The following is a 72,089-nucleotide window of genomic DNA, read 5'->3' as shown; positions in this document are numbered from 1 at the left end:
GACACAAAAAAACCTTTCAAAAAATCAATGAATCCAGGAGCTGGTGTTTTGAAAAGATCAACAAAACTGATAGACTGCTAGCAAGACTACTAAAGAAGAAAAGAGAGAAGAATCAAATAGATGAAATAAAAAATGATAAAGGGATATCACCACCGATCCCACAGAAATAGAAACTACCGTCAGAGAATTCTATAAACGCCTATATGCAAATAAACTAGAAAATCTAGAAGAAATGGATAAATTCCTGGACACATACACCCACCCAAGATTAAACCAGGAAGAAGCTGAATCCCTGAATAGACCAATAACAGGCTCTGAAACTGAGGTAATAATTAATAGCCTACCAACCAAAAAAAGTCCAGGACCAGATGGATTCACAGCCGAATTCTACCAGAGGCACAAGGAGGAGCTGGTACCCTTCCTTCTGAAGCTACTCCAATCAATAGAAAAAGAGGGAATCCTCCCTAACTCATTTTATAAGGCCAGCATCATCCTGATACCAAAGCCTGGCAGAGACACAACAAAAAAAGAGAATTTTAGACCAATATCCCTGATGAACATTGATGCAAAAATCCTCAATAAAATACTGGCAAACCAAATCTAGTAGAACATCAAAAAAATTATCCACCACAATCATGTGGGCTTCATCCCGGGGATGCAAGGCTGGTTCAACATATGCATATCAATAATTATAATCCATCATATAAACAGAACCTAAGACAAAAACAACATGATTATCTCAAGAGCTGCAGAAACGGCCTTCAACAAAATTCAACAGCACTTCATGCTAAAAACTCTCAATAAATTTGGTATTGATGGAACATACCTCAAAATAATAAGAGCTATCTATGACAAACCCACAGCCAATATCATACTGAATGGGCAAAAACTGGAAGCATTCCCTTTGAAAACCTGCACAAGACAGGCATGCCCTCTCTCACCATTCCTATTCAACACAGTGTTGGAAGTTCTGGCCAGGGCAATCAGGCATGAGAAAGAAATAAAAGGTATTCAATTAGGAAAAGAAGAAGTCAAATTGTCCCTGTTTGCAGATGACATGATTGTATATTTAGAAAACCCCATCTTCTCAGCCCAAAACCTCCTTAAGCTGATAATCAACTTCAGCAAAGTCTCAGCATACAAAATCAATCTGAAAAAATCACAAGCATTCTCATCCACCAGTAATAGACAAACAGAGAGCCAAATCATGAGTGAACTCCCATTCAAAATTGCTTCAAAGAGAATAAAATACCTAGCAATGCAACTTACAAGGAATGTGAAGGACCTCTTCAAGGAGAACTACAAACCACTGCCCAATGAAATAAAAGAGGACACAAACAAATGCAAGAACATTCCATGCTCATGGAAAGGAAGAATCAATATCGTGAAAATGGCCATACTGCCCAAGGTTATTTATAGATTCAATGCCATCCCGATTAAGCAACCAATGACTTTCTTCACTGAATTGGAAAAAACTGCTTTAAAGTTCATATGGAACCAAAAACGAGCCCGCATTACCAAGACAATCCTAAGTCAAAAGAACAAAGCTGGAGGCATCACGCTACCTGACTTCAAACTATACTACAAGGTTACAGGAACCAAAACAGCATGGTACTGGTACCAAAACACAGACATAGACCAATGGAACAAAACAGAGCCCTCAGAAATAATACCATACATCTATAACCATCTGATCTTTGACAAATCTGACGAAAACAAGAAATGGGGAAAGGATTCCCTATTTAATAAATGGTGCTAGGAAAACTGGCTAGCCATATGTAGAAATCTAAAACTGGATCCCTTCCTTACACCTTATACAAAAATTAATTCAAGATGGATTAAAGACTTAAATGTTTGACCTAAAACCATAAAAATCCTAGAAGAAAACCTAGGCAATACCATTCAGGACATAGGCATGGGAAAGGACTTCATGACTAAAACACAAAAAGTAATGGTGACAAAAGCCAAAATAGACAAATGGGATCTAATTAAACTAAACAGCTTCTGCACAGCAAAAGAAACTACCATCAGAGTGAACAGCAACCTACAGAATGGGAGAAAACTTTTACAATCTACTCATCTGACAAAGGGCTAATATCCAGAATCTACAAAGAACTCAAACAAATTTACAATAAAAAAATCAAACGACCCCATCAAAAAGTGGGCAAAGGATATGAACTTCTCAAAAGAAGACATTTATGCAGCCAACAGACACATAAAAAAATGCTCATCATCACTGGCCAGCAAAGAAATGCAAATCAAAGCCACAATGAGATACCATCTCACACCAGTTAGAATGGTGATCATTAATAAGTCAGAAAACAACAGGTGCTGGAGAGGATGTGGAGAAATAGGAACACTTTTACACTGTTGGTGGGGCTGTAAACTACTTCAACCATTGTGGAAGACAGTGTGGCGATTCCTCAAGAATCTAGAACTAGAAATATCATTTTACCCAGCTATCCCATTACTGGGTATATACCCAAAGGATTATAAATTATGCTACTATAAAGACACATGCACAAGTATGTTTATTGCAGCACTATTCACAATAGCAAAGACTTGGAAACAACTCAAGTGTCCATCAATGATAGACTTGATTAAGAAAATGTGGCACATATATACCATGGAATACTATGCAGCCATAAAAAAGGATGAGTTCATGTCCTTTGTAGGGACATGGATGAAGCTGGAAACCATCATTCTCAGCAATGTATTGCAAGGACAGAAAACCAAACACTGCATGTTCTCACTCATAGGTGGGAATTGAACAATGAGAGCACTTGGGCACAGTGTAGGGAACATCACACACCAGGACCTGTCGTGGCATGGGGAGAGGGTGGAGGGATAGCATTAGGAGATATACCTAAAGTAAATGATGAGTTAATGGGTGCAGCACAGCAACATGGCACATATATACATATGTAACAAACTTGTACGCTGTGTACATGTACCCTAGAACTTAAAATATAATTAAATAAATAAATAAATAAGAATTTCAAGAGAGTGATAACACAGCATTAAACCAAAGGTAAGGCCCTTCTGAGTTTGGGGACCTGTGTGACTGTACAGGTTGAATGCCCATGAAGTCAGACCTGCTCTTAAGTCCATGATGATGTCTTCACATCAGAGTGCCCAGTTTAGCTCATTAAATAAAATTTTTTGTTCTCTTCAGTGAAGGGAAGGTAGTTGAGATCAATGATAGGGTAACTTTGGTGAGGGCAGGAACAACACATCACCTTACACTTTATCTATTTGTTGAACAGACAAAAAAAAGTGACTACAGTTGGACAGAAAGAAAATGACGGAAAGAAAAGAGCAGAGAAAAGAAAGGGAAAAAGAGAAGAGAAGAGAGAACAGAAAAGAAAAGAAAAATAAAAAGAAAAGAAAAGAGCTACCATAACTTTTTTGGTGTGAAGTGATTAAGAGCACCGATTCTAGAGCCAGGCTGCCTGGGTTCCCATCTTGGTTCTATCAAATACTGGTTGTGTCACCTTGGGTAAGTTATATAACTTCACTTGTCCTCAGTTTAGTTGTTTGTGAAACGGGGATGGTGAGAATAGTACGTGCCTCGTATGGCTAAGTATGCAATGAGTCAATGCATATCAAGTGTTTAGAAGACTGCCTGGCACATATTAAGCATTGTGGAAGCAAGTGACAAGTTACATTCTTTCCAGAAGTTTCTTATTTACTTCTCACAACAAGGCTAAGAGCCATGCATTTGAATATCCATTTAACATATGAGGAAAATAAGGCTCAGATAAATGATATAATGATGTAATTTACTAAGTTTACAGAGCTAGTAAAATACGAGGATTTTAACTTGGGCTATATCCTGAACTTACATGTCAACACCATCTCCTAATATAACCTTACAGTATTCCTCTTGTTTCCTAAAATAAACTCATTTTTCATATATTATCCAGTGTCTATAGCATGCCTCAATTTATATACTTGTAGGTTTCTGAAAAAAGTGACAAATAAGTTTGTACTTCTCTGGCCATTTAAAATATAAAGTAAACTATTTTTGTGGAATCAGATGGTTAATGCTTTTGTAGGTTAAATGATAACCTCACTAAATTTTTGAGCTGTAATTTTTTATTAGCATTTGTTAAAAATGGATATCACTCCTATTAGTATGTTGTTGGAGATAGCTGAAGTTTTGCTGTTAATGTCTCAGAATTTCTTTAATTCTTAAAAAAAACCCCGTGAGATAAACCAAGGACTCCTGTAAATCATCAAGAGACAACCTACTGAAACAGTACCATTTTATTGCAAAAGAATATAAGTTTAGGGATAATAGGACGTGGTATTTGGAATCACGATTGCCTTAGATATCTGGCTACCCACCTCCTCCGATTGATGAAAATGTGATATCTTGCCAGAATCATAATTTCCCAAAGACGGGATCAGTTGTATGTTATCATTAATAAGCTAATTATTTTATGGAGGCAAACATGAAAATATTTTTAAGGTGTTTCATAAATTCAATCGCAATCTTGATGTATGAATTCTATTTTCCCAAAAATGCTCTTTATCTGGGTACTTCCCTTCCATAGAGGTGTTGGTCTCAAGGTCTAATCTGATCATTGAAGAGCAACTTACTGACATTATAGATCATTAAGTGAAAAAAAGCAAGAAGGCAAACAACATATCCAGTGTGATCTAATTTTGGTAAAATAGTAGCTATAGATATAGATAGAAGCTATTCTAGAAGAATATGTACTAAAAGGCTAATAGTGATGTAATCTAAGTTGTAGAAATAAAATGCCTTTGTTTTCTTATTTCTTGTGCTCTCAAATTTTCTAAAATGCATATGTACTGCTTTTGTAATGAGCAGTCCTAGCTCAAAACTTACAAGGAAGTGTTTTGTGTACACACACACACACACACACACACACACGTCATTCATTTATCTGTGACAGAATAGGCAAATGCATACAGACAGAAAGTAGATTAGTGGTTGCCAGGGGCTGGAGGAGTAGCAAATGGGGAATGAGTGCTAATGGGTACAAGAGTTACGTTTGGGGGTGATGAAAATGTTTTAAAATGAGCTTGTGGCACTGATTGCACAACTCCAAATATGCTAAAAAGCACTTAATTATCTGCATTAAATGGGTGAATCATATGGTATATGACATATATCTCAATAAAGCTGTAAAAGTATCTACGGCATTTTTTTCTTGATGACAGATCAGCTCTCTCTCAAATCAACATGCTTCTTGTTCAATTCGAAGCTGCCAGGAGCTTGAAGAATACATACTGGGGTTGGCCTAATGGTCTTTATGATCTCTTCTGTTTCCAAAATTCCCAATATTAGTCTAAAATAAAAATTGCTTCTCAGAAAATCAAAGGATATTTTCCAAAATAAATAGATATTTGTAGATTGTCTAGTGTCGCCTTGTAGAAAGAGTAAAGACAATTCAGGAGTTCTGAGTTCCTCTACTGTCTACTACTCCCAATCTAGGTGACCTTTGGCAAGTCATTTCACCTCCTGGGCTTTGTTTTTCTATATGTAAAATGGACAGATTGGACCACATGACTGCCCAGGTATATTTCAATTTTAGTTTTGTGATTTTATATGGTCAAGTGTTTGACCATTTTTGGAAATTAGATTAACTTTCTAAAACATCACTACTGAGTTCTTTCTAAATAAAATATTTTTGAAAAGTTTAATCCTTATTTTCCAGTGTTAAATGACCTCACATACACCCCAGTAAGTAAGCAAAACGCATAAAACATAATTCAGTGCAAATATTGAGGGTGGGAATAGTTAAAAAAAAAAAAAAAAAAAAAAAGCGTGTGTGTATGCGTGTGTGTTTTTCTTGGTTTCAAGCATGAATGCTCTGGCATCTCCCCAGAAAACATCCATCTGCTTTTTACCTAATGGCAAGAACTTTCAAACCAAGCTGCATTTTTTACGCCTTCCCTCCAAAAAAAAACAGGAAGCAGCAGCCAGCTCAGCGGTGCTAACCTCCAATGGCCAGTACTGTAGTTTGTGATCACGGGCAGCTGAAAGCCAAGGCTGCAGAAGCTGCAGGAGATGTCATTCTGACACGCAGGTCCCCGTTGTGCCCAGAGCCTGCACTGGCTGACGCAAGCCTTGCAGGTGCAGTTGGTTATGAAGGCAGAACCTGGACTCTCAGAAGCAGTCCACGTTTTCAAGCCTCCTCCAGGGACCCCGAGGTGGAGGGGCTGGGACAAGGCTAGAGATGGAAACTTTGTAGAAAACCAGGGGTAAACAAGAAGACTTTTCTGACATTTTTGCTTAAGGGCTCAATATTTTGAATAGCTTCAACATTTCCGAAGTAAGATTTCTAGGTTCTCATGCCAGGGCTTTTAAATGATTCAAGCAAAAGTGAATTGATTATGAGATTGAGTTCATGATGATTAGAGGGTTAAGGGAGCACTGTCAAATAATGGAAAGCTAACACTAAAACAAGCCAAACTATAATTGTGGGATATTTGATTCTTTTCTTTGTGATCTATCTCTCCATCTCCCATTGTTGCTACTTCTAATTAAAGCTATTTCCAATAAAAATAAAACAGGTCATGCTTGCTCATGTTGCTCCCTCTTCAGTACTCTACTTGGTTTGTGACTTTAACATAGTCTAGTAAATTCTAATTATTGTCCCTTATCCCTCCCCTAACAAGCTCTCCTTTTTGGAAAATAATTCCTGATGGCAGCAGCTCTGGTAGGGTGTTGGCTAGGCTGCTGAATTCAATTTCTAGGCCTGCTAGAGCAAGGCACAAAGGACTCAGGGATATAGAGCTGTAGACAAGAAAATGTAAAATTTCGAAGTTTTTAAAAATAGAATAGAGATAGTTACTACATTAAAGTTCAAAGGCCGACCTCTGTCATGGTCCCAATTTGTTGAAATTATTTTGCTTCTTTCTTTAATTGTATAAATTTAAGGTATACAACATGATGTACTGAAGTACATACCATAGTAAAGTGATTTCTACAGTCAAGGAAATTAATATATTCATCATCTTACATAGTTACCTTTCTTTTTCTTTTTGTGGTAAAAGTAGCTAAAATCTGCTATCTTAGCAAATTTTCTGTATACAATATTATTAACTATGGACTTTTACACTTATTCATCCTACATAACTATAACTTTGTACCCCCTGACCTACATTTCTCCATTCTTTCCATCCCACCGCCACCCTCATCCCTGCACCTGGTAACCATTGTCCTACTCTCTGTTTCTACGTATTTGATTTTTTTTTTTTTTTTTTCAGAATCATGAGATCGTGCAGTATTTTTACTTTTATGTCTGGCTTATTTCATGTAGCATAATGTCCCCTAGGTTCATCCATGCTATCAAAAATGGTAGGACCTCCATTTTTAAGCTAAATAGTATTCTATGCCAGAATTCCTTTATCCATTCATCCATGGATGGACACTTAAGTTGCTTCCATATCTTGGCTATCGTGAATAATGTTGCAATAAACATAGGAATGTATATTTTTATGGGATGGTGATTTCCTTTCCTTTGGATACAAACACAGGAGAGGGAATACTGGGTTATGTGGTAGTCCTATTTTCAATTTCTTTGGGAACCTTCAGTACCGTTTTCCACAATGGCTGTACCAATCTACATTCCCATCAACAGTGGACAAGGGTTGCCTTTTCTCCATACCTTCAACAACACTGTTTAATAGCTATTCTAACAGGTGTGAGGTGGTAGATCTCTCACTGTGGTTTTCACTTGCATTTCCCTTACAATTAGTTGTATCAAGAATCTTTTTACGCACCTGTTAACCATTTCTGTCTTTGGATAAAGGTATATTCATGTCATTTACCCATTTTTAAGTCAGATTACTTAAAGGCTTTTTGCTATCAAGTAATGTGAGTTTCTTACATATTTTGGATATTAACCTCATCAGATATAAAATTTGCAAGTATATTTTCCCATTTTGTAGGTTGCCTTTTCATTTTGTTGATTGATTTCTGTGCTATGAAGAAGCTTTTTGTTTGATGTAGTCTTATTCATCTATTTTTTTCATTTTGTTGCCTGTGCAAGAAACCATTAGAAGAGTAATGTAAAAAGGTATTTTCCTATGTTTTCTTCTAGGAGTTTTATGGTTTTAGGCTTTTTGTTTAAATCTTTAATTCACATTGAGTTGATTTTTGTGTATGGTATAAAATAAGAGTTCAATTTCATTCTTTTGCATGTGAATATCCAGTTTTCCCAACACTAATTATTAAAAAGACTATCCTTACCCCATTGTGTACTTTTAGCAATTCAGAGTCTTTTGTGGTTCCATATGAATTTTAGGATTGTTTTTCCCTTTCTGTAAAAAATGCCATTGGGATTATTATTACTATTATTTCAGGGATGGGGTCTCACTCTGTTTCCTAGACTGGAGTGCAGTGGTGCTATCATAGCTCACTGCAGCCTTGAACTCCTGTGCTTGAGCAATCCTCTCACCTCACCATCCTGAAGAGTTGGGTTTACAGGCATGCATTACCACACCTAGCTAATTAAAAAAACTTAGAGAGATGGGGTCTCACTATGTTGCCCAGGCTAGTCTTAAACTCCTGGCCTTAATTAATCCTCCCACTTTGGCCTCCCAAAGCTGTGAGGTTATAGGTGTGAGTCACTATGCCCTGCTACTATTGGGATATTGATAGGGATGGCACTGAATATATAGATCATTCACTTTGGGCAGTATGAACATTCAAACAACACTAATTTTTCCAAGCCATTAACATGGGGTCCTATAATTTACTTAGATGTCCTTTAATTTCTTTCACCGATATTTTGTAGTTTTCAGTGTTTAAGCCTTTTACCACCTTGGTTTAGTTGATTTCCAGATATTTTATTTTATTTTTTGATGCTATTGTAAATTGGAGTACTTCCTTAATTTTCTTTTAGAGTAGTTCATTATTAGCATACAGAAACACAACTGATTTTTGTACACTGATTTTGTATCATGCAACTTTACTAAATTTGTTTGTTCTAATAGGGTTTTTTTGGTGGAGTCTTTAGGGAGATCTATATATAAGGTAATGTTATCTTCAAGCAGAGATAATTTCACTTCTTTCTTTTAGATTTAAATGGCCTTTATTTCTTTTTCTGCACTCTCATATTCGTTGCAGCATTATTTACAATAACCAAGATATGGAAGCACTAAAATATCCATTACTAGATGAATGGATAAAGAAAATGTAGTATACACATACGCAATGGAATATTATTCAGCCTTTAAAACAAAAGAAATCCTGCTACTTGCAACAGCATGGATGAACTGGTAGGACATTATGCTATGTGAAATATGCCATAGACAAACAGAAAAATACCTCATTATCCTGCTTAAATGAGGCATAGTGAACAGACAAACTCAGAGCAACAGAGTAGAAAGGTGGTTGCCAGAGATAGGGGAAGGGAGAAATTAGGAAATATTGATCAAAGATTACAAAGTCTCAGTTACATAAGATGAATAAATTTGGGAGATCTACTCTATAGCATAGTGCCTGTAGTAAGTGATACTGTAGTGTATACTTAGAATTTTGCTAAAAGAAGAGATCTTCATTATTCTTACCATCTATACATACATACATACATGCATGCATGCATACACACATAAATGAAAGAATTAATGGATAATAAATAAATAAATGGAGCACAGGAAGCTTTTAGAGGTGATGGATATATTTATGACCTCGATTGTGGTAATGGTTTCAGGGGTGTATACTTATCTCCAAACTCATCAAGTTGTATACATTTAAAATGTACAACTGTTTGTATCTCTGTCAGACCTTAATAAAGTGTTTTACTAAATGATGAGAACACATGGACACATAGAAGGGAACAACACACACTGAGGCCCATTGAAGGATGGAGGGTGGAAGGAAGGAGAGGATGAGGAAAAATAACTAATGGGCTTCATACTTGGGTGATAAAATAATCTGTACAACAAGTCGCCATGACACACATGTACCTATGTAACAAACCCACATATGTACCCCCTGAACTTCAAATAAAAGTTAACAAAATAGAGTGGTTTAAAAAACACTCTACATAGGGGAAATAAGTTCCAGTGTTTGATACCACTGTAGGATGACTATAGTTAACAGTAACATAGAGTTTAAAATAGCTAGAAGAAGGATAGTAAATATTCCCAATACAAAGAAATAATAAATGTTTGAGATGATGGATACGCTAATTACCTTGATCTGATAACCATACATTATATGTATGGAAACATCACTATGTACCCCATAAATGTGTATAATTAGTATGAATAAATTAAAAATTTTAAAGAAAACATTCTTACTAAAATTGATACACTTTACTGTACATAAATTATATTTCAATAATTAAATCCTAATTTTTAAAAGGATTGTTAGAGATGCATACTTCTGATATGTTAGACTTGCTTCACAATATTCAAGTACAAGGGAAAATAGCATCTATCAATGAGATGGGATTGGTAAATTGTTGATAAATGTTAAAGCTGGATGACTGATACATGAAAATTGATATGTTTGTTATGCTTTTGTGTGCTTGAAAATTGTCATGATAAAAAATAGTGGAAAAATAAACAAAAGAAGGCACATCCTATTAGTAGAATGCCGGCCCAGAGCATCTGAGCCTAATGCTTTTTACAGTAACTTTAAGAACTTGACCTAACACAGGCGCTATGACTCATGCCTGTAATCCCAGCATTTTGAGAGGCCAAGGTGGGTGGATCACCTGAGGTCAGGAGTTCGAGATCAGCCTGACCAACATGGTGAACCCTGGTCTCTACTAAAAATACAAAAATTAGCTAGGCGTGGTGGCGGAAGCCTGTAATCCCAGCTAATCAGGTGCCTGAGGCAGGAGAATTACTTGAACCTGGGAGGCAGAGGTTGCAGTGAGCCAAGACTGCACCATTGCACTCCAGACTGGGCAATAGAGCGAAACTCCATCTTAAAAAAAAACAAAAACAAAAACAAACCACAAAACTTGACCTAGGTCAGGCATCGTGGCTAATTCCTATAATCCCAGCACTTTGGGAGGCCAAGGTGGGTGGATCACATGAGGTAAAGAGTTCGAGACCAGCCTTACCGACATGGTGAAACCCCGTCTCTACTAAAAATACAAAAAAATAGCCGGGCGTGGTGGTGCACGACTATAATCCCAGCTACGTGGGAGGCTGAGGCAGGAGAATCACATGAACCTGGGAGGCAGAAGTTGCACTGAGCTGAGATTGTGCCATTGCACTCCAGCCTGGGCAACAAGAGTGAAACTCCTTCTCACGAAAAATTAAATAAATAAATAAATAAATAAGTAAAATCAAGAACTTGACCTAATGGCAGACACGTGTATTAAATATATAATACAACATCCCAGTTCCTAGGACAAAGAACTTGGGAAGACAAGACTCATTCTCAAACAACTCTAATGCAAGGCACCATTCCAGGAACCCAGAGATTTAGATCCATTCTAAGTATAGGTTCTCTGGTTACCTGTACATGCCTAGGAACTCTGGGACTCCAGTCCATGAAGGAAGGACATTTTCCCTCTTGCTACAGTGACAGACAGTTTGAGTGACTATAAAAATAGGCCCATGCTTTCAAATCTGAAAACAATCTACCCAATACATACCCGAAGTCTACATTAGAGCCACTGCAGTTCCCACATCCATGGTGCTGCAAATTTGAGAGGCAAAGCATTTCCTTTGCCTTTCTGTGCTGACAGCTGAACTGCTTCTGTTAGTCCCTTCTGCTATAGAGACAAACAGGAGTCTTATTTTTATGATATAAGGGATTCGTTGTTTTGTCAGTAATCTGAGGGGCTAGGGCTGAGTGTGAATAGAGGTGACTTGCATGTATGTCTTGAAACTGTTGTTTTGGGTTGGATTTTTGGTGAAGCTGGTGGTGACAAGGTGGGGTGTGTGTGTGTGTGTGTGTGTGTGTGTGTGTGTGTTCTACTATTCCACACACAAAATATTAAGTAAATGATGTGTTTCTACCATCTCTAGGAGGAATAGGAGCAGTAGTGGTGCTAATGGTGAGAGTACCAGCAGTGGCATTGGAAAGGGGAAGGCAGAGAACTTTGAGGTGCTTCAGAATTAGCTGGCCATAGGCCGTGGGGACAACAGAAGGCCGGGCTACTTTGATTAGATGTAGTAGAGACTTGTCCTCGAGGAACAAAACCAAATAGTTGATCTGCTAAGACAGTAGTAGAGATATAAAAATAAATTACCAAATTGAGAAAAAAAAGCTTAATTGAACTCTGACTAAGGATTGGAGACAGATGGGGATAAAGACAGTCAAAATGTATCACTCTTAGTAGTGGTATATGGAAACTGGTGGAAGGAAAGCAGAAAGAGGTTGGAAGAGCTCAATCCCCTGTCCATAAAGGACTTCTGGATCGGGGTATGGGAGCTAAGCTATAAGAAGCAGTTATCCCCCTTGGAACAGGAGCCTGTTGTTTAGGTATTAAATTGAAAAAAGAAGAATAGTCTTTCAATTGTCATATCTCCAAGATTTTATTTTGTTGCAATGATATATTTTATGTATTTTAAGTGTTAGACTGGCTTATAAACTTATAGGCTTGAGTATCTGAGAAGTTTAAGGCAACAAGAAATCATTTAGGGAAGAACAGAAAAGATTCATAGTTCACAAATAATTAGAATTGAATATTGAAGTATAACATAGTGGTATGATAACTGAACCAAGAGAATAGATACAGTCTGTGAAACAGTATAGAAAGAGAACTCTGTAAAGGTAGAAGGCTGGATTTTGAGGATTGTCTATCATAAGACGGTGAGCAGGGAAAGGAGAGTGAGAAACAAAGAATGGAATAGGTAGGCATCATATAGTATCATGGAAGGTACAAATTAGAATGATGCATTAATGGTTGATAAATGATGCCTAATATCATCAAAAGGCCAAGAGCAGTGGAGGATGGAGAACACCTCAGCTGGATGGCTAGCCAGACTTTGACCTTGGAGGTGCATACACACGTTTCTGCTATTTGATCTGTTTTTGTTCTATTGTTTTGGAACCTCAGGCAATGTATAATTGTCACTGGGAGATCTATGGTAACCAAACCTAGAGTACTTGCAAATGGAAAGGATTGGATGATTAGCTGGGCTACCTTCTCAGGCCCAGGGATGAAACCCTGAGCCTAAAGAAGTGTGAGGCACCTTCAGAGAGCACTGGGGACCATTGGAGAAAAGGGGCTCCTGGCACAAGAATTAAACAACTCCTGACAACATATATGCATTTTCTTTGCATCTCTGCAGAATTCATGGAGGCACTTTAGCCTTAATCCACCAAAATATGCCTTTCAAAACGATTAGGTAATTTTGTGTCATAATGTACTCCTAGGTAAAATTCTCTGGTTAAAGGAAATGTCCTCCCTCTGAAGTTATCCTTCTTTTTCCTAGCCTGCCTGCAATGCAAAGACTACACAGAGCCAAGCTGTATACAAAGCTTTAAAGAAATACATTGCTAACAACAGAATGCTTCTGTGTGACAGAGTGAGGGAGGGGTACAAACTAAAAGGGTAGCTAGAGAAAGAGCCAGATCTCTGGAGTTTTTCCATGATGCAATCATCCCCAGGCTGTAATCACCCTGGCTGACACCCTCACCCCACTGTTTCTCCTCCCTCACACCACTTTTCATCAGCACCTTCCTATTTAGCAGAGCTCCCCATTTCTGATACTTTGTGGGGGCTAATTACCTTCCATTTATCTGTGCAGCCCTGCATTTGCCATCTATTAGTCCAGAAACATAAATGATGTAAATCCTTTTATATCTGGCTGCACCACCTAATTATTCGTCATTTGTTTTTATTCTCTCTCAATTTAGCATCATCTGCAAAGTTGGAAATCATGTTTTCATCTCATAATTAAGGCTCTAAGAATTGCAGAGAAACTGGCAAATACACATGCCTTTGCTTTTCATTTTAATTGTGAATTTAAAAGTGAGAAAATAAATTAGGGCTGAATGATATAATAGAGTAAAATGAAAGTTTCTGGAATATAGATGAGGAAACGTGACAGAGCAACATGAGCTGAGAAAGTTCCAGCATTAGAGTGCAAAAGCCAGCCCCCAAAGTGAAGCCATCAACTAGATCAGCCTTCTTGCCTGTTTTCTTTGCTGATGAGCATCATATTTAGATATTTCATCCTGTACTTTGGATTATGCCTAAAGATGCACAATTTTGCTAATTGAATGAACACCTCTCCTGAAGTATGCAAAACTTTTACTTTTTTCTAAGACACCAATCTGGTTAAAATTGAATAACAGTATGTAAATTGAGAAGACATGGCCACTACTGAGTGGAACAGAAAGAATCCTTAGATCTGAAGGGCTGGGGGAGGGAGGGATGGGAACGACCTGGTAAGTAAGTTCCTGAAATTCTTACTGTTGTTATTTCTATGTTCTCCCACAAAATAACACCTCCTTGGAGCAGCCTCTCCCATGATTCACGTAGGTTTTCTTCTCCAGAAGTTTCTTCAAAGTTCATTTACAGAACTTTCTGAAGTAACTTCACCTGAGTCTAGGTCATCTAGAAGTTTTTCTTCCCTGGTACATGTTTCCTTCTTATCCTTCCTCTTTCAATAATTCCATCCATATTTCTGTACTAGGTGAGATTTGAATTTGTATGTGTCATTTATGTAAGCACAGATACGTGTATTTGTCCTACCGACTACAGTAGTTAAAAATGTCAAGGGCAAGGTGAATGTATTGATCATAAAAAACTAGGTTATGGTCTTGTAACACACAACTCCCAAATAGCAGCAGCTTAATAAAACAATGTTTATTTCTCACTCACATTTCATGTCTATTGCAGTTCAGCATGGGGGCTCTGCTCATGTTTTCTCACTGATCCAGGCTGATAATTCCAGATACTTGATTCCATAATCCCAGAAGGAGGAATAAAAGAAACTGGGAATTATGTCCTGACTCTTAAAGTTCTGTCGCTAAGTGATACATGTCACTTTTGCTAATATTTTACTGGTCAAAGGAACTTATCTGGTCATGCCCGAGTTCAACAGATAGTTGATAGTATAGGTAGGGTCACTCAATAGCTGTGAATCATAATACAGTGTATTCCAAATGGTATTTTCCATCTTTATCTCTTTTTATAGAACTAGTAAGAGTAGTTCTCTAAACACAGTGACCACCAGAGTGTCAAAATATACAGCTAATCAGCCAAAGAAATAATTTTGGTATTTTTCTATAAGATATTACTACCTCTTTAACCAGAAATCTGCCTGCCAATTCTTTGAGCCCACAAACATTACTCTGTGATATTGTTCTGAACCATGTTTCAGTTCTATAGAACTAGCAGTAGACACACAGAAGCAAAGTGAAAAGTTTATATCTACGTTTGACCAGAAGAAAGAATGATTCAGTAAAGTTTGAACTTATTCTTTCCCTTAATAAAAGAAGTAAATGTATGACACGTAAAGTACAGGCAACAAAAGCAAAAATAAACAAATGGGACTACATCTAACTACTAAGTTTCCGCACAGGAAAGGAAACAATCAAGAAAAAAAACAAACAAAACAGTCTACAGACTGGAAGAAAAATATTTGGGAACCATGTATCTGACAAGAGGTTAATATTCAAAATATATAAGAAACTCATAAAATTCAACAACAACAACAACAAAACAAAACAAAACCAGATAATCCAATTTAAAAATGGGCAAAAGACCTGAATATTTATGCAATAAAAAAAAAACAACAAAAAACAAAGAAGACATAACAATGGCCAGCAGGTATATGAAAAGCTGCTTAACATGGCTAATGAGGTACTCAACATTTGCTAATTGCAAATCAAAACCACAATGAAATATCACCTCACGTCCATTAGGATGGCAATTATCCAAAGGACAAAAGATCCAAAGGTGAGGGAGTGGTGAAAAGAAAACCCCTGTACAGTTAGTGGGAATGTAGATTGGTATAACCATTAAGGAAAATAGTACGGAGGTTCTTAAAAAATTAAAAATAGTACTACCACATGACCCACCAATCCCTCTTATGGATATATACCCAAAGGAAATAAAATCACCACCTCATCTAAATATCTGCATTCCCACGTTTATTACAGCATTATTCACAATAGCCAAGATATGGAAGCAACCTAATTGCCCGGAGGATGGATGAATGGATAAGGAAAATAGATTATATACACAAAATGGAATATTATTCACCCTTACATATTCAGCCTTACAAAAAGAATGTTTTTAGTACAACCACAATACCATCACAACTCAAGTAAAATTAACAATAATTTCTAAATATCTTCTAATATATGTTCCATATTCAAATTCTCATAATTGTCTCCAAACTGCCTTTTCACAGTTGAATTGTTTAAATCAAGATGTCAGCATGGTTCAGACACTGCATTTGGTTTTTAAGTCTCACAAGTCTCTTTTACTTTATAACCGTTCCTCCATTCCTTTTTTTTTTTTTCTCCTATGAAATGAATTTGCTAAAGAAAGCAGACCATGCTTCTCTGTAGACTTAACTAAGTTATGGATTTGGCCAATTGTATCATCCTGGTATAATTTAACAGGTTCCTCCATTCTTTGTATTTCCTGAAATTAGATGTTAGCTGTAAAGGCATCATTAAATTTAGCTCCCCTCCTCTTTTTGCAAGTATATTTCAAGAGCAGCATATAACTGCCTATTGCATCCCATCGGAAGGTACATGAAGACTGGCTCCTCTACATTTAGTAATGCTAAGATTGATCAGTGGGTTAAAGTGTCTTATGCCTGATCTATCTATCTCAAATTAGCCCACATAATTTTCACTTAAAAATTGTGGCAACCTTAGATACCTTTTGCCTGGACCTAATCTAGCATTTTATGAGGGTTTACGCAATTATAATTTTCTGATCCTGAGTTTATTAGTTTGAGTTCTAAAAATAATGTTTTCTTGCAAGCTATTCAATTACTCTGAAATACAGTTCAAACACAACTGGCAGGTTAAATGTTACATTATTATACTTTATTTATCAATTTTTAGAATAATGATTTCCTTGGTAAACTCCAAAGTAGACTATTTTTTAGCATTATGAATTATCTTATGTCTATATACTTCATGTGTCCATTGCACTCACTAGTGCTAAAATGTTCAAATTGTTCTAACTCTGATAGCAGGATTTCCCTAAGGTTGGCTTCTGTGTTGCTTTAACAGGACCCCAGCAGATATTGCTCTGGCACTAGATGCCCCAAGCTCATCTCGTACATACCCTGTCTCAGACCTGAAATATCACATCTCTCCTAGGAATTCAGGTTCATGTAATAGGGATTGGTATTTAAGATGACAATTTAGCAGCTAGGGGTAAGCATTATTTCAATGCTTTTATTCAGAAAGTTGAAGTGAGAAAATTGTAATTTTTAAAATAAGAAAACTAAATCCTGAGTACATAGCGATATTTCAATTTTACATGCAAGATTACATGTTGAATACAAAATTGTATTATATAGTGTGATCTCTTTTGTCTCATTATCAAAATTTAAGTTCCTAATGATATTTATATCATTTTTTTTGCTTTCCCTCTCTCTTCTCTCTCCATATAGATATTGATTCAAAATAATAATACTGTAATATTCTAACAACGAGATTTTTGGTTGTAGTTTAAGATTTATTTCTGTTTTCTTTTTTTCCTTTGAATATATGCTACTAAGAAAGCAGTGTAAAAATACTGTGTTTTAAAGTCACTTAAAACAATTCTTTCTTGTGTGTTTATGCTACCCACTTGATATGTAAAACATTTTTAAGCATGTTTTACATTTTTAAGAATTTACCTTTAAAATCTTTTGTTTTAGAATCATTTAAATCATTTACATAGTTACAGAGTCAAAACTATAGAAAAAGTTAGTTTCAGAGAAATATAGATTTTATTCTCTTCCAAGCTATACTTCCCTTCTTTCCTATAAGTAACCATTTTTATTAGTTTGTCTTTTCTTTCTTTTTAAAGTTAAAAATAGCACACATGTACAAATGAAATATATCACATAGATTGCTCTGCATCCTGCATTTGACACTATGTCCTGGAGATACCACTCCACAGGATATAGATCTTCCTGTTTCCTTTTAACAGCTACATAACATTCCTATGGGTGAATTTCCTATAGTTTACTCTGCCAGTTCCCTCTTGATAAACATTTATATTATTTCTAGTATCTTTTTAATTAAACTATTGTAATTAATAGCTGTTTACTTGGATCATTTATTTTTGTGACGCCTGCCTTGAGACTGATTTCTAGAAGTGAGGTTGCTGGTCAATATTTGTTTTTGCTAGATATTGTAAAATTAATATTTTCATTCTTAGACAACTCATATATATATACACCTGATTCTTCATTTGCAAAACAGCAGTAATAATCCTCCTCCCAGAAATATGATGATGCTAAAATGGCTAATGGAAATCAAAACACTTTGAAAAAATGTAAAGCAATAAACAGATGTAGTGACCAGTATTAATAAATAACAACCCATTGTTAGAGGGGATTCATGTAGCCACACAAATGTCTGCCCATCATCTCACTGAGTCTAAGACTGAAGTGGAAAATCAACTTCAGACATAGGAAGAGAGACAGAAAAGAAATAGAAGTATGTAAGATGTTATTGGGACCATAATAGAAAAAACAAAAAAACACATTGGCCTTGGTCTGTAGAGAATGAGGAAGCCAAAATTGGAACTGAGTTTTGAAGGAGACAGGAATGTACAAGATGGGGATAATAGGGCAATACCAGGTCAGAAGTGGAGAGGCTGCCCCAGCAAGAAAGGAGAGAAATTTTACTGGGAGAGTAAAAATTCAGGTATAGGAGAGCTTAGAAAACACTCAAGAGGATGGCACGAGATGTTAGAGAAATGGGTTGGGGATAGGGTGTAAAGGGTTATGGATACCATGCAATGGGATTTTTCACTTTACACAATATATAGTCTTGTGTGTGCATGTGTTTGTGTGTTGACGTGGTTGACGTGGAATTACATAAATACATAAATACATAAAACAGGCACTGTTTAAGCGGGTTGACGTGGAATTTTTCTCAAATCTCATATTTCTATATTCCTCACAAAAGTAAAGGCCAGCACCAAATAGCAACTGATTAGCACTAAATACACGTACATTATATATTATATACTATGAAATGATATTCAAACTATTCATAAAGATTTCCTCTAGAAATAATTGTTTCAATGACCAACTGCATAAAAAATAATTCTTATTATACCAACTCACATTTTGCCTTTGGTGGCACTTTCTAAAAACAGAGGGATAAAACAAAAGCAATCACCACCCTCACATCCCCACGTCTTCCTCCTGCTATCTGGGACAGTCGACAAATCCAGGGGAGTTGCATATCAATTCTATTACCATGGACTTGGCTAAGCCATTTCACAGGTGCACGAGATTTCTGGAATATTAACTGAGAGGAGAGGAGGGACGCGAGAGTGCAGCCAGGAAAGACAGGATCTGTTTTCTCCTAAGCCCCACCACATTCTTCCTTCTGAGGCTCTGCAGCCTGGAGGGGCCTAAAGACTGACTGTGTGACTAGTCAGAGAAATTAGAGAAATATGTGCTAGGAGTCGGGCTCTTAGGGATATGTTTATTTTTATAGCTTTATATAGTTTAGTTTTTGGATGGAAGTACCTCTTGAGTTCCAAAGTCAACAATAGATGTGCTGTAGCAGGAATAGTTGTTTCTCTTTTAAAATCTGGTTTTATGAATCTCATGACCCATGTAATCAATTATTCTCCTGTTTCCGGAGTTGCTAAGAAGCTTATGTCCAAATTTATGTTCTACTCCTAGCAACTGTATAGGACTTCCTGTAATTTGAGATTCGAATCTCATCCCTGGCTCTATTTTATATTGCAACCCTTCAGTTTCCTGTTGCTTTGTTTTCTGCCACTGTTTCTTGGAATTGTGCTTTTTCATTTTCTCTTGGTAATGTTAATATAAAATGATATATGCAAAGCAACATATATGCAAATCATAAAGCATAACAGTATAGTTAACATCCAAATAGATCATTGCCCATACCTTGCATCTACCTATGTGCTTTTCCACAGATACATCTCCTTATAAGTACTATCCTGAATTTTATCATTCCCTTGTTTTATTGAAATCGTTTTATCACATATTTATGTAAGTCTAAACAACACATTTCTCAGTTTTTCTTTTTTAAAGTTATTTTCAATCATACCATATATGTCTGTTGAGACTTGGTATTTTTGTTTACCCAACATTATGTTTCTAAGATTAATCCATGTTTCTGTGTGTACTTATGCTCACTTCTTTTTCACTCCTGGATAATAATCCATTATGTAAAAAAATATATATATTTGAAGGCACAAGTATGTTATGTTTTATATGTATATTCCTCTGTTCTCTAATCGCTAAACATTTGGATTGGATTGTTTCTAGTTTGAGACTGTTACAAATAGCCTATGAAATATACAAATGGCCTATGAAAATTCCTATTTAGATCTTCTGATAAAAACATACAAGAATTTCTCTGACATTCCTGGACAAGAAATTGTTTGGTCATAGAGTATGTGCATGTTCTGCTTTGAGAGACAATGACAATTGCTTTTCCCCAGTTTTAATTTATGCTCCCTCCAGTGCAGTATAACTGCTCCCACTGATACACTTCCTCTGTATACCTTCTTAATTTTTTGCCATTCTGGTGGGTGCGTGGTGCTATATAACTTTATTCTTATTTTATATTTGCATTAGTAAAAGATTTGTGAATCTTTTCATTGTTTATCATCTATAGATATTTCATTGTCTGTGAAGTGCCTGTTTTATGTATTTACCCCAATTTCCTACTGGGTTGTTCATCTTTTTCTTATTCAGTTATATTTCTTACCTGTTCTGGTCACTAATCCTTTGTTATTTGCTTTGAAAATAGCTTCTCCCAGTTGGTGGCTTCATTTTCCCTCTTTTTCTAGTTTGTTTTTGATGAATAGTGATACTTAACTACAGAGCAGTCCAAGATCTTATACTCAGAATTTTTTTCTGTCTTAAAAAACTGTCCCTGCCACATTTAAAGCAGTGTGTAGAGGGAAATTTATAGCACTAAATGCCCACAAGAGAAAGCAGGAAAGATCTAAAATTGACACTCAAACATCGCAATTAAAAGAATTAGAGAAGTAAGAGCAAACACATTCGAAAGCTAGCAGAAGGCAAGAAATAACTAAGATCAGAGCAGAACTGAAGGAGATAGAGACACAAAAAACCCTCCAAAAAATCAATGAATCCAGGAGTTGGTTTTTTGAAAAGATCAACAAAATTGACAGACCGCTAGCAAGACTAATAAAGAAGAAAAGAGAGAAGAATCAAATCGACGCAATTAAAAATGATAAAGGGGATATCACCACCGACCCCACAGAAATACAAACTACCATCAGAGAATACTATAAACACCTCTACGCAAATAAACTGGAAAATCTAGAAGAAATGGATAATTTCCTGGACACTTACACTCTTCCAAGACTCAACCAGGAAGAAGTTGAATCCCTGAATAGACCAATAGCAGGCTCTGAAATTGAGGCAATAATTAATAGCCTACCAACCAAAAAAAGTCCAGGACCAGATGGATTCACAGCTGAATTCTACCAGAGGTACAAGGAGGAGTTGGTACCATTCCTTCTGAAACTATTCCAATCAATAGAAAAAGAGGGAATCCTCCCTAACTCATTTTATGAGGCCAACATCATCCTGATACCAAAGCCTGGCAGAGACACAACAAAAAAAGAGAATTTTAGACCAATATCCCTGATGAACATCGATGCAAAAATCCTCAATAAAATACTGGCAAACCGGATTCAGCAACACATCAAAAAGCTTATCCACCATGATCAAGTGGGCTTCATCCCTGGGATGCAAGGCTGATTCAACATTCGCAAATCACTAAACATAATCCAGCATATAAACAGAACCAAAGACAAGAACCACATGATTATCTCAATAGATGCAGAAAAGGCTTTTGACAAAATTCAACAGCCCTTCATGCTAAAAACGCTCAATAAATTCGGTATTGATGGAACGTACCTCAAAATAATAAGAGCTATTTATGACAAACCCACAGCCAATATCATACTGAATGGGCAAAAACTGGAAAAATTCCCTTTGAAAACTGGCACAAGACAGGGATGCCCTCTCTCACCACTCCTATTCAACATAGTGTTCGAAGTTCTGGCTAGGGCAATCAGGCAAGAGAAAGAAATCAAGGGGATTCAGTTAGGGAATGAAGAAGTCAAATTGTCCCTGTTTGCAGATGACATGATTGTATATTTAGAAAACCCCACTGTCTCAGCCCAAAATCTCCTTAAGCTGATCAGCAACTTCAGCAAAGTCTGAGGATACAAAATTAATGTGCAAAAATCACAAGCATTCTTATACACCAGTAACAGACAAACAGAGAGCCAAATCAGGAATGAACTTCCATTCACAATTGCTTCAAAGAGAATAAAATACCTAGGAATCCAACTTACAAGGGATGTAAACGACCTCTTCAAGGAGAACTACAAACCACTGCTCAGTGAAATAAAAGAGGACACAAACAAATGGAAGAACATACCATACTCATGGATAGGAAGAATCAATATCGTGAAAATGGCCATACTGCCCAAGGTAATTTATAGATTCAATGCCATCCCCATCAAGCTACCAATGAGCTTCTTCACAGAATTGGAAAAAACTGCTTTAAAGTTCATATGGAACCAAAAAAGAGCCCGCATCTCCAAGACAATCCTAAGTCAAAAGAACAAAGCTGGAGGCATCACGCTACCTGACTTCAAACTATACTACAAGGCTACAGTAACCAAAACAGCATGGTACTGGTACCAAAACAGAGATATAGACCAATGGAACAGAACAGAGTCCTCAGAAATAATACCACACATCTACAGCCATCTGATCTTTGACAAACCTCAGAAAAACAAGAAATGGGGAAAGGATTCCCTACTTAATAAATGGTGCTGGGAAAATTGGCTAGCCATAAGTAGAAAGCTGAAACTGGATCCTTTCCTTACTCCTTATACGAAAATTAATTCAAGATGGATTAGAGACTTAAATGTTAGACCTAATACCATAAACACCCTACAAGAAAACCTAGGTAGTACCATTCAGGACATAGGCATGGGCAAAGACTTCATGTCTAAAACACCAAAAGCAACGGCAGCAAAAGCCAAAATTGACAAATGGGATCTCATTAAACTAAAGAGCTTTTGCACAGCAAAAGAAACTACCATCAGAGTGAACAGGCAACCTACAGAATGGGAGAAAATTTTTGCAATCTACTCATCTGACAAAGGGCTAATATCTAGAACCTACAAAGAACTCAAACAAATTTACAAGAAAAAAACAAACAACCCCATCAAAAAGTGGGCAAAGGATATGAACAGACATTTCTCAAAAGAAGACATTCATACAGCCAACAGACACATGAAAAAATGCTCATCATCACTGGCCATCAGAGAAATGCAAATCAAAACCACAATGAGATACCATCTCACACCAGTTAGAATGGCGATCATTCAAAAGTCAGGAAACAACAGGTGCTGGAGAGGATGTGGAGAAATAGGAACACTTTTACACTGTTGGTGGGATTGTAAACTAGTTCAACCATTATGGAAAACAGTATGGTGATTCCTCAAGGATCTAGAACTAGATGTACCATATGACCCAGCCATCCCATTACTGGGTATATACCCAAAGGATTATAAATTATGCTGCTATAAAGACACATGCACACGTATGTTTATTGCGGCACTATTCACAATAGCAAAGACTTGGAATCAACCCAAATGTCCATCAGTGACAGATTGGATTAAGAAAATGTGGCACATATACACCATGGAATACTATGCAGCCATAAAAAAGGATGAGTTCGTGTCCTTTGTAGGGACATGGATGCAGCTGGAAACCATCATTCTTAGCAAACTATCACAAGAACAGAAAACCAAACACCTCATGTTCTCACTCATAGGTGGGAACTGAACAATGAGATCACTTGGACTCGGGAAGGGGAACATCACACACCGGGGCCTATCATGGGGGGGGGGGGGAGGGGGGAGGGATTGCATTGGGAGTTATACCTGATGTAAATGATGAGTTGATGGGTGCAGCACACCAACATGGCACAAGTATACATATGTAACAAACCTGCACATTATGCACATGTACCCTACAACTTAAAGTATAATAATAATAAATAAATTTAAAAAAAAAAAAAACTGTCCCTGCACAAAGGTCATAAAAGTTATCCTATATTTTCTTAAATGTTTAAAGTTTTGCATTTCACATAAGAGTCTTCAATGCTTCTGCAATTGGTGTTTATGAATGTTGCGATTTAAGTAAGTATCTAATTGCTTTACATTTTCCACATGGACAACCATTTTCTCCCAGTACCATTTGCTAACGAGTCCTTCTATTGCCCAGTTATAAGCAAGGCCACCTCTGTCATATATCAAAGTTCTATATATGCATTCACATATCTTGGGTCTTTATTCTAATTCATTGGCCAATTTGGTTTTTAAAAGTTTTATGTTTAATTGACAAATAATCATTGTATATATTTATGTGGTACAATCTAATGTTTCAATACATGTATGGTCAATTTGTTTTAGCACATTTTACTACCAGATTGTCTTAGTTAAAACAGCTTTATAGTAAGTCTTGATTTTTGGAAGGGAAAGCTCTCCTGTCCCCATTGTAGACTGACAAAGATCTGATTGTTAAGTTTAAAAACTGACTTCTTATACCATAGTCTTTGCACTTTATATAATGAAATCATACAGTATAGACTCTTTTGTGCTTGTTTTGCTCATCGTTATGTCTGTGAGATTTACATATACTGTTGATATGGCTATAGCTCATTTATTTCCAGAGCTGTCATTGCTGTATGGTATTCTGTTTTATAAAGATATCTTTTTTTTTCTCTACTTTACTGTAAAATGGATATTTGGGTTGTTTCCAGTTTTCTTGTTTTTGTTTCTTTATATTGATTTTTCTTTACTCTTGACCTATTAAGAAAAGGTGTGATAAAATTTTCCACTAAGTATACAATGGTGAATGTATCAATTTCCCCATATAATTGTGTCAACCTTTTGCCTTATCAATTTTGACATATTTGTTGTGCTCATGCAAGTTTAGAATTATGTTATCTTCCTGATGAGTTTAATTTTTTCAACTTTATGTAGTGACCCTCTTCATTTTAATAGGCTTTTTTGTTGTCTTAAAGTGTGTTGGGTCAGATATTTATATAACAATATTCTTTTCTTTTTAGTCAGTATTTACCTAGCATACTTTTGCCTCATACTTTAGTTTTTTTACTTCTTTGCTCATGCTTTAGGTGCATCTTTCAAAACGACCTAGCGATGGTTGTAATTTTTCCATGTTTATCCAATATAGTAACTTCTGTTTTTAATTGGTAAGTTTAGTCCATTTATAATCACTTACTATGTATCAGGATTTGTTTCCATTACTGTATCTCACTTTTTTATTTCTATTTATTGTGCTTAAAAACTGTTTTCCTTCTCTTTCAACATCCCCTAGAGGTTTCTTTGAGTGTAAGTTACACAGCTTATGATGATATTCAAATACCTTTATTTTTTGGATATTACTTTTAATATATCTTTGTCTTTGATGTTCTGCAGGTTCTCTACAATGTGCCTTTGCATTAGTATTTTCCGGTTTATCATGCTTGGAATTCATTGTGTTTTCTATATCTGTTCACATTTTCCATTACTTCTGAAAACTTCACATGCTGGTGAGAATCCCAAAAGGAATGAATAAAAAGAATGCAAGAAGGCAACTTGGTGAAGTAGCTGTAGTTCATTCATTTTCATAACTAAATAGTGCCCTATTTTATGAAAATATTATCACATTTCTATTCTACTAGTTACATTTTAATTTCTACAACTTCTAAACTTATCAAAATTTCTAGTCTATTACTAATGGCCTCTTATTATTGACAATTGCTTTCTTTTAAAAAATCATTTCAAACACAACAGTTTTATATTACATGTGTTACAATCTCTATATCAATAGTTATGGGAGTCATAATGTGTTCTGGGTGTTTCTGCTGATTTTTTCTCATTGCTGTTTGTGTGTGTGTGTGTGTGTGTGTGTGTGCTGTTTGATTGTGAAGTCATTGCTTGAGGAAAATGTATGAGAGTGCTGTCTAAATAAAGGAAGATTACCTCATGAAGGCTTTGCTTCTGCTCCTGCTAATGGCCAATGCCCACTTCCTAGGATCCATTTTTACTTCCCTTAAAGTCCCAGTTTAGTTGAGAGTCCCACATTCAGTTTCTCCATTCTCGGCTCTAGATCAAAGCTCATTTGTACCAACACAGACATTGCTACTATAGTCATTCATACTCAGGAAATCTCCCTTTCTCATCTTTCTTCCACTCCATATTCCTAGCTTATACCCAAAACCTGTTGGGGGGTTATATGGCTTCTGGGGATACTTGCCTACCGCCTTTAAACCCAGTAGTGTGTGTTCTATCCCAATTTTAACTACTCTGCAGTCTCAAGAGCACTTACTTTTCCATAATGCCAGAAGCACTGAATTTATTTTTTAAATTAGAATGATACACATGGTAACAAATAAAAGAAACCGAAAAAGCGTGATAGCAATAGATTTCCACTCCTTAACTCTCCATCAAAGTACAATTTCCCTAAAACAACTTATTTTGAGTATTTCTCCTCACAGAATTTATGATGATAATCTCCACATCTCTAAATAATATACACATGCTTCTATTTTTCTTATCTAGGAAAGGTGTAGATTTAGTTTACTAATCTTATCCTTTCTCTTTTCTCCTCCAAATTTTTGATATACATATTATTAGACTTATTTCTTCTATTAATTACATATGTTACCTTAAATGATACATTAAATTCCTTGTTCTGCTAACTTCCATCAGTGTCTCTTGGCTCCCTCTGTACTTTGAGGCTATTAACACATGGACCATTTCTTCCATGTTTCCAACCACCCTCCACTCATGTCCTAGCCTTAGCTAATTTGAATTACTTACATTTATTTTGTCAAGTAGTTTACATTTAAATTCTGTTCTCAATCAATGTCAACATATGAAGTATTTTAGATAGGATGATTATAAAACTTCAAAATCAATAAATAGCAATTTCATTATCAAGATGATGTCAACACTTTCCGTGCAGGTCAAGTTCTACCTTGGGATTGCATTTCCTTCACCTTGAGCTCAAGGCTGTGATCCTTGAGCCACATGAAGGCGAATGGTTCTATTATAGCATCCAGTGTAAGTAGGTACTGTCTTCTTATAATTTTTAACTGTTGAATATCATATTACAATTTAATTGGTTTCATAGCTAGACCATGACTTTCTAAACAGTTTTTCTGTTTTTTTTCTTGGAGTTTTAAATAACCTTTCTTTTTTACATGATTTTCCTTTATCAGCCCTTCCCTTTTTTCCCCAAAGTACTCAATCATACATTCTATTCTATCAGTTTCTCCTATCCCTCATCCCACTACCCAGAAACTTTCCTTCTAGAGTCTCTACGTATTAGATCCAAACACTGCTCCAGCACTCTCTTGAGTTGGATCCACAGTTTCCCATGTATTCTTCCTCCTTGGCTTACCTTTTTTCTTTTTCAGAAAAGCACATATTTAAATAACTTTCTAAGAAAAGGTGTGTGGGTGGTAACACTTATGAACTCTTGCATGTTTTTAATTCTGTCCTCACATTTGATTTGTAATTTTTCTCAGTATGGAAACATATGTTATGATTTTGAAGGCACTGCTTCATCATATTCTAGTATACATGCAATGTTGCCAACAAATCTTAATGATATTCTGATTATTCTTATCTCCTTTTAGGTGCCCTTGTATAAGTGTCCTCTGAACTCTATTCGATTAGGTTATTTTCATGGAAACCTAAAAAAAAAATCTTATTTGTTGATGATATCCTCTCCCAGTTTCTTCCCCGTTATAGATTTATTTCTTTTTGATAAATTTATTCTCTTCTTTCAGAAAGAAATAAAGAAGGATGTGAGGCAAATATTCACTTTCTAGTCTATTTTCTCAAATGTCTATCACTTATTTTCAACATACTATGTTTTCATACGGTATTCATTTTATTGGATGCCTAAAATTCCTTTTGCAACAAATCACGATACAGTATGTATGCAGTCATTAAATAAGTTTCAAAAAGCTGAAGGTGAGATGAGATGCTCCCCTGAATCAGGCTAATAAATTTTTAATTCCATGATCTTGAAAAATATTGGAGTATTGATTCCCTAGGTTAACTAAGAATAGATGCAGACCCATGGGACCCAGGGAGTCTAACAAGTCAAAAATCTCGAAATACAGAGGGATGGATAGAATCAAACAACTCTAAGCAATGAACAATCTTAAAAGTATCAAGGCAAGTATGATTATGAGAAGTGAAGAAATGCACTGGTGAAATAATTTTTAGTAAATATAGCTGTGAATTATTTTGCCCAAGGCTGCTTTTGGACTGACAGTCAGAACCTCTTGCCTGAGGCAAACAGGTAATTAACAATGACCAGAGAGTTTTGGACAACAACCCGTGTTGGAAGGAAGGAGGCCACACACAAGGGAAATAAAAAGGCCCATTAAAAGTTTCTGGCTTATGAAACAAAGTTACATGGTCTGGCATATCTAATTAGTTCTCATAGTTATAGACCTTATTACATTCCACATCCTGTCTGGGGTTGTTATACTTGACATTCAAAGAATTGTTAAAATTTCAAAGATGGCTTGTTTTATTTCTTTACCTTTGGTAGGTCTCCACAGAGAAGGGCCGTTTAGGCCGGGCATAGTGGCTCACGCCTGTAATCCCAGTACTTTGGGAGGCCAAGGCGGGTGGATCACCTGGGGTCAGGCGTTCGAGACCAGCCTGGACAACATGGTGAAACCCCGTCTCTACTAAAAATACAAAAGTTAGATGGGCGTGGTAATCCTAGCTATTCAGGAGGCTGAGGCAGAAGAATTACTTGAACCCGGGAGCTGGAGATTGCAGTGAGCTGAGAACACACCACTACACTCAGCCTAGGCAACAGAGGGAGACCTCGTCTTAAAAAAAAAAAAAAAAAGGTGTGGGAGGCGGCATTTTACACCGTCACAGGGAGTTAGTTGTACTCCTTGACTATTTACTCAAAGTAAATACCAAAGATGGAATTTCAACATGGCTGCCAACCACTCCCATTCTGTTTGTTTCAGGTGAGGAAGGTAGTCTTGCATAGAAGATTGATAGGTCTGTCGAAATAGGAAGAATGAATGATCTTAGCTTTCTTTCATCAAATACTTTAAAAATACTTGGTAACTTTCAGACTTTGTACAAAGCATTGGAGATACAATGATAAATAAATGGACAGGTCATGAGATCCTACCCTTTGTACACAAGTAGTGGACTGATCTGATACATACTCCAAAAAAACTGACAATGCCTTTACTTAAGAAAATCCACAGCATCCGTCCTTCTAAAACCAGACATCTAAAAGACCAGGGTAGGGAATTCCCTCTGGCTTAATCAACACAGTTGTCATTTCATTTGGGTTATCTCTGAGAGTCCATGGGAAATTGATAACCTTGACAAAACTCAGAAGGAACTGAGGACCTACTTGTTCTACAGACCCACTTAGAAAGAAAGAGAGAAGGGAGGGAAGATGCAGAGAGGGAAGAAAGAGTTGTATACAGTAAAATGTATACAGACAGAGTAAATTAAAATTCATTCATTCAGCAAATATTTACTGAGATCCCACATTGTATCAAGTACCGTTATGGAGATTATGTATTTAGAACTCAACAAGATAGACAAAAGTCTCTTCTGTCATGGAGTTTGTATTCTAATTGAAGAGAGGCAGAAAATACATTGGTAAAATATATAGCCTGTAAGACAGTGATCAAGGATTCGAAGAAAAATAAAGCAAGAAAGAGAGGCAGGAAGTGTCAAGGAATGGAAAATGCAATTTTAGATATGTGTTCAGAGCAACTGTCAATGAGAAGATGATGCCTGAGTAACGGATGGAAGGAAGTGAGGCAGTGTGTGTAAGTCGTTTGAACAGCTAGGAGTAAAACATTTCAGGTAGTTGGATGGGGCAAGTGCAAAGGCTCAGAGACAGAAGGATACCTGGCCATTTTTAAAGGATATTAAGCCCAGTATAACTACATTAGTATGAGGGAAGATGAGAGAAATAGATGATGGAGTCAGAATGGAAGTGAGAGACTAAATCATGTGGGGCCTTGTAGGTCACTTTAAGTACCCTTACTGAGACAAGGGGCAAGTTACTGGATGGATTTGAGGAATGCCATGATCTGACTTAGGTCTTAAAGAATTATTCTGTAAGGGTGGAAAGGTTAATGCAAATGAATATACTGCAAACTAACACCGCAAGAACACTAAGAACAACCAAGGAGAAAAAAAGAACTCTTCTGTCATTAAACATAGTGGCTTTCATGGTTTCTCAAGAGAGCTGTAAAATGCTGACACCATTTACAAAGCTTTGATGTTCAGAGAGTGATATTCTGCATTCCTAGAAGATATAAAAATTAATGATCGATGAGCTCAAAATAGCTGGAATCTAGACCTATGGATAGCCTTTCCCAAGAAGCCACGTCATCTTGTACCTCAGACTTAATTTGCTTAATCAGCATGTGATGAGGCACAACTTTAATAGGGTGTGACAACTGACAAGAGAATTAAATTGATGCAAATTAAAACTTTAACAATAACATTATATGGAGCTTAAAAATCCTTTGCACTTTTGACACTGAATTTATACCAGTTGCTAAAAACCACTAGAATAAAGGGTCCTCACAGAACTATCAACCAAGGAGAATCCATTGTGTTTATAAGAAAAACAATACAGAGATTCTTAGTGTCAGTTACAGAAAGTGTTAATAAGCTGATTATAGAAGACTTATATCTCTTTAATCAAACCACTGGACAAATTTTAAAACTATAATTTATTACTAGGGACAACAGTAATTCTGAGTGAATCAGGAATAGATCCCAGGGACAGAGAATGAAGAGAGAAGGATCCAACAACTACTGTGACTACTCCATGTCAGGAACTTTAAATACTTTAGCACCAAAACATTCCATGATAAATATGTACCCATGTCAATCCCTAGTACATGTGAATATGATTTGTGTGCGTGTGTATGCATCCCACTTTCTAAGCCTAATTTATTTTAATTTGACAGTAACATATTTGTGCCATTTTCTGCTTTATAAAAAATACAGTATTGGTCCTATTTAATGATCCTATTTGATGCTTTAATACATTAGTCAGTCTAAGGTACCACAAACTCAGCATTTCTTGAACCTCTCCTCAAATTCTGCTCTCATTTCCTCTTCAATGCTCTATATTAAAATTTAGAATGCTCAGATATATTTCCAAGGACTGCATAAACTACTTCCTTATGCTGTCGGACCATAACCACCTCTACTACGTACACATCCTGCTCCTATATGTAACTTCTGAGCCAGTCAAGCTAGCAAGACAAAAGCACAGATCTATATTGTTCCTCAGTATTCAAGATGCTACATAGGCTCATTCCCGTATCTTTTGTATCTAAGCCTTTACTCCATGACATACAGTCTACATATTTTTTCCTTCCTACACCTTTGTCTCCACATATTTTAAAAACTAAAATCCTACCTCCATAATAAAGCATTCCCCAAAATATTCAGCCCAACCTCATCTCTCTCTTCTCTAAGATCCTATAGCACTTACTGTAGGCATTATATATTTTAATTTAATTTTATATTGCTTGTATACTATTTTCCAAATAGCATATGTGTGTATGACTTGCCTTTTTCCACTATTGTTCTTAAGTTGCTGGATCATTCTGCTTGTGTATTTTTGAAAATAACTGGCATGATGTTGACTATACAGCGCACTTCTTGGCTATGGAACTACTAAAATTTTCCATTAATTCATTTAACAAGCATTTTTTGAATACCTGCTACTTGAAAAAATAATAGACAAGACGAAATCAGCTCTTTCTTTGTGCACACACTAAAAAAAATAAGAAAGAAATTATGATATCTGGCCTCAGAATAAAATAGGACACATGGTCATAACTTGAAATGCTTTTGAAATATAAATAATTTCCCAATTACTTTCCTGTCCTCTGTATAATCAAGAATCTCCCTTTACATTGTTATTCATGAAGGATAGATAGATCATCTCCTTCAAAACAGAACAACAAATTAACAATAACCAGTATTAGGAATTGAAATGTTACATATAAGGCAATGTTTGCCTTTATTTTTTGCTTTAGTCCAGTGGTAATATCCCTGCAGGTGGTCAACCTGTTGCAATTTTTGAGTCAGCATTGCACTTTTTACTATATTTCTCATTTTTGCTATTAACATTAAATGCATTGCTGTGACCTTCATCAATCTGAACAGCAAAATGCAGGCTTAAAATGAAGACATCAGTGGTACTATAATTAGTACCATTAAGAGGAGGGCTGATATTTTGGCTGTGCTCCACACCCCTAGTTCCAGCTACCTAATGGACAGTTTCAGGTAGAACTCTTACAGGTACCTCAAACTCAACAACATGTCCAAAAGTCCCATAGTCTCAATTAATGATATTTCTAGTCTTAAGTGTCGAAATTAGCATCACCTCCTCCTTTCTTACCCTCACAACGAATCAGCCATCAAATTCTGTCAATTCCATCTAGAAAATATCTTTAATATTCTTGCTGTCTCTATCATGACTCATCAAGACTATGATAATAGCATACTTTTATTTCTCTGTTCATATTTCAGAAAGCTCTTTCTTTTATAATCTCATGTTTGATTATGTTAATTTACCACTCAGAAACTTTCAGTGTGTGCTAATTGTCTTTATAATAGAATCCAAGTCCCTTAATCTTAGGTTCAAAGCTCTCTAGAGCTTGGCCCCACAGACTTTTTCAACCTTTATGTCTGTTCTTGGTAAACAACATGCAGACACACACATTTCTTCCCAAAATAATTCTTCAATCTCCTTGCCCTTATTTAACCTCGAATCTTCTCCAAAAATCCATTTGGGAAAAGGGCTAGATAGTAACTATTCTAGGCTTCGTGAACCATGTGGTTCTGTCTTAACTACTCACCTCTGCCACTGTGGCATGAGAATTAGCCAAAGACTATATACAAACAAATCAGTATGAACAAGTCCCAATAAAATTTTAATTATAAAAACAGGTCCAGTCTGGATTGGGCCTGTGCTCACTGGTTTGCTGACCAGTGATACAGATCACAGTACAAAGTGACAATGCTTTCATCAAGCATGCATCAAAAGAGTATTCTATTTTTAAAAACAGCTTTATTGAGGTATAATGAAAATTGTAAAACTCTTAGAAAAAAACATAGAAGCAAACATTTTTGATACTAGTCTTAGCAGTGATTTCTTGGATATAACACCAAAAGTATAAGTATCAAAAGCAAAAATAGACAAGTGAGACAAAATCAGACTAAAATGATTCTGTATAGAAAAAAAACCAACAGAGTGAAGAGATAACCTGAAGAATGGGGGAAACTATTTACAAATTATTTATCTGACAATGAGTGAATATCCAAAATATATAAGAAACTCCTACAATTAAATAGCAAAAATCCCTCAAATTACCTGGTTAAAAAATGCCAAAGCAGCAAAGAAAACAAGCAATAGAGTAAAGAGATAATCTACAGAATGAGATAAAGTATTTGCGAACTATGCATCTGACAAGAGGTCAATACCCAGAATAACTGAAATAACAGCAAAAAACAAAAACAAAACAAAACAAAACAAATAATGCAACTGAAAATGGACAAAAGACCTGAATAGACATTTATCTAAAGAAGATATATACAAATGGTAAACAGATATATGAAAAGATGCTCAACATCACTAATCATTGAGGAAATGTGAATGAAACCACAATGAGATATCACCCCACCCCCCAGTTTCAGTGGTTATTATGAAAAAGACAGACATAATAAATGCTGGTGAGGATGTGGAGAAAGGTAAACTCTTATGCACCATTGGTGGGAATGTGATTGATACAGCCTCAGTGTGGAGATTCCTTAAAAATTTAAAAATAGAACTACCCTGTGACCCAGCAATCCCATTACTGGGTATATATTCAAAGGACATTCAATCAGCATGCCGAAGAGGTATCTGCACTCCCATATTTATTTCAGCACTATTCACAATAGCCAAGATATGGAATCAACCGACATGGGTATCCATGCACAGATGAGCGGATAAAGAAAATGTGTGCCACATGGACATAAACATGGGAACAAAACACGCTGTGGAGTACTACAGGGGGAAGAAAGGGATGAGGGTATGGGTTGAAAAACTACCTATTGGGTACAATGCTCGCTACCTGAGTACAGTACACCCATGTAACAAACCTGCACATGTACCCTCTGTGTCTAACATAAAAATTGAAATTTTAATAAATGAAAATGTTATATATATTATATATACACACTATATATATACTTATATATCTATATATACCTATTCTTCCAAAGATATATTCCACTATATACTTATATATCTATAGATGCATATTCTACCATAGATATATCCCACTATATATGGTAGAATATATGTATATATAGTATGTATGTGTGTATATATGTATATAAAACATTTTCTTTAATTAAAATTTCAACTTTTATGTTATATATAGTTCAATATACATATATGGTGGAATATATAATATATGTATGGTAGAATATATAGTGGAATATATATGTATATATGGTATATAGTGGAATATATATATATTATTAATATATGGTGGAATACTATTCAGCCATAAAATAGGATGAAATGCTGTCATTTGTAGGAACATGGATGAATATGGAGGGCATTATGTTAAGTTAAATAAGTCAAGCCACAGAAAGACAAATACTATGTGATCTCACTCATGTGGAATATAAAAAAGTTAACTTCAATAAAATAGAGAGTAAAATAGTGGTTATTAAAGGCTGAGGAGGGTAGCAGGGAGTGGGGAACTGGGAGAGGTTGGTAAAATGGTACAAAGTTAGTAAGATGAGAGGAATAGGGTCTGATGTTCTATTACACAGTAGAGTGACTATACCAAATAAAAATGTAATGTATATTTCAAGTTAGCTAGACGAGAAGATTTTGAATGCTATCAGTACAATGACAGATGTTTAAAGTGATGGATATCATAATCACCCTGATTTCATCATTATACATTGTATACATGCTTTCAAACATCACACTTTACCTCATAAATATGTACAATTATTATGTGTCAATTATAAATTGAAAAATACTAAAGGAAGGCAAAGGACTGGAATAGACATTTCTTCAAAGAAGATAAATATGAGAACCAAGTATATGAAAAAGGGCTTAGCATCACTAATCATCAGGGAAATGCAAATCAAAACTACAATGAGATATCACCTCACACCTGCTGGGATGGCTATTACAAAAATGAATGAAGAAAAAAACAAAAACAAAATATAAATGTTGGTCAGAATGTGGAGAAATTGGAATACTTGTATATTGTTGGTGAGAATGCAAAATGGTCCATGAAAAACACTATGGAGGTTCCTCACAAATAGAACTACTGCTGATGACCCATCAATCCCACCTCTTTGTATATACCCAAAAGAACTGAAATCAGGATCTCCAAGAGATAATATGTACTCCTATGTTCATTGCAGCACTACTCACAATAGCCAAGATATGGAAACAACTCAAATTTCTAAAAACAGATTAATGAATAAGCAAATGAGTATTCTATTGATTGTACATCACAAATGGTATTAAAAGGATGATGGTTCCAGTGGGGAGAGAGGGAGGATGCAGGGAACAGGGAAGCTGGTAGGGTGGGAGGACCAGCCCGTGCCACCGCCACCACCTCTGGTCCTGGTGTGGGAAAGGAAGTATGAGTCTTAGGTACAAGCCTGAGATGGTATCACTGTTGGAGGGCTGGCGGTGGGAAGGCAGGGGAAAACTAGGTAAAAAATGTGAATAATTTGAATATTTCAAATATATTTTCAAATGTATATGGTACTCCACTGCTATCTGTGGTTTCACTTCTCATGGTTTCAGTTATCCGCGGTCAACTGAGGGCCTGAAAATATTAAATGTAAAATTCCAGAAATAAATAGTTCATAAGATTTAAATGATGTGCCATTTTGAGTAACATCCTGAGTCATGTGTCAAATCTCTAGGCATCCCACTCTGTCCCACCAGGAATGTAAAACATCCTTTTGTCCAGAATATTCACACTGTATACACTCTTCACCTGTTGGTCACTTAGTAGCTATCCTGGTTATCAGACTGACTGCTGCAGTATTATTGCAGTGCTTGTGTCCGAGTAATTCTTAATTTATTTAATAATTACCACAAAGTGCAAAAGTAGTGATGCTGGCATATTGTTACAATTGTTCTATTTTATTATTAGTGTTAACATCTTACTGTACCTAATTTATAAATTAAAATTTATCATAGGTATGTATGTATGAAAAAAATTATAGACTATATAGGGTTTGGTACTATCCATGGTTTTGGATATCCACTGGGGGTCTTGGAACTTATCCCCTGTGCAGAAAGGGAGACTACTATACATTTACTTTCATTAACAGAAACAAGAAGACAAGATAGAAAGGAAAGTACATCTCATATTGTCAGTAACTATAGATCTAAAAATTCCAGTTCCTCAAACTGCATTGGAACTTATTTCTAAAAAATATTTAACAAAATAGAATACAGGTTATGATATTAACTTACTAGTAAAGCTATTTCAATTACATTTGGGATCTAATGACAGTAATTGTGGTCCGTGAGGTTCTGTTACCTTCACTTTTTGTATATGTGTTCTTTCTTTTACAGTTTTCGTTCTTCCCAATAACCCCTCAATAAGTTTAATAAGATTAAATGCATTTTATTTTATACATACAAATATATTTCCCAGTTTGCTTTGCTCCTTAAAACCCATGGGTCTCTATAGCTTATACATCATTTAAGTATTTGAATTTTACAATATAAAAATAATGTATGGAAAAAACAAAGAATCAGAAAAGTACAAACAACTTTGTAGAAGAGGAACAAAGTTGAAGGATTTATACTACCTAATATCACAATTTACAATAAAGTGACAGCAAGGCATGTGGCACTGGTCCAAGGCTACACATACAGATCAGCAGACAGTTCAGAAATACATCTGTACATAAATGTGTGGATATTGGCAAATTGATTTTCAACAAAGGCACAAAGGTAATTCAATGGAAAGAGAGTACTCTCAATAAGTGGACAAATGGTATTGGGACAAAAGGAAGGAAGGAAGGAAGGAAGGAAGGAAGGAAGGAAGGAAGGAAGGAAGGAAGGAAGGAAGGAAGGAAGGAAGGAAGGGGAAAGAGAAAAAAGAGAAAAGAGAAGGAAGAAAGGAAAGAGAGAGAGAAAGAGAAAGAAGGAAGGAAGGAAGGAAGGAAAAAAAAGAGAAAAAGGAATGAAGGAAGGAACGAAAGAAGGAAGGGAGGGGAACATCGATTTTGTCTTTACACAACATGCAAAAATTAACTCTAAATGAATAATAGACCTAAATGTAACACTTTAAAATATGACACTTCTAGATGAAAATATAAAAGATATTTTTGTGTTCTTGGGTTAAGCAAAGATGTGCTATATAGGATATAAAAATCGCAAACTATAAAATAAAAATTGGACTTCATAAAAATTTAAAATGTCTGCTCTTTGAGAGACACAATTAAGAGAATGAACAGAGAAGGCACAGACTGAGAGAGAATATTTTCAAACACTTGTCTGATAAAGGACTTCAAATAACTTGATTTTTTTAAATGGTCAAAAAATTTCAATGAACATTTTATCAAAGAAGATATGCAAATAATAAATAAGCATATGCATGATGCTGAACATCGTAAGTCACTGGGGAAATGCAATATACAACCACAATAAAATACCACATGGCCATATAAGAATGGCTAAAATTAAAACAAAAGACAATAAAAACTGACAATGCCAAGTGCTGGTAAGGATGTGGACCAACTAGACTTGGCTAGATGTAGAGTAACTAGAATTCCCACAGTTTACTGGTAGGAATGCAGATCCCATCCCTAGGTATTTTCCCAGAGAAATGAAAACATGTATCTACTTGTATGGGAATGTGTATAGTAGCTTTACTCTTAATTGCCAGATATTGGAAATGACTCAGATGTCCATCAATTGGTGAATGGATACAAGCATAGAGTAGAATAATGCTCAGCAATTAGTGAATGGAAATATCCATACAATTGAAAAACACTCAGCAATAAAAAGGAATGAACAGCTGATACATGCAATAACATGGGTGGATCTCAACATCATTGCACTAAATGAAAATACAAAATGATATATAACTATGATTCTTTTTCTATAAAATTTTGGTAGAGGTAAAGTTATACAGACAGAAATCGGATCAGTAGTTGCCTGGAACTGCATATGGGAGGAAGGAACTGAGTACAAAAGAACATAAGGGAACTTCTTGGAATGGTAGAAATACTCAGTTATCTTGAATGTTGTGTTGGTTACATAAATGAATATGTTTGTCAAAACTCATTGAGCCGTATGCCTGAAAAGGATGAATTTTACTTTATGCAAATTATACCTTAATAATTCTACGCTTAAAGGATGATATTACTCTGAAGAAAACACTATCCCTAAACCTACATGAATTTCCTCTGGATTTTATACATTTATGAGTCTCTTTTTGGAGTACCTAATCTATGCATGGTTTTATTCTATAACCACGCTTCAGTGATCAGATACAACTTTCCTCCATTAATTTTTCTTTCATGACAGTATCTTGAATCATTTTTTGAAATTTTTTCTCATGAGCAAACTCAGGAATTTACATATTTACTTCCCTGGGAAGTTCTAAATTCAAAATGTGCTGCAAGTTTGCTTCCTCAGTCTGTATCTGAACATTAAATAAAATGGTTCATACCCTGAAACTCCTTTACTCTCATACATCTTGAGGCCTTACTGCAGAGTTGCATGCCTTCAGGTATTAGAGAGCTTTGGGCTCTTCAGTTATTAAAATACATGGGTTTGGGGAAGATTTTAGATAGACCTTGCTAATATTTAAAATTCCACTTAATATTTAATAATCCAAGCTCAGTAATGTTGTTGGGTATTGGAAATTACAAGCAAATTTGAGGCCCCCAATTCTGGCATCCCTCCCTTCACTGAAGAATTCTAAAAGGCATTTATAAGCAAAAGGGTTTACACTATGTCACAGCTGTTTCAGGACAGAACACTGCAACAAGGACATTACTTCAGAAAAAAAGAGGCAAACTTTGTGTTATGGTGCATTGAAAATATTTACATTCCACCCATGTTAAAGCTCAGGATTAAAGAACTTTGGCTATGATATTACCCTGTTGCAAACCTGAACCTAATTTACCAAGCAGCTAGGGTGACAAAGTAGAAAGGACAGGATTTGTAGTTCCTTTGCTCTGTCAACAGATCTGGGTCTCTATGTAAAGCCTACAACATTAAAAGCACAATTACAGTAGATGTTTAAAGAGTAATGATGCATGCTGTATGTCTGAGATGCCACATAAAATTAAGGCCTATGAGAAAGTTGAGTTGTTAAGAAGTATTGATTTGAATTACTCAACAATATCAAGAGCATGAAAACTTTTACCTTTTACAAATATTTTTTACATAAAAAGCCAGTGAATTGCCAACAGATACATTCATTCCAAAAATTAAAATATCAACAATATCAGGAGTGTAAAAGGAGTGTAATATATCCTTCAGAAGGTAAGCATTTCTAAAACTTCTGTGACATATCATTTATGGAATAGTTTTGACTTTGCTTGTAATTTGTTTCTATTAAAACATTTTTGACCACATTTGAGACATCTGAAAAAGATTAATAGCAATCTTTTTTTTTTTTTTTTTTTTTTTTTTGAGACAAGGTCTCACTCTTTGAGACAAGGCCACCCAAGCTGGAGTGCAGTAGCGCAACCATGGCTCACTGCAGACTCGACCTCCTTGGCTCGAGTGAACCTCCTGTTTCAGCTTCCCCAGTGTCCAGGACTACAGGTACATGACACCACACCTGACTAATTTGTGTAGTTTTTGTAGAGACGGGGGTTTCACGACATTGCCCAGGCTGCTCTTGAATTCCTAGGCTCAAGGAATTCTCCCGCCTCTGCCTCCCAAAGTGCTGAGATTACAGGAGTGAACCACTGTGCCTGGCTAACAGCAACGCTATTTTCTCTCAACATGAAACAACATAAAAAATAGTGGACTTTTACTGAGGAAGTAATTAATGAACATTAGGCCATACTTTAAAAATAAAAAGCAAAAAAATAATTTGCAATTCCACATTTAGATGTAGCCATTTACTCATTAATGCTACAAATAACTATTGAATGTGTTTTATGTGCCAGGCAGTGTTGTAGGCTTTGGAGATTCAGCAGTAAACAAAACATACAAAATGTTCTGTCCCTGACTGGACGTGGTGGCTCACGCCTGTAATCCCAGCACTTTGGAAGGCAGAGGAGGGCAGATCACTTGACATCAGGAGTTCGAGGCCAGCCTGGCCAACATGGTGAAAGCACACCTCTAAAAATAAATAAATAAATAAATAAATAAATAAATACTTTTAAAAAAGAAAAAAACTGTTCTATCCCCATAGAGTTTACAGAAACCCTTAACATTTTGCTTCAATAATTTATACATATATGTGTGTATACAGTACACAAACACACAAATACATGCACACAGACAAAAGCATGGTATTATTCTATAGATACCATTTGTAATCTGCTTTTGTACATTATATTCTACAGTGAACTTCTTTCCTTACCACTAAATATGCATTTATATCGTTATTTACAATTACTGCATTATATATCATTGTATGGGTTACCTTAATTAATTTAACAATTCTCTTTTGATGGACAATTTTTTCCATTTTTTTGCATTATAAAGGATGCTATGATAATACATTAGTATGTTTATAACATACATTGCAATCATGCACATATATTCACACACTTGTCCAATTATTTTATAACAATACATTCCTAGAAGCAGAATTTTTGATTCATAGGATATCAACAATTTTAAGGCTTGCATAACTTTTCTCTAGGATTGATTCTTTTCTAAAACAGAAAAAAAGGAAAGCAAAGTATAGCATATGTGCTTCATTCAAGGTGTGAAACAAGGATGTAGATTTATAGAGTAGCATTTATCTTCCAAGGTTACCATGTGACGCTAATGTCTTTGAGTATTAACAAGATGATCAAAAGGGCAGGCCACAATAAAAACCAGTGGTGTTGAAATCTTTTTCTGTTAGAATAATCAGGCTTCAAAACAAAAGACTAAATTAATTGAGATGTTTTGTACATTTCAATGTATATTTCAGTTAAAACTTCATTAGATTTCTATTCCAAAAAATATCCTTGAATTCTTCTTTGGTGTAATATCAGGGAAGCACCCTAAGCTCTTAAAGTTTGTCTGTTTTCCTATAGTCATTTTTGAAATGCCCTATGAACCATTTTATCAACAAAAGGTAATTATAAAACATAATTAAGCCCTAATCACAAAGAAATACCATAGCATAAGCTTTTTCTTCAGAGCATCTGATTTTCTGACAACCTGTAGAAAGTTTAGAATAAAATTCGGTTGCTCTAATGTACTGTTTTATTCTGCCTACAAGGTGTACTTTTATTACATATGATTTTAAGAACCAAATTGATCAAGCATATTTTGTTATATTTCTTGTTCCTCCTATGTAAATTCTATATGTCATTTCTAGCAAAATAAGTCACTAATAATATAAAAATAACAAAAAGAGGGTTTATGTTAAGGAACGACGATATAGCAAAGCAGAATAGCAAATTTGAGAAAAGCGATTCCATAAGATGGTTACAAACATCTATAATTGAATAGATTTCTAATTACAGATTTATAATGAGACATCAGCTACAATAAATGACAACATGGATAATAAATTATTCTGTCTATTTTAATTCAACATAATACAGCGGAAACAGAAAAATTATAATGATCCTTGAATTCAGCTTGAAGATCTTTCAGGTTATTCAACATTTCCTGATTCCTCCCCAGGGTCATTCTAGGGGAGACATACGATGAATATTTGCACAGGTATAACTGCCTGTCTATTTCTATGGTTTATAGCATAATTTTTTCCATATCCTGCAGATTTACGGTGGAAACTGTAGATTTTGAAACATGTAGTTCCTTATATAAGAGCTGGTTGCCAAGTAACATCAGAAGGCTTTCAGGACCAAAAGCATTCCATCCTCACAGAGAATTAATTTTTGCCATGAAAGACTTAACAGCTTCGCTGCTGAGTTGCACAGAAAAAGTGTTTTGAGGAGAAATCCTTGAACATAATGGGGGAATCTGTCATTATTATTATTACTGAGTGCCAAGGAGCTACTCTAAGGATATCTATGAAGAAAAGTCCTGTAGAATTCCTTTTTGGAGCATGGGCTCTTTCCAGTGTCACTTGCCTTGTGGCTCCACTTCTGCTGGGCATTCCAAAAAGAAAATTCTTAAAGTGCAGTGAAAACTACAGTAGCTAAAAAGGCAAACATATAAGATAATAACTGGGAAATGTAAGATCAATATATTAAAATGAAATTAAGAACAATATAAGATAAAATTAAAACAAAAAGGGAAATAAAAGGTCAAAATAAGAGCTCCACAACTTCAACTACAAAATAGTGACTTTGGAATGATATTTTAAAACCTGAAATTTAAGATGCAAGGCTAGAAAAGAAGATACAGTCATAAACACATCTATAAAAAAACAAATATTTTTAAAGGTATAGAAAATAATAAATTAAAGTTTTTATTTCAAGGTAATTATGTTTTAAGATAAAGGATATTACTAGAAAAGATAGACCTATACAGTTTAATACAGATGCTCCTTGACTTATGAAGCGGCTACATTCTGATAGACTCATTGTAAGTTGGAAATATCCTAAGACAAAAATGCATTTAATGCTAGCAACACAGCTGTATATTAAAATAGCAAAGTACAACTAAGGATAATTATAAATAAATGCAAATAAATGAGGACAATTTTAAATCAATATTAGGGCTAGGGGTATGAGTCCTCAGCATGGCTCCCCTGGCAGCACGGGACCTTCCAGAAGAGAGCCTCATGGGAAGTAGCACTCTAGAAAGGAAAGGTCATCTGAGAAAACATCAAGAGTACTAGAGACCCCTCCCTTGCTCTTCATTCAGTTCTGGATCCTTCAACAACGTCAACCACTCACTTAGCTCATACACTTTTAAAACTGTCTTATTATAGAAATTTCTAAAATTGCATGACAATAGAAGCAGAGTGGAACTAACCTCCATGCACTCTTCACGCAGCCTCATAGAAATCAACATATTAACATACAGTCATTTTTGTTTAATCACTTCTAGCCCTATGTTGCTACTGTTGCTTTTTCTTCACTTTTTTTCTCCTCCTTCTCCTGTTCTTCTTGTACATTTTGAAGCAAATTCTTGATATTTTTCTATGATATTTTACTATGAATCTTTAATACATATATTTTAAAATAGAATCACAATATTATCACCACACCAACTAAAACTAATAATAGCCTTATGATATCATCTAAAACCTAGTTTATGTTCAAATTTCCACAATTGTCCCAAAAACATTTTCCAGTGGATTTGTTCAAATCGGGATTCAGATGAGGTCCACAAATCACATGCTTGATATCTCTTTTAGTTCTTTTTTTCCTGTCTATGAAAATTCCCCTCACCCCCAAGCTTTGTTTTTGCACATGTCATTTAATTGTTTAAGAAATGGCACCATTTATCCTGTAGAATTTCTTATATTCTATATTTTACTGATTGAGTCATTTTAGTTTCATTTAACATATTTATCTATACTCATATTTTCTGCCAGTTGGTAGTTGGTTCTAGAGGCTGATTACATTTAGACCTTTTTTTTCTCTTTGGTGAGAATATTAATAGGTGATGCTGTGTCTCTTGTTGCATCATATGGGAGGCAATTTCTCTGATGTTAATATTGGGAAGTGGGTTTAGGTTTTGCAAACCTGATTCATCCATTATAAAATTCTTCATCATTTACCTAATAGTTTTAGCATCGATCAATAATTTCGACCTATATCCATTATTCCAAAAGGTGTTGTAAAATGGTAACTTTTTAATTTGATCACTTTTAATTTTTTGGCATTTACAAACTTTCGTATTATCTTTTTTTCCTAGAAGAAATTCTTTTCTAAAAAACTTCTATTTCAGATTCAGAGGGTACATGTATAGGTTTGTTATATGGGTGTACTGCATAATGCTGAGGTTCGGAGTACAAATGATCCCATCACCCAGGTAGTGAGCATAGTACCCAATAGGTAGTTTTTCAGCCCTTACCCCCCTTCCCTCTCTCTCACCTATAATAGTCCCCAGTGTGTATTGTTCCCATCTTTACATTCATGTGTACTCAGTTTTTAGCTCCCACCTGTAAGCGAGAACATGAGGTATTTGGTTTTTGGTTCCTGAGTTAACTAACATAGGGCAATAGCTTCCAGCTGCATCCATGTTGCTGCAAAGGAAGTGATTTCATTCTTGTTTATGGCTGTGTAGTATTTCATGGTGTATATGTACAACATTTTCTTTGTCCAATCCACTGTTGATGGGCACCTAGGTTGATTCCATGTCTTTGCTATTGTGAATAGTGCTGAGATGAACACATGAGTGCAAGTGTCTTTTTGGTAGAATGATTTATTTTCCTTTCGGTATATACTCAGCAATGAGATTGCTGAGTTGAATGGTAGTTCTGATTTTAGATCTTTGAGAAATCTCCAAACTGCTTTTCACAGAGTCTGAACTAATTTGCATTCCCACCAGCAGTGTATAAGTATCCCCTTTACTCTACAGCCTCACCAGCATCCGTTATTCTTATTTTTTTACTTTTTAATAATCACCATTCTAACTGGTGTGAGATGGTATCTCATTGTGGTTTTGATTTGCATTTCTCTGATGATTAGTGATGATGAGCATTTTTTCATGTTTGTTGGCCACCTGTATGTCTTCTTTTGAGAAATGTCTGTTCATCTTCTTTCCTCATTTTTAAGTTCAAGTATCTGTTTTTTGCTTGTTGATTTATTTGAGTTCCTTGTAGATTTTGTATATCAGACCTTTGTGGGATGCATAGTTTGCAAATATTTTCTCCGGTTCTATAGGTTGTCTGTTTGCTCTGTTGATAGTTCCTTTTGCTGTGCAGAAGCGCTTTAGTTTAATTAGGTTCCACTTGTCAATTTTTGTTTTTGTTGCAATTGTTTTTGGAGACTTTGCCATAAATTCTTTGCCAAAGCTGATGTTGAACGGGGATTTTCTTGATTTTCTTCTATGATTTTTATAGTTTGAGGTCTTACATTTAAATGTTTAGTCATCTTTAGTTAATTTTTGAACATGGTGAAGGGTAGAGGTCCAGTTTCATTCTTTTGCATACAGCTAGCTTATTATCCCAGCACATTTATTGAATAGGGAGTCCTGTCCCCATTACTCATTTTTGTCAACTTTGTTGAAGATTAGATGGCTGCAGGTCTGTGACTTTATTTACAGCCTCTCTATTCTGTTCCATTGGTCTCTGTGTCTGTCTTTTGTACTAGAATCATGCTGTTTTTGTTACTTCAGCAGTGTAGTATAGTTTGAAATGGGGTAATGTGATGCCTACAGCTTTGTTCTTTTTGCTTAGGATTGCTTTGGCTATTCAGTCTCTTTTTTAGTTCCATATAAATTTTAGAATAGTTTTTCTATTTCTGTGAAAAAAAAATGATGTTGGTATTTTAATAGGAATGGCATTAAATCTGTAAATTGCTTTGGGCAGTATGGCCATTTTAACAATATTAATTCTTCCAATCCATGAGCATGGAATGTTTTTCCATTTGTTTGTGTCATCTCTGATTTCTTTCAGGAGTGCTTTGTAGTTCTCCTTGTAGAGACCTTTCAACCCCTTGGTTACCTGTATTCCTAGGTACTTCATTTTTTTGTGGCTATTGTAAATGGGATTGTGTTCTTCATTTGGTTCAAAGCTAGAATATTATTTGTGCAAAGGAATGCTGCTGATTTTTGTACATTGATTTTGTGTCTGGAAACTTTGCTGAAGTAATTTGTTAAGTCCAGGAGCCACTTGGCAAAGTCTTTAGGGTTTTCTAGGTATAGAATCATATCATCTGCGAAGAGAGATAGTTTGACTTCTTCTTTTCCTATTTGGATGCCTTTTATTTCTTTCTCTTGCCTGATTGCTCTGGCCAGGACTTCCAGTACTATGTTGAATAGGAGTGGTAAGAGTGGGCATTCTTGCTTTGTAATGTGAAGCATAAAAATAAATCACAGGTTCATACAGGTATTTTTGATCTAAATTTAAAAATTGTCAGGCTTATTACTTATCACTTATTTTATTGTTCTGAATCCTTTTTCCTATACATTATGTGCTACATAATGACATTTAGGTCAATGATGAACCACATACATGACAGTGGTCCCATAAAATTATGATGAAGCTGAAAATTTCTCATCACATAGAGATGTCAGGTATCTTAATGTCTCAATGCATTACCCACCTGTTTGTGGCGATGTTGGTGTAAGCAAACTTACTGTGCTGCCAGTCATATGAAAGTCTAGCAATACAATTATGTACAGTACATAATACTTGACAACATTCATAAACAACTATATTACTGGTTTATATATTTACTATCCCATACATTTTTTAATCATTGTTTTAGAGTGCCATCTACTTATTAAAAGAAAGTTAACTGTAAAACAGCCTCAGGCAGGTCCTTCAGGAGTTGTTCCAGAAGGAAGCACTGTCATTATAGGAGATGACAATTCAACATATGTTATTGCCCCTGGAGAGCTTCAAGTGGGACAAGATGTGGAAGTGAAGGACAGTGATATTGATAATCCCGATCCTGTGTAGGCCTCGGCTAACGTGTGTGTTCACGTCTTAGTTTTTAAGATGGCAAGCCACGTGTAGGAGAATGAAACTGGATCCTCATCTTTCACCTTATACAAAAATCAACTCAAGATGGATCAAAGACTTAAATCTAAAACCTGAAACCATAAAGACTCCAGAAGATAACATCAGAAAACCCCTTGTAGGCATTGGCTAATGTCTAGAAGCTTAAAAAGTAAAAGATAAATAAATAAATAAAACAAATATTTTTGTACAGCTGTATAATGTGCTTGTGTTTTAAGCTAAATGGTATTAAAAAGGAGTCAAGTTTAAAACAACTTGAAGATTATAAAGTAAAAAAGGCACAGTAAGCTAAGATTAGTTTATTATTGCAGAAAAATCATTTAAAATAAATTTAGCGTAGCCTAAGAGAACAGTATTTACAACATCTACAGTAGTATATAGTAATGTCCTAGGTCTTCACGTTTACTCACCACTCACTCACCCAGAACAACCTGCAGTCCTGCAAGCTCCATTCATAGTAACTTCCCTATATATGTGTACCATTTTTATACTGTATCCTTTCTATATTTTCATATGTTGAGATACATACATACTTACCATTGTGTTATAATTGCCTACAATATTCAATACAGTAACATGCTGCACAGATTGGTAGCCAAAGAGCAATAAGCTACACCATAAAGCCGAGGTGTATAGTAAGCTGTATCATCAAAGTTTGTGTAAGTACACCATGATATTTGTACAGCGGCTACATTGCTGAACAAAGCATTTCTCAGAATGTATCCCCATTGTTAAGCAATGCATGACTCTATTTAATATCTTCTTTCCTAAATGATATTAGCAACACTTATTAAGTTTCTTTATTCTACTACTATTTTATATCAATACACTATAGTCTTCAAATAATTCAAAAATTATTATTAAAAATAATACTTCTGAATGCAGTTTAAGATTTATTTGGGACACAAGGAAACATTTTGAGGTGATGGATGTATGCATATATCCAAACTCATCAAATTATATACATCAAATATATGTAGTTATTTGTATATCAAATCCACTTCAATAAAGCTGTAAAAGAATATATTTTTGTAATTATTTTTTCCTTTGGGCATATCTATGTGGTAATGTAGGGTCAAAGTACTTAAAGTCACTTGAAGTAATTCTCAGCATGGTTATGCCATCAGCTAGATAGACATTTGGGCTCACTTGTTCGGTTCTTATTTTTAGAGATTGATTTTTTTCTTTCCAACTTAACTGAGTTTTATAATTATGAAAAATATTTGTGTATATGGTTCCCAGGTTTAAAATTATAGAGCAAGGGACATGCATAGAGATCTAACTTCTAGTCTTGTCTTCTTGCTAGCTTCCCTCCATGCCCCATTCAGACTCATTTTTTAAAGTTTTTGCTTATTTTCATATTGTTTCTTTTAAATAATATGGCCAAACTCAAACCTGCAGCACTAACTTTTGCTATTTCAGTTAGTGCTGCAAGCAACCCTGGGCATATATTAGTCCATATTTTTGCCGGTATATCTTTGGGATAGATTCCTATCTTGGCAGAAAAGCTGGGTCAAAAGCTTAAAGAATAAACAGTGTTGCCTGATACTGTCGACTTCTCTTCAATAGCCGTTGTATCATTATCAACAGCAACGTATGAGAGCCCAGTTTCCACACAGACTGGCAAACAGACTACGTTGGATTTTGCCAAGCAGAGAGGTGAGAAACATTTTTTCAGTGTAGCTTTAATTATATCTCCGTTATTATGATTGAAATTGGTAACTTTTCACAAGAAAAGGGTCATTTATATTTCTTTTCTGTAAACTATTGTTCATCTCTTCCTCTTTAAAAGTCAGATTGTTGGTGCTTTTCCACTCAATTGTTAGCACCTCTTTAAATGTTAGAAATAAAATTTGCAATGTTATTTGCAAGTAATTTTCCTGGCATGTACTTTCCTTGTGGTACTTTGGTTTTGCTATGTAAAAGTTTATATATATGATCACATTTATCAGTCTTTTTCCCCTTACTTGCTTTTGCTTTTGTTTTGAGAGAGCCCAGGAGCAGCCTTGAACTCCTGGGCTCTAGCAATCCTCCTGCCTAAGCCTCATGAGTAGCTGGGACAACAGGCACTACACTGCACGTGACTAACTATTTTATTTTATTTTTGAAGAGACTGAGTCTTGCTATGTTGCCCAGGCTGGTGTTGACCTCATGGTCTCAAGTGATCCTCCCACCTCAGCCCCTCAAAGCATGGGAATTACACGTGTGGGCCACCATGTGTGGTCTTGCTTCTGTATTTTTAATCATTGGAAATGCCACAGGTTAGATTTCCTAGGAAGCAATCTGTGAGATGGAAACAAGGGTGCTGGACTTTTTTTTTTTAGGAAGCCTTGTAACTACCACCTGTGGGTCAGAGGACTTCCAATAGCTGATAGAATAAGCTCTTCATTTGTAAGGGGTTCTGAGGGACTCATCACAGCATTTACCATGGGAAATTCTCCTTACTCCGAAAACTAAACAAAGATAAAATGACAAAGCCAATAAGGAATTCATCTATGTCTTCTTATACTACTTGAACAGTTTTAGGTTTTTTTTGTTTTTTTTTTTAGATCTCAGATCTATTTGGAATTGTGTGAGAAATTCAGCCAATGATACATTCACTGTAGTTTTTCTGTGGTGCCAATAACACATTAGAAGACAATTTTCCCACTGACTTGAAATGTCATCAATGTCATCATTATTTTTAAAAATCTACATTTCCATATGCATTTAGGCCTGTTTCTGGATTTCTCTTTTCTGTTTTATTAGTCTGCCTCTCCATGTGCTAATACCAAACCACTATAATTATTGAGGCATTATAGTGTATCTTAATGTCCAGTGTGGTCTACCTTACACTATTCATTGCACGTTTTTTAGAGTTTTCTTAGGTATTTTTTCTAAATAAACTTTATAACTTAGCTAACTTCAGAACAAAATTGTGATTTTACGTGGATTTCATTAAATTCATAGATCGACTTAGAGAAAACCCCCACAAACTCATTTTCCAGATGCAACAACCATCACTTCATTATTCATATTATTTCATCTAAAACAGAATCTAGTTCCTTCTTCCTAGATTGTACTGACACAAATCGAAAAATCATATTATTTAATCCATATGTATTTTAGTTAGACACCAAGCTAGGTCTCAGTTCTTCCTCAGCCTCCACTCCCCAACCCTATAAACCTTTTATCACCTCCCCTCCTCACACCCGGCCTGGCTTACAGTTTTGTTCCATGACTAGCACTCCCCCACCTGCCCAGCAATTTCCTCTTAAAAAGGTGGCTGGAGCTAAAGGCATAGTCAAGGTTAATGCTCCTTTTTCTTTATTCCAAATCAGATACTGTTTAGGCTCTTTTTCATCAAATATAAAAACCCAGCCCAGTTCATGGGTCATTTGGCAGCAACCCTGAGATGCTTTACAGTCCTAGACCCTGAAAGGTCAGAAGGCCGTCTTATTCTCAACGTGCATTTTATTTTATTACTCAATCTGCTCTCGACATTAAATAAAGCTCCAAAAATTAAATTCCGGCCCTCAAACCCCACAACAGGACTTAAATGAACCTTGCCTTCACGGTGTACAATAATAGAGTAGAGGCAGCCAAGTAGCAACTTATTTCTGAGTTGCAATTCCTTGCCTCCACTGTGAGAGAAACCCCAGCCACATCTCCAGCACAGAACTCCAAATGCCTGAACCGCAGCTGCCAGGGGTTCCTCCAGAACCTCCTCCCCCAGGAGCTTGCTACAAGTGCTGGAAATCTGGCCACCAGGCCAAGGAATGCCCGTAGCCCGGGATTCCTCCTATGCCATGTCCCATCTGTGTGGGACCCCACTGAAAATCGGACTGTTCAACTTACCTGGTAGCCACTTCCAGAGCCCCTGGAACTCTGGCCCAAGGCTCTCTGACTGACTCCTTTCTAGATCTTCTCGGCTTAGTGGCTGAAGACTGACGCTGCCCCATCACCTCGGAAGCCCCCTGGACCATCATGGACGCCGAGCTTCAGGCAACTCTTACAGTGGAGGGTAAGTCCGTCCCCTGTTTAATCCATATGAGGGCTACCCACTCCACATTACCTTCTTTTCAAGGGCCTGTTTCCTTTGCCTCCATAACTGGTGTGGGTATTGACGGCCAGGCTTCTAAACCTATTAAAACTCCCCAACTCTGGTGCCAACTTGGACAACATTCTTTTATGCACTCTTTTTTAGTTATCCCCACCTGCCCAGTTCCCTTATTAGGCCAAGACATTTTAACCAAATTATCTGCTTCCCTGACTATTCCTGGGCTACAGCCACACCTCATTGCCACCTTTTGCCCCAGTTCAAAGCCTCCTTCACATCCTTTCCTTGTATTTCCCCACCTTAAACCACAAGTATAGGATGCCTCTACTCCCTCCTTAGTGACGGATCATGCACCTCTAACCATCTCATTAAAACTTAATCACCCTTACCCCGCTCAATGCCAATATCCCATCCCACAGCATGCTTTAAAATGATTAAAGCCTATTATCACTCACCTGCTACAGCATGGGCTTCTAAAACCTATAAACACTCCTTACAATTCCTCCATTTTACCTGTCCTAAAACCAGACAAGCCTTACAGGTTAGTTCAGGATCTGCACCTTATCAATCAAATTGTCTTGCCTATCCACCCCGTGGTGCCAAAGCCATATATTCTCCTATCCTTAATACCTCCCTCCACAACCCAGAATTCTGTTCTGGATCTCAAACACTCTTTCTTTACTATTCCTTTGCCCCTTCATCCCAGCCTCTCTTCGCTTTCACTTGGACTGACCCTGACACCCATCAGGCTCAGAAAATTACCTGGACTGTACTGCCGCAAGGCTTCACGGACAGCCCCCAATACTTCAGTCAAGCCCAAATTTCTTCCTCATCTGTTACCCCCCTCGGCATAATTCTCATAAAAACACATGTGCTCTCCCTGCTGATCATGTCTGGCTAATCTCCCAAACCCCAATCCCTTCTAAAAAACAACTCTTTTCCTTCGTAGGCATGGTTAGTGCAGTCAGAATTCTCACACAAGGGCTGGGACCATGCCCTGTAGTCTTTTCATCCAAACAACTTGGCCTTACTGTTTTAGCCTAACACTCATGTCTGTGTGTGGCCGCTACCGCCGCCCTAATACTTTTAGAGGCTCTCAAAATCACAAACTATGCTCAATTCACTCTGTACAGTTCCCATAACTTCCAAAATCTATTTTCTTTCTCACACCTGATGCATATACCGCTCAGCAAGCCGAACTCATTGCCTTAACTTGGGCCCTCACTCTTGCAAAATGACTACGCGTCAATATTTATACTGACTCTAAATATGCCTTCCATATCCTGCACCACCATGCTGTTATATGGGCGGAAAGAAATTTCCTCACTATACAAGGGTCCTCCATCATTAATGCCTCTTTAATCTCTTTAATAAAAATGCTTCTCAAAGCCTGTTTACTTCCAAAGGAAGCTGGAGTCATTCACTGCAAAGGCCATCAAAAGGCATCAGATCCCATCGCTCAGGACAACACTTATGCTGATAAGGTCGCTAAAAAAACAGCCATCAAAAGGCATCAGATCCCATCGCTCAGGACAATGCTTATGCTGATAAGGTAGCTAAAAAAGCAGCTAGTGTTCCAACTTCTATCCCTCAGGGCAGTTTTTCTCCTTCTCATCTGGCCACTCCCAGCTACTCCCCCACTGAAACTTCCACCTATCAATCTCTTCCCACACAAGGCAAATGGTTCTTGGACCAAGGAAAATATCTCGTTCCAGCCTCAAAGGCGCATTCTATTCTATTGTCATTTCATAACCTCCTCCACGTAGGTTACAAGCCGCTAGCCTGCCTCTTAGAACCTCTCATTTCCTTTCCATCATGGAAATCTATCCTCAAGGAAATCCCTTCTCAGTGTTCCATCTGCTACTGTACTACTCTTGAGGAATTTCTCAGGCCTCCTCCCTTTCCGACACATCAAGCTCGGGGATTTGCCCCTGCCCAGGACTGGCAAATTGACTTTACTCACATGCCTTGAGTCAGGAAAACTAAACTACCTCTTGGTCTGGGTAGACACTTTCACTGGATGGGTAGAGAACTTTCCCACAGGGTCTGAGAAGGCCACTGTGGTCATTTCTTCCCTTCTATCAGACATAATTCCTCGGTTTGGCCTTCCCACCTGTATACAGTCCGATAACAGACCGGCCTTTGTTAGTCAAATCACCCAAGCAGTTTTTCAGGATCTTGGTATTCAGTGAAACCTTTATATCCCTTACCATCCTCAATCTTCAAGAAAGGTAGAACGGACTAATGGTCTTTTAAAAGCACACCTCACCAAGCTCAACCACCAACTTAAAAAGGACTGGACAATACTTTTACCACTTGCGCTTCTCAGAATTTGGGCCTGTCCTTGGAATGCTACAGGGTACAGTCCATTTAAGCTCCTGTATAGACACTCCTTTTTATTAGGCCCCAGTCTCATTCCAGACACCAGAGCAACTTGCACTGCACCCCAAAAACATGTCATCCCTACTATCTTCTTTCTAGTCATACTCCTATTCACCATTCTCAACTACTCATAAATGCCCTGCTCATGTTTACACTGCCAGTTTACACTGTTTCTCCAAGTCATCACAGCTGATATCTCCTGGTGCTATCCCCAAACTGCCACTCTCAACTCTTAAAGTAAATAAATAATCTTTGCTGGCAGGGCTATGCTGAACCTCCTTAGGCACTCTCTAATTGAATATCCTGGGTCCTCCCAATTCTTAGTCCTTTAATACCTGTTTTTCTCGTTTTCTTACTCCTTTCAGTTTTTCAATTCATACAAAACCGTATCCAGGCCATCACCAATAATTCTATAAGACAAATGTTTCTTCTAACGACCCCACAATATCACCCCTTACCCCAAAATCTTCCTTCAGCTTCATCTCTCCCACTCTAGGTTCCGACACCGTCCCTAATCCCACTCAAAGCAGCCCTGAGAAACATCGCCCATTCTCTCTCCATACCACTCCCCAAAATTTTTGTCACCCCAACACTTTACCACTATTTCGTTTTATTTTTTCTTATTAATATAGAAAGACAGGAATGTCAGGTCTCTGAGCCCAAGCTAAGCCATCACATCCCCTGTGACCTGCATGTATACATCCAGATGGCCGGTTTCTGCCTTAACTGATGACATTCCACCACAAAAGAAGTGAAAATGGCCTGTTCCTGCCTTAACTGATGACATTACCTTGTGAAATTCCTTCTAGCATGTTTTTTGTTTTATAGGTCCTGTGTGATTTATGCTTTAGAAAGGTTCTATTTTGATGTGTTTCCAGGATTTGTTTCAAGATTTAGCGCTCTTTTTAGCAGTTCTTGCAGTGGTGGCTTGTTAATGGCAAATTCTCTCAGCATTTGTTTGTCTGAAAACGACTGTATATTTCCTTCTTACATGATGCTTAGTTTCGCTGGATACAATTTCTTGGCTGATAATTGTTTTGTTTGAGGAAGCTGAAGATAGGACCTCAATCCCTTCTAGCTTGTAGAGTTTCTGCTGAGAAATCTGCTATTAATTTGATAGTTTTCCTTTATAGGTTCCCTGGTACTTCTGTCCCATAGCTTTTAAGATTCTTTCCTTCATTTTAACTTTGGATAACCTGATGATAATATGCCTAGGTGAAGATGTTTTGCGATGAATTTTCCAGGTGTTCTTTGTGCTTCTTGTATTTGGATGTCTAGGTCTCTAGCAAGGCCGGAGAAGTTTTCCTCAGTTGTTCCCCTGAATATGTTTTCCAAGCTTTTAGAATTCTCTTCTTCCACAGGAACACTGATTATTCTTAACTTTGGTCTTTTAACATAATTCCAGACTTTTTGGAGGCTTTGTTCATATTTTCATATTCTTTTTTCTTTGTCTTTGTCGGATTGGGTTACTTCAAAGACCTTTTCTTCAGGCTCTGAATTTCTTTCTTCTACTTGCTCAGTTCTATTGCTGAGACTTTACAGAGGATTTTGCATTTCTAAAAGTGTGGCCAAACTTTACTGAATTTTTTATTGTTTTTTCTTTAAGCTATCTATTTCCTTGAATATTTCTCCCTTCACTTCTTGTAACATTTTTTGGATTTCCTTGCACTGGGCTTTGCCTTTCTCATTCCTCCCTGATTAGCTTAATAACTAACCTCCTGAATTCTTCTTTAGGTAAATAGAGGATTTCTTCTTGGTTTGGATCCATTGCTGGTGAACTAGTGTGATTTTTGGGAGGTGTTGAAGAGCCTTGTTTTGTCATATTACCAGAATTTGTTTTCTGGTTCCTTTTCATTTGGGAGGCTCTGTCAGAGGGGAAGGTCTAGGGCTGAAGGCTGTTGTTCAGATTCTTTTGCCCCACGAGGCGTTCCCTTGTTGTAGTACTCTTCCCCTTTTCCTATGAATGTGGCTTCCTATGAGCTGAACTGCAGTGATTGTTGTCTCTCTTTGGGTGTAGCCACCCAGCAAGTCTCCCCAGCTCCAGGCTGGTACTGGGGGTTGTCTGCACAGAGTCCTGTGATGCGAACAATCTGTAGGTCTCTCAGCCATGGATACCAGTGCCTGTTCTGGTGGAGATGGCAGGGGGTGGGGTGCAATGGACTCTGAGGGTTCTTAGCTTTGGTGGTTTAATGTTCTATTTTTATGCCGGTTGGCCTCCTACCAGGATGTGGCGCTTTCCGGAAAGCATCAGCTGTAGCAGTACAGAGAGGGACTGGCAGTGGGCAAGCCCCTAAAACTCCCTAGATTATATGCCCTTTGTCTTCTGCTACCAGGGTGGATAGGGAAGGACCATCAGGTGGGGGCAGGGCTAGGCGTGTCTGAGCTCAGACTCTCCTTGGGTAGGTCTTGCTGCCTGCTGTGGGGGGTGGGAGTGAAATTCCCAGGTCACTGGAGTTGTGTTCCTAGGAGGATTACGGCTGCCTCTGCTGAGTCATGTAGATTGTCAGGAAGTTGGGGAAAGCCGGCAGTTACAGGCTTCACCCAGCTCCCACACAAACCGAAGGGCCATTTGCACTCCTACCATGTACCTGCCCCAACAGCCGAGTCTGTTTCTAGGGGCAAGGTGCAATGGGCTTGAAAACTTGCCCTGGGCTACCCGCCTTCCAGCTGCAGGGGAAAAAAGGGGCTTGGTTCTTCTTCCGCCTATGGAGCCTGCACACCAGATTTGTGCCCTCCCCTGAGTTCTGGCCAGGAGGCTTCTTGCCCCATTCATATTGTTACAAAGTTCAGCTAGAGATTTCTTCCTCATGGAGTTTTAGCCGCTGCTCCTCTGTTCACACTCCTGATGGATTCCTGTGGTTCCAGGCAGGAATGGCCTGCTAGGGGATGCAGCGAGCTCCCAGGTCCTTTCTGCTGCTTCTTGTTCTCCTGTATTTCACTTGGCTGTAAATTGACTCAGCTCCAGGTAAACTCAGAAACGTCTCCCACAGACAGACCTTTGGCTTCTCCAGTGGGGGTATGTGTTTGGGAGAGGAGGGTCTCCCTTTCCGTTTTCCGCAGTTAGGGCATTCACAGTATTTGCAGTGTCTCCCAGGTCCTGAAGGAGCAGTCTGCTTCCTTCACAGGTTCTGTGGGTCCTCTTGGGATTGCTGATTTGTTCTTGCAGTTGATCTGGAGCTGAAATTCACAATGTGAGCTTCCACAAGGTGCTCTGTCTGGAGCTGCAATCTAGTCCTGCCTCCTGTCCGCCATGATTCCTTTTCTTACCGAGGACTGAAGAGCTTTTATTTAACCTCATCAAACTTACACGTTTCTCCTCTCTCTCATGAGAGATGTCTGGGTTCTCAGTGATATCAATATTAACTTTATCCCACAACATATGCATGACCATTTCTGAATAATATTTAAAAATGATTATCAATAGTGTTACATTCATTACTTTCATTTTCTTTTGATATTTGTGGATTATCTTTTAAAATTATTAATATTTCTTTACAATTAGGCAAAATATTTACATGGTTCCAAAGCAAATCTACAAAATTAGAAGTCTAGCCACATCTAGCATATCTGTTTCCTCTATTTTCCTCCTGTAAGTATTTAGGTATGTAATTTAAGAGAGAAGATAGAATTGGGAATTAAGGGGAAAACACTTGAACTCAGAGGTTAAAGTTTAATCATTGTAGGAAAGTTGTTGATCAAGAATTGGAAATATTCAGATAAGTAAAGTAGAGGATAAAGTGGAGTGATTTTAAATATTCATTGAATTTGCCAAAAGAGAATAATGATAGAACACTTTTTTATGAACATGAGCAAAGAGTATATAAGAGGGAGTGCACATTAATGCCAAAGTCAGCAGAAAATCTTGGTAAAAATTTACAGAGTTACAGGTATTTGATTTCTCAATAATGAGGTGCTTTTTTAAATTTCAGAGAGATAAGCTTCCTTGAAGAAGCAAAGTAGAGTTTCAAAGAATAACAAGGAATTGAGTGGAAAGGAAATGGAAAAAGATAGCATAAAAACCTTCTTGTGATCCTGGGTGTTAAAAAAATAGCAACAGGAAACACACAGGGCTGTTGCTAGCTTGCGAAATACAATCAAATGAAGACACTTTATTTCCCTAATAAGGAAAGTCTTTTTTTTTTTTTTTTTTTTTTTTTTGAGACGGAGTCTCGCTCTGTCGCCCAGGCTGGAGTGCAGTGGCCAGATCTCAGCTCACTGGAAGCTCCGCCTCCCTGGTTCACGCCATTCTCCTGCCTCAGCCTCCCGAGTAGCTGGGACTACAGGCGCCCACCACCTCGCCCGGCTAGTTTTTTTTTGTATTTTTTAGTAGAGACGGGGTTTCACCGTGTTAGCCAGGATGGTCTGGATCTCCTGACCTCGTGATCCGCCCGTCATAAAGTCAAAGAGAAAATTATCACACGAGGAGTCTATAAAGAAAAGAGATGAAGGTGGAGCAAAACTCTCAAGAGTCAGCAAGAGCTGAATTCAAAGACAAAGAACAGTCGACAATTTAGTGTCCATGTGCAGAGACTGGGCCTCTAAGTAAAAATTATGGGACATATAGCTTATTCCAAGGAAGCATATAATAAATCTCTATATATTTCTATACCAAATTTAAGTTCTCCCATGGAGGCCGACCCTGTTTCCTACTCAGATATGCCTGAAAACCAAAAAAAATGCCATATCGCTTATTCTCCTGATTTACTACTCCCTCAGAAACAAAATCCAGTTCATTGCTGATTTCTTGTGAGTATACTGGTGCATAGCTCACATTCTCAAATCTACACCTAATTAAACACAGAATGGCTGTATTTGATTCTTTTGGATGCCTTAAGGTGAGTTCAACTGGCCATGTTTACTTACATATATGTTATCCTTGGTCATTGCCTAGGTTGTAAATCCCTGGGTCATTTAAACTCTTCCAAGCTTTTATTCCCACATTGTTACGTATAAGCCTACCTTGACCTTTACTCTCATATTTCTCCTTCCTCTCAAATCATCTCATTGTGTTCTCTGGGAACTCCTATTTCATGGTAAACTCTTCTATATCCTCAAACTCTTTGTCAAATATTCCTTCCATCGCCTAGCCCTAATCTGTATTCAACACTGCTATTTCTAAACCATCATTCTTTCTGACAAATGTCCTTTTGAGGATATGCTGTCCCACTGAATCTGTCATTCATTAACATCTCATCTTGTGTCAGTTTCCAAGCTTGGTTTGTCAGTTACTTGACATGGTCAGGAAGAAAAAAATGGACATAGGGCCGGTAAGTTGCTGAGGAAGAACATGGTGTACTACCTGGAAGATAGAATTAGGGCAGACATAGGGAAGGTGAATTCAGGGAGTAGGCAGTATGTGTGAGCCACATTAAATCCTCAAGTAGTGAATAAGTTCTGTGGTATGTTGAAGCTGGCTCGTACCAATTAACAAGAGCCAGCTGTTAAATTTTCAGAAATTTTGCAAGCCAGTAGACATCACACTGGAAGCTCTACAAATACTATAAATCAGGACCCTTTTTCCCCCTGAAATTTAGTTGTTAAATATTTACCAGCACACCACCGGGTGGTAAGGAGGAAGAGGAAATGAAATACTAAAAGGATATAAGGTCAGGAAAGTTGAAAATAAATTTCACCTAATTCACAATTACGTCTAGGAGCAATATCAGTCTAAGGCCAATAAATATAAACAAAGTAGACTTAAACAGTATATCCAAAAGGGGCAAGATTAAAGACAGATTCTAAAGAAAAATGATGGAAAAATATCATTTTAGCTTGACAAATATGATTCATTTGTATTGAGGCTGAATCACAACTGTAAAGAAATAAATCGAGATGATACTGACATGTTCTCCTATATCCCTAGATTCCATTAGGTTGAACTCAGTAAACAATATTTGTTTATTCTGTGCTTAATCAGGCACAGCTTTGGTTTTAAAAAACTTAAGTGGGTCAAGAATCTAGAAATCAACAAAAATAATGAGAAGATGGGGGATGTATTAGTCCATTTTGCATTGCTATAAAGGAATTCCTGAGACTGGGTAATTTATAAAGAAAACAGGTTTATTTGGCTCACAGTTCTGTAGACTGTACAAGCATGGCATCCAAGAAAGAAGGTAAAATCAGTGGTTTCTCTTAGTCCTTTTCCTTTAGGTAAAGTATCATGAGTTCTTTCCTCCATGGAGCTCTTTACACACATTTTCTTGAAGGGAGAGATATCTGGAGAAGAAATGGATCTAAAAAATAACTATTGTGAAAAGCCACTAAAGGCTTTCACTGGCATCTGAAAACACTAGGCTACTGTTGGTGCTAGAGAAAGATATAAAAATTGAAAAGATAAATTTTTAAAATGCTATAAAACTCATCCTTTATCACTAAGGCTAGGTTATGAAGAGAACTTACTATGCATATAATCCAAATATCATGAATGAAAGCATATTATAATGGGGCAATTCAAGATGCTATCTTTTGATTTGAAAACAAACAAACCAACAAAACAAAAGAAACAAACAAAACCCCTTGGCTTGATTATCTCACATATGTGTCAAGTGAAACAAAATGACTGAACAGTTATGCTGAGAGCTGATTTTTAGCTCCTGTACAAATTCAAAGACATTTTTCAAGGCAATACTTCAAAGTCCATGTTTCTAATATCTTTAATTATCATCTGCCTGTCAATACTGAAAAAAAAGATACAAAATCAGACCTGAGAAAAACCAAAGTACCTATGTTTATTAATTAACCACCATGTGTTTACTTTCCTAGAACTTCTATATCTATGCTCCAACTTGTTCCACCCTGCTTTATGCTTTTAGGGATCGCATCAAATTAGTTTCCTTGTTCTCTGACATTCAGTTGGGTGCAGCCAATGGAAAAAAATCTACTGGAAATCAACAAGAATGAGTGTGAGGTAAAGATATTTATTTTCCTTGTTCATTTCCTGCTTGACAAAATTAACAGGGGTTTTATTTCTCTCCTGAAGGCTACTCCTCCGCCATGCCAGTAATCATTCTCTCCTGCTTTATCTTCAGGCCCAAGTAGTGGTAATGGCTCCCCACTGTTGTTAGTTTGGAGACTTTGTTGTGCCTTGTTAGCTCCCCTCAATCCTGCTGATACAATTGCCAGTATGTCCCTTATTAAGCTTTCCTCAATTTTCCCAGTAGAGCATGCCATCTATTTTCTATGCTGACCCTGAGTCAACCTTATTTTTTTTTCACTCTTACTTCTGATTGAACAAACAGATTTTTATCCATTGTTTTACAACCAAAATTGCATGTTGATATTCTGTACTGTTTGCCAGTTGATACCAGGGCTATAAAGTGAAAAGAGATGAAGAAAGATAAACAAGGACATACATAGTAGTTAGGACAATTTGCTCTGCTATGGTTTCTAAGCTATATTTAAAGAATATGTGTATGGAGGATATGTATGCGTGGTACTCAAATACATCCTAAGAGACGAATGAACAAAGAGATAAGAGCAAAAATATTTCATATATTTGGCAACAAGCCTTATTTTCAACTATTTCTGGAGTGTCTCCATGTTGATTAGCCTGCTTAGAGCCTCCTATGGGCTGTCTACTCAAGGTTTGGCATATGGAGGAAAATCACATGTTGATGAGGTAGAAATAGCCTAGAGAAAGACCATCTCAACTTGCGAAAAAGCTAATCATATTAAGTGATAAAAGCAAGATATAACAGAAAAACTTTTATGCTACTAGGGAAAGTATAAATTGGTAGAACCATTTTGGTAAAATATTTTTATCTAATAAAGATGAATTTTGAGCATGTCCTGCAACCCAGTAATTGTCCTTTAGATTTAGACCCTAAGGAAACACTTGCAGATTTTCATTAAGAGATATGAATGAAAATGTTCACACCACGGTTGTTTTTAATATCCATTGATAGAGAAATATTCATACTAATGCTTTTAAACATCCATTGATATGAAACAGATAAATAAAAATAGTATATTTGCAATATGGAATACTATATAACAGTGAAATGTTCATATATTTCAAAATGGATGATTCTCATAAACAAAATGTTGAGTGAAAAAAAGTTACAGAAGATTTCCTAAAGTTCAATATCATTATTTGAGAGTCACCATGCCAGTGTAGTAAAAATATAAAGAAAATTGACAGAGTAGTTACTACAACATTGAGAAGAGTGTCCACTTTGGGGAGTGGGATAAAGAAGGGGATAGTGTTGGAGAGGGCAATATAGGGTGCCCATCGGGAACTTCAAATGTTGCATCTCTCAAGCATGATTGTGAGTTCAGGGGTATTTATATTATCCTTATTCACATATCTCACGTGTGTATGATATTCTTGTTATATATAAAATAATCAATCATAAAAAGGCAAAAGCAAGGCAAACTTATTTGCAGTAAGTCAAACTTCATTTTTATATGCACATATGCATAGAAGAGGTTCTGAAAGAATTTAAAATACAGTATTTTAGCTCATTGGATCATGAGATTATGGTGATCATTTTCTTATATTTTTCAAAGTTTCCATAATAAATAGAAAATTATACTTTTAAAGAAAAAAATATGGCCAGTAATAAGTAGCAAATACTTGAAAAAAACACCAATACCTTCAATCAAGTTTGAGAAAAGTTATTGTATTGAATCTCATTGATATTAGGATTCACTCAAAAGAGGAAATACCAAATAAAAGTTCAGACACATGACTAAAAAGCAAAAGAAAGAAGGAAATGTTCCCATAAGCCAATGAGAATGTCAACCTCTTGCAACAATTATGTCATACGAGAAAAATGTCAGAAGACCATTATAATAAGAAATTGCTTATAAAGCTGCCGAAGGTGACCTTAATCATCCAGTCATGTTCAGTTCAAACCATTATTTGGCTTTCAGTTGCTATGTATAGCATTCGTGTGATATAGTCATGTTTAAAGGGGCTGTGGCTGTTCATTTTCATTTGCAATTTCTCCTTTAGGCTGTTATTAAGATTTCATAGAGTTTGCAAAACGTCTGTCCCCTGAGACCTTGCAAAATGGGTGGCAAGTAAAAAGACTTTTTGATGCTCAATGTCAGGCAGGACAATTCACCTAGCTGTGCTGCAGTCCAGAAACACTAATACCTGTTAATACAATCATATTTAATAACAAATATGCCAGTTATTGAACTTATATTAACTCTCTGTGTAACTGAAGTATGCGCAATTGTATTTATTGACATATTGAGAGTGGTATTTGGTAACATCACATTGTTTGAAACAAACAAGGTGGTGCAAGTGTTATTCATTATAATACAATATTCAATACTGATATTTAGATTTCAGTCAGAAAGCATGATTTTAAGACTCATGGGCTCCCTGTCATAAAACTTACTTCGTGTCTTTCAAAAATAAAAAAGTTCTTGGTTAGCGTGACCCCTTTTCTCCATAAGCAGAGACGTCTTATCTTTCTTTAACCCTTTGTACCATGTATTGTTTCTACTAAAGAGGTTAATAAGTGAGATTTCCAGTCATCACTGTTTTTCTGGTAGTTTTAGGTACTATGTATATATCTTTTTTTTTAAATGCATATGGTCTCTTAACTAAAACTCAACTAAACATTATATCATAGCTTGAGACAATGTGAAGCATGCTAGGAAAACTATTTGTGAACTTAATGTAATGAATTTTGAAAAAGAAACCAAGAAACATGATAATAGGCTTTATATATGTTTTCATAAAATCATAGAACATCTGGTTTGGAAATGGTCTTAATGGTCGGTTAGTCCAACCATTCACCCAGGGCTTAAATCCCTTATAAAACACTCCATCTATTAGTCTCTATGTCCTCTCTGAACTGCTCATTCCAGGAAGGAAGAACAGAAGACTTTTGGAAGCATTCTATTTAAAATAGGAGGTACTAATTTATATATCCATCTGTATATATAAAATATTACTCCATGCATTTACTGCTCTTTATTTTAAATGTGGTATGGTATATATTACTGGGAAAAAATTCTTCCCTAGCTTTCTTACACATATTCCTTTAAAAACTCATTTGACAGATCCTGGAGCTTTCTCTTCTTTGACCTCCAAAATGAAACAGTGTCAAAGACCCTAGTTTCTAGGACACATGCAAGGACCTTAAAAAAATACCTCAAATGAACCATCATTTTCATCTTTTAAATTTATTTTGACTGCTTGTGTTTGGTCCAAGCAAGTCAAGGCAAATAGGCACACAGCTTCTTGCCAAGATTATGTTCTAAATAAGACTGGATATTTGCAAGAAAGACACACTGGAAAACTCAAACAATCCTAAAAAAGCTGTGTTTTATAAGAAAACCACACAACCACCAGATGATCACCATTAGCTGTTAAGATTTAACAGGACAATTCTAAGTTTCTGTGTCAAAGAAAGTTTCGTGGAGAAGTAATTTTAGGGCTCTTTTGCCTCTAGGTATAAAAAGTGCTTGGCAAATCATAAGGAATAATGCTTTTTTACCCTAAAATTTTAACTTGCAGCAATGCTTGAAATCACCCCATTACAGAATCATAGCTTTGGGGTTTAAAGGTCTCTCAGTTTTCAAGATCCTTTGGCACCAAGTTCTTAACACACAGCTTTACTGAGGGGGTGACTGGTCTGGAATGAAACACTCAATAGGCTTTTGACAGATAGCAGGGATCGCAGATACTAGAAGATACAGAAAGTGGAAGAGGGAGATTAAAGATAAACTTCACTCCTTGCTCAACTTTCCCAGTGTTTATCCTTCCCACTGTATGTTACCTTATTTCTTATTACCTTTGGTTTATCTTTAAAGTTTTCTTATAGACCTACCTAAGGCCAGGGCAAAGATAATCAAACACTTTTGTTGAACCAAATGTATGTAACTATCTTTTATCAGGGATCATATCTCAGTACTTACATCTTTGGGGATGTCTATATAAAATTTATATCCAATCGTGAGTAGCTTTAAGGATAGGAGTTTTTGTTTTTTCTGTAATTGTTGTTGTTTGTCTGTTCATTCGTTTTTTGAAATGGAGTTTCACTCTGTCACCCAGGCTAAAGGGCAGTGGCACTATCTTGGCTCACTGCAACCCTTACCTCCTGGGTTCAAGAGATTCTCTTGTTTCAGCCTCCTGAGTAGCTGGAACTACAGGTGCCCTCCATCACACCCAGCTAATGTTTTTGTATTTTTAGTAGAGATGGAATTTCACCATGCTGGTCAGGCTGGTCTCGAACTCCTGACCTCAGGTGATCCACCTGCCTTGGCCTCCCAAAGTGATGGGATTATAGGTGTGAGCCACCATGCCCGACCAGGAGTTCTTTGTAAATTAGCATTATACTGGGCACATATTAGGTGTTTTATAAAGGTATTTTACTGAGAGTAGCTGAAGAACATTTGTAATGGTAAAAAAACAGTTCCATAGTGAGTCATTTACCCAGCTACTTTCCAGTTTGAAGAATTAAGTGGGAGTCATTAAGACTGAATCAATTTCTATATATATTTTTTCACTATTAAATTGGCAAAAGAATCTGAGAGGAAGAACAGATTTCAAAATGACTACATTAATAGAAACAAATGAGCTGTTTATTTTATATGCAGTTATGAATATTACAAATAAATTATTCACCCAGAAGCTGAAAGACTTATGTCACTTAAGTGCTTGGGATGATCAAAAGGAAAGTGGTTTCAATTATTAAAAATGGGGAGGTAGGGAGAAGAAACCAGAAAAAAGACTTACTAAATGATGAAGAGTTGTACTGTCATAATGAAAATATGTAGGCCTTTCTAGGTCATAACATTTTCAGTGAATTTAAAGTTGGAAGTGCTAAGAAATAAATGAAGTAGCAAGTAATTCTATATTGCATAGTTAACAATAATTTACTGTATATTTCAAAATACCTAGAAAAGAAAATGTGATGTGTTCCCAACACAAAGAAATGATAAATGTTTGAGGTGATGGGTATCCTAAATACTCTTATTTGATCATTACACATCGTATGCATGTATCAAAATATCACATGTACCCCCCCAATATGTACAATTATTACATAGCAATAAAAATAAAATAATCCACTAAAATGAGTTGGTTTTTGCCTTTATCATTGTCTTATCTGAGGGTTTCCCAAAAATCGGCATCTGAGACAAAGACTGCCTTGCCTCTACGATTCCTGAATTTCCCTCTTTTCTACATTGATATTAGGAGGTCCAATTGCATGGCAGCATGTCTTTCTGTCTACTCTAGCCTTCAGAGAACATTTCATTGATCATTGCCATTCCTTATTGCCTGAGTGAAGGAACTGTCCTTTGACCCCTCTGAGGAATATGGTCAGGTGGTGGGTTCACTGTTATCACAAAATGAATCTATTCTAACATTCTACTTCCTTAAGCCTTCTGCACTATTCAGGTATTCCTGCATCACCACTTTGTTTACTCCAGGTAATTATTGTATCAAAACTTCAAAAAGCTGACTGGGTGCAGTGGCTCACACCTGTAATCTCAGCATTTTGGGAGGCTGAGACGGACAGATCACTTGAGGCCAGGAGTTCGAGACAAGCAAGGACAACATGATGAAATGCTATCTCCACCAAAAATAAAAAAACTTAGTCGGTGTGGTGGCGTGCATCTGTGGTCCCAGCTACTTGGGAGGCTGAGGAAGGAGGATCTCTTGAGCTCAGGGGGCAGAGGTTACAGTGAGCCGAGATCATGCCACTGCACTCCAGTCTGGGTGACAGAGTGAGACCCCATCTCAAAACAAAACAAAACAAAACAAAACAAAACAAAAACACTTCAAAAAAAGCCATCTCAGCGTATATTAGAGAAAAATTCAGGTGTCCTTGCCAATACTTTGAACCCCAAATCACAGGTGGCTGAATAAATAAAAATAAAAATATAATAGTGTTGTACTTGAATTCTATTTTTATTCACATAAATATATATCTGCGAATGAAGAATATAAAGGTCATTCATTCTTCTGGAGTAGCCAAATATTATTCTTGGGTAAAACATGTAACGTCATTGTTCCCAAACTTGTATTCCATTGCTTTGGTTACATGTAAAACTGGTGTTACTGAATATTGCTTTGGCATTACTGCTACAATTCACATTTTTGAGAAAAAAATACAGAAACTTCCCCTCGAAATTTTTGTCAGAGTGATGTTGAGGAAAATGTGTTTCATATCCTGTAACAAGCTGTTCATTAGGACTCTCAAGAGAAATATCAGTTCATGCTCATATCAGGAAAAGATTCTTTTGTGAACCAAAACTTTAAAACATATTACAAAAACGATCTTGCAAATAATGCAGTTGTTTTTGCTTTGGCTACTGGGAATCTAGAGCCAAATCTACATTCTACTTCTAGTGATTTCATGGCATTTTACAGTAGGCATTTCTTAAACTAATTGTATCTTCTGGTATTATTTTATTACTCCACTCTTATATCCTTTTCCATTGATCTGTTCAACAATTTATATTTTACTTATTATTAATCACACAAGTAACTGCAAGTCCTTATTTAAACCTACATAGGCATAAATCAATCTAGTTAAAAACAATTTATGTAGAGAGCTATTGAATGTACTACCTTACATTTTAAATTAAATGAGAGATGAGCTTATTGAAAGTAAGTGATACAGCAGAGGTGGAATGGGAAGCTTGAAGAGCAGTTTTACATTGATGAAGAGTAAGTGGCTCAAGTCATTAATCAGTAAAGTGTATATTTATTACTTAAAAATTACAGGACTGGTAAAATCAGTAATATGGCATTAGACTGGTATTTTGTTACACTGTTTCAAGTCACAATAAAGTTTCAAAGAAAGGAAATACTGATTTTACTCTACATGTCTCATTTACTGCCTAACTATTTAGGTCAGGGAATTTATCTTCACTTTTAAAAAGTGCATCCATTAAGAATACTAATACTGAGGCTATAGTATGAGTTTGTTTAATTTGCCAGTTGAAATAATTCCATGTAAAACTGTCAAACGCATAATTCTGGCACATAACAGAATTAACCTTATATAACAAGAAACTAAACTCATTTAAAAAACCAATGAAACCCATATTACAGCAAAATATAATGAGCTACATTAAAAATATAAAATATTATTAGAAGAGCTTGCCGAGAAATGACAAGCTCTATTGAAACACTACCACACAGCCAGTGAGAATATGTTTATGCTTAAGAAATGATGGAAATAATTACTGAAAAGAATGACACAAAGAAATATAAACAAGGATCATAAAGCAGAAGAAGATTGAAAACAATGTGTATATAATTATCTGAATATTAGAGTGCTCTGAACTTTTAAAATCCTGAATCACCTGACAGGATGATTCAACAATATTCCGATCTTAGAATGGGAGCATTTGACAAAATCTTAGTGTTTATCCCAAGCTAGGGGGTAACTCCCAGGAGAAATTATGAACTCAGTGCAGCAATTAATCATGGTGATGAGTAAAAAAAATTACAGTAACGTCTCTGTGACCAACTCATGGGAGTGTGGAGAAAGTCCCTTTGGCAGCTGCCTGCCCAGCTAATGGTATTAATTAATGGAGAGGCCAAATCTGAACCTACCCTACAGCCTTGTACTGAAAGCTGCTTTGTAGCTATTCATATAAATGTAGACTGATCCAGGTCAAAATGGAGTAAAAGTGAGGGCACTTTTTGTCTTTATGTCTCTGAAAGGAATAATAAAAGAAAATTATCAGTGAGTCACATATGAGGCTCCATAATCCATGATAGACTAAACAGTAAATGTGGCCTTGTCCTAGATCACTGTGATTAATTTAAAAGTCAGAACCATCTGTAGCAGTTTTGAGAGCAGAAATAAATTCATAAAAAGTAATCATACATTTTCAATAAAAAGTAGTAAGCAATACCTTTTCAAACATATCTTTTCTCAGCATTTGACTGGTAGCAGTCATTTGAGTGGCTCTTTCATGCAAGTATTTATCAGCCATTCCGCAAGAGGTAGGCTGCAGTGGGGGCAGAATTCTAGTAACCAAAGAATCATTTATTAAATGGTTCCATTCTTGATCAGTTTAGCTTGCTTACAGTAATCACATCAATTATTTATGGAGCACCTACCATGTACTAAGACATGTTTTCATATGACATTTGTTCACTTAGCTATCATAATCCTGTGAAGTGGGTGCTACCATCGTTCCCATTTTCCACTTGAGGAAACAATGGTTTAGAGTGGATAAACACAAGCCTGGTGTATAGAGACAGTCAGAAAGTGGGATTAAAGCATAGGTTTATCCCCATGGCCCACTTAACCACTTATGTAGTTACTTATATGGATACTGCCTCTGAAGCCATGTTCAGTGAGTTCTCCAGGGCGCTCCATTCTTGCTCCTTGAAAAGTCTTGGTAGTATACTAGCTGTTCTATTCCAGAATAGAAGCTTCTGTACTATTCCAAAGAAATAAGACATGATTTACAATTTCATACATGGTGAGGAATACTTTTACCTAGTTTCCAAGATAACATCTCCTATATATTTTTTTCTCCTCCCTTATTCCTTGTCAAACTTGAAAACTCAATTTTAGATCAGAAAAGGACCCTAGAGGCTATCTTGTCTGGTCTTCTGATTATTTAAAAATGGTAAAACCAGGGTCAAAAGAGGTTAAACGATTTAGAGTTGGTCAGTAGGGCTCCCCAATGTCTGGAGTCCCCATCTAGTGCTTTGTCCCATTATGTTACAGTAGTTTTCATCTCTGCCCCGTGTTTTTCCAGGCATCTGATGCAGGAAAGGTATGATGAAAATGATTTTTTTTCAGTATAGTAAAGGAAACTTTACCACTGACATTTGGATTGCTCTCATGGTATAACAGAAACACTAACATAGGCTTTACCAAGCTTCTCTATCGCAACCACAGGCTGTGACTCTGGACACAAACAGTACTGAAAACTAATCTCAGTTCTCTATTTGAACTAAAAGGAAGAAAACAAACACATGAACGTGTCAGAATGGGGAGTTAACCTGGAGAATAAATAAAAAGTCAGATAAAAACAGAAAAGCAAGAAAGAACTTAGGAAATATAAAGGAAAATATCAGCAGTATAAATCAGATTAACATGGGGCTCCCTGGTCATTTTTAGGTTTAACATTTCTGATCTGTCAGACAGTTTTCCTATCACCATTTCCTTCTGCTTCCCTGCAGCCATTCTTTCTGACACCACTTGGGAAAATAATCTGTAATTACTAATTGACATAAAATTAACTAAAAAGATCGGTCACACACACATATGCACATCCACACATAAACTTGTGCCTATGCACTGTATAAGTCATGTAAATAATCACACTGTACCCCATCAATATGTACAGTTATATCATAAAGACTTTTAAAAGCCCAAAACTCCACAATTTTTAGACACTTTAGATGCCTACTATTGCAATACATAATCTTTCCAGCAGTGTTTCACAGGGGCCTACTGGTATTTTGGGTGAAACAATTATTTCTTGGATGGACTATCCACACGCGACATGATCATTATCCCCTCTGCCACCAAATCCCATTAGTTGCACTTAGTCATCCTGACAACCAGAAAACACCCTTAGATATTTCCAAATCCCCCCAGGGTGGGGCAATACTTACCTAAGTGAGAAACACTAGGGCTGAAAACAACACTCTAGATCCCCTCAGAGGAATTATTAATATAGATAGATAGATTGTATTCAAGACATAATTTATTGAGTGTTTGCCATATGTAAGGCCCTATGGTAGCTGCTGCTAGGTGCTGGGGGCTACATTGGTAAGTCCAAACAAATAAGGATTTTGCTGTAACGGATCAGACAAGGTGGTATGAGAGACAGATATTGATTAAATCTTCACACACACACACAACACACACACACACACACAAAAATTATAAAGTTCTAATAATAGCAACAAAGAGACACACAGTGTTATTAGAGTCTACAGAGGATAAGTTACAGAAGATTTCCTGAAAAGTGATGCTTGAGCTGAGATCTGAAGCATAAGCACGAGTTTACTTGGTGATGACAAAGGGCAACAACATTGTTGGTAGAGGAAACAGCATGTTCAATGCTGCACTGATGAGACAGAGCACAGCATGTAAGAGAGATGAACAGGAGGCCAAAGTGGCTAGATCTGAGAGAATGAGAGGGAGCTCCCTGTTAGATGAGGCTGTAGACACAATGAAAAGTCAGTTCACATGTGGCCTTGGAGCCTAGGTCAATAAGTAGAACACCCAGGCGTAACTAACCAAGTTAAACTTGGTAGAAAGCAGAAGGAAGTAGATTACATAAAACATTGATTAATCAGTGGGTGTTCCATGAAGCTTTTAATCAAATCAACTCTCATCTGGATGGAGGTCAAGTTTTCTCAGATAAAAAATATCTTCAGTGTGTTGTGACTGTGTAGAATGTACTCACTCAACAAATTTGGTACCGTACAAGGTCCTATGAAAGTTGTAACATGCAAGACTAGATATCTGTTGGGGAACACTGCGGGGAATCTGGTGACAACCTGGAAAGGTCAAGTGTTTCAGGGTAATGAACACTGAAGTTGAAGCTTCAGGAATTGGGTCTTGCTACCAGACTTTCTTGCCTCATGGGAACTCCACCAGCCCCTGATTAGAATTTTCATCAGTAAAGCAAGGACGAAAATATTGCAAGTTTCTGAGCAAGATTAACTGAAATATCCTAAAGAAGAACATCTAACCCAAGTGCGCAATTCATGGTTTTAACAAAACAAAGTTTCTTCAGCTGTAAAATAAAGGTCATAATAACCTCTCTGAAACTCCAAGGATGTTGTCATCAGGCCAAATGGGAAGAGTTGGTAAAGAAGCACAGGGTATTATTATCATCAATGAATAAATGTGGCATGAACGGCACCCTGAACTTAACATCCCTTGTTTTTTCTGTTGTAGAGGCGAACTGCTCCATGGAATACCCCTTTCCTCTTAGCCCTCAGAAAAGTCACGGGCATGGGCAAGAAGAAATGATGGTATGCAGTTTCTGATATGATGAAATAAACATGACTGTGATAAGATAGTTTAATTGCTATAAATCTACATGCATACAAATTTTCTTTGGATGCATTGCAGAAAACAAAGTATTATTTCCAAATAAGACTATGGACCAACATTTTGTCAAATGTTAGCTGATCATGGTTCTTTTTAAAGCAAATCCAGTTTACAACAATTTGTCTGCAGGGTGTACCAGTGCTGGGGATGCTCCACCTCATGTCCCCTCAGCCCACCTTTAAATAAACATGTAGGTGTAGTGAACACTTCCTAGTATGCTGATAACTATCCACTGCAAGCGCCTCTTTTCACTGCTTCTCCATGCAAGGGCTTTCTCTGCAACTGTGGGAGCTTGCCCAGCCTGCTTGTTGGGAAGCCTAGAAGCCTCTGAAACTTACCCGCCCTAGGGATTACCCTCAACCAATAATGGCTGAGAGTTGGCAGACAAATATTTTGTATTACTTTGTTCTTTGATGGAATTATTCTGAAGCATACTCTACATGGTTCCTCCGAGGGTCCCCAATAGGACTGAGGCCTATTAAACTGAGATAACCTGCTTATTAAAATTCTTTTAGGGATTTTTCCCTTCTCTGTCTCACTTCCCCTCCTTTCTTGAATGCACTTCTTATAATTAACTACCTGAACCCACTTCTTGTCTCCTGATATACTTTTGGGAGAACCCAAGCCA

Source organism: Chlorocebus sabaeus, chromosome X (assembly GCF_047675955.1).
Source record: "Chlorocebus sabaeus isolate Y175 chromosome X, mChlSab1.0.hap1, whole genome shotgun sequence".
Classification (NCBI taxonomy): Eukaryota; Metazoa; Chordata; class Mammalia; order Primates; family Cercopithecidae; genus Chlorocebus; species Chlorocebus sabaeus.
This window is presented reverse-complemented; position numbering follows the sequence as displayed.